Source organism: Antedon mediterranea, chromosome 3 (genome assembly GCF_964355755.1).
Source record: "Antedon mediterranea chromosome 3, ecAntMedi1.1, whole genome shotgun sequence".
NCBI lineage: Eukaryota > Metazoa > Echinodermata > Crinoidea > Comatulida > Antedonidae > Antedon > Antedon mediterranea.
The window spans coordinates 7,006,316-7,078,404 of record NC_092672.1 but is presented as its reverse complement, the minus strand read 5'-3'; the positions used below and the strand labels follow the sequence as shown (position 1 = coordinate 7,078,404).

General features: G+C 33.3%; 4 protein-coding genes and 1 long non-coding RNA gene across 5 annotated transcripts; 1 reads left to right on the top strand and 4 right to left on the bottom strand.

Moving 5' to 3' along the window:
* Positions 1–19,543: 19,543 nt before the first annotated feature.
* Positions 19,544–20,212, top strand: LOC140043966 (uncharacterized). The gene has a single exon (XM_072088451.1). It carries the CDS (start codon positions 19,544–19,546, stop codon positions 20,210–20,212), a length of 669 nt encoding a protein of 222 aa, XP_071944552.1.
* Positions 20,213–21,580: 1,368 nt separating this feature from the next.
* LOC140043965 (uncharacterized) lies at positions 21,581–27,100 on the bottom strand. Its single transcript, XM_072088450.1, has 9 exons — positions 26,983–27,100; positions 26,027–26,260; positions 24,976–24,994; positions 24,802–24,873; positions 24,500–24,571; positions 24,236–24,307; positions 22,969–24,029; positions 22,483–22,652; positions 21,581–21,918 (listed from the first exon to the last, which is right to left on the bottom strand). The coding sequence occupies exons 1-9, from the start codon at positions 27,098–27,100 to the stop codon at positions 21,724–21,726; spliced, it is 2,013 nt and encodes a 670-aa protein (XP_071944551.1). The 3' UTR covers positions 21,581–21,723.
* Positions 25,154–25,771, bottom strand: LOC140044714 (uncharacterized). Its single transcript, XR_011844486.1, has 3 exons — positions 25,715–25,771; positions 25,410–25,502; positions 25,154–25,239 (listed from the first exon to the last, which is right to left on the bottom strand). It is a non-coding gene; the product is annotated as an uncharacterized lncRNA (long non-coding RNA).
* Positions 27,101–28,750: 1,650 nt separating the features above from the next.
* LOC140044699 (uncharacterized) lies at positions 28,751–59,011 on the bottom strand. The gene is made up of 28 exons (XM_072089328.1): positions 58,979–59,011; positions 48,629–48,714; positions 46,406–47,080; positions 45,000–45,299; positions 44,462–44,752; positions 43,779–44,072; positions 42,067–42,351; positions 40,910–41,203; positions 40,375–40,686; positions 39,807–40,109; positions 39,400–39,453; positions 38,565–38,903; positions 38,223–38,351; positions 37,729–37,968; positions 37,146–37,280; positions 36,852–36,968; positions 36,403–36,516; positions 35,963–36,115; positions 35,129–35,362; positions 34,563–34,671; positions 34,221–34,313; positions 33,976–34,047; positions 33,237–33,308; positions 32,930–33,001; positions 32,679–32,750; positions 30,446–31,506; positions 29,917–30,086; positions 28,751–29,350 (listed from the first exon to the last, which is right to left on the bottom strand). Exons 2-28 carry the CDS (start codon positions 48,699–48,701, stop codon positions 29,156–29,158), a joined length of 6,258 nt encoding a protein of 2,085 aa, XP_071945429.1. The 5' UTR covers positions 48,702–48,714; positions 58,979–59,011; the 3' UTR covers positions 28,751–29,155.
* Positions 59,012–60,958: 1,947 nt separating this feature from the next.
* LOC140044703 (G-protein coupled receptor GRL101-like) lies at positions 60,959–71,130 on the bottom strand. The gene is made up of 16 exons (XM_072089333.1): positions 70,938–71,130; positions 70,557–70,682; positions 70,160–70,276; positions 69,652–69,762; positions 69,187–69,339; positions 68,538–68,654; positions 68,227–68,343; positions 66,494–66,602; positions 66,282–66,374; positions 65,696–65,767; positions 65,249–65,320; positions 65,080–65,151; positions 64,756–64,827; positions 63,162–64,225; positions 62,603–62,766; positions 60,959–61,811 (listed from the first exon to the last, which is right to left on the bottom strand). The coding sequence occupies exons 9-16, from the start codon at positions 66,311–66,313 to the stop codon at positions 61,755–61,757; spliced, it is 1,605 nt and encodes a 534-aa protein (XP_071945434.1). The 5' UTR covers positions 66,314–66,374; positions 66,494–66,602; positions 68,227–68,343; positions 68,538–68,654; positions 69,187–69,339; positions 69,652–69,762; positions 70,160–70,276; positions 70,557–70,682; positions 70,938–71,130; the 3' UTR covers positions 60,959–61,754.
* Between the last annotated feature and the right edge of the window lie 959 nt (positions 71,131–72,089).

Genomic DNA, 72,089 nt, shown 5'->3' with positions numbered 1-72,089 from the left:
TCAAATATTCATTGTTGGAGACTTCAATGGTAAAACAGGAGATTTATTGGATTATGTCAACAACGATGTATGCCCAATAGATTGGGATAACGAATTATATATTGAAGATGATGAAGATAATGTAACAATTAGAATTAATGAAGATGACGTCACGAATACTTATGGCATAGATCTTCTCAATGTTTGTAAAGAAACAAATGTAAGAATTGCTAATGGCAGAATTAACCCAATGTATAGTAAAAGCTACACTTTCATAGGACAACAAGGCAAAAGCGTAGTCGATTATATATTGACAAAAGCTGATAACTTCAGGTACATAGCAGATTTGAAAGTAGAAAATAGAATAGAATCTGATCATATGCCAATTACGTTTCAATTAGGCCTACTAACTAAAGATAATATAAAAATAAAAAAATTAAATATTGAAAATTGTCCCAAACAAACTAAATTCAATTCAGTGGGAAAGCCACTTCGCGTTTTGACCGTTAAATCGTGTAAAATCGACTTACTTCCGCATTGACGATTTTGAAGCGCCACCTATCGTTGAAAACTGAAACCACGATTTTTCGTCGCCTAGCAAATAAGTGCTGTTTTATTTTAAGCTCTCATAAATATTTAAGACCCGCCCAACATTACCTATTATGGTTAAAGCATTTCCTAATAAGTATTATTGAATAACCAATCGGTTTCCTTCAAAGAAACCGAAGCTAATACAATACATTCGGCGACTGAAGTCGGGACTCGTGAAATTTATAAATGTGGTACGATTTGACTACTGTTTTGTTGTCCATTTTCTGAATAGTCGGAGGTGCATCCCAACAAATTAAAACAATTATAATCAATTGTTTTATCAAGAATAATATTAGTTTAATCGAGTATGATATATTTCTATCCTGTTCAAAATTTGTTGGTGTATTCTCAGGCCTCGAAAGGTAGGTACATTTTCTAGCTGTGAGCGTGGTTTCGGCAACGCGAGACACGTGTGTCAGTATATAGGCGATAGCGAGACGTGTGTTGTACTGTGTTGATGCTGATCCGATAGTCGTTAAGTTGTACTGATTACGAGTATCATTGGTCCTGGCCGGCCTAGCCTGGTGATCTGATCCCCGCAAAAAAAAAAACTTTTTTTCAATCAGTATTAATATTATTATTTTATTTTTCATTTATTATTTGATTTATTAGGCTCAATAGATGCCTAGCAGGCTACTAGTACTAGTAGTAGGCCTAGATTATATAAATAATAATAGTAAATACTGTAATTTAATTAATAAAATACAGCTTCCATTTGCCTTACTTTTATGTCATCATATAATATTATATTATAATTATATATACAACCAGACATTAACGTTTTTTTAAAATAATGTTTATTATTTTTTCTGACACTTTCAGGACTCAAATCGTTGATGATGCAGAGTTCTTTGTCTTTGTGACTTCAAACTGAGAGTGAAGTGGATAAAAAGATGACACCGGTACCTATCGACATTGTCATACCCAAACTATAATTTAATTATTTAAAACAACATGTTGAATTACAAATATATATGTATGTTGCAGAGGATTTAGATGAATTACAATACATACAAATATTTATGTTGAATGCAAACCTACTACACTATACTCTGTAAATTATGTTATTGTCATGTGGTAGACCTTAAAAATTGAATATTTATTGTATTTTAGGCCTATTTTATATTTTATTAATACTGTATTAGTTTAAAATTACTATTATTATAATTTCTATTATACAGTACTAGTTTGTACATGTTTTTACCCCAAAAAAATGAATAAATAATTTGTTATTCAATCTAATTGCTTGTTTGTTCATCAATAACAAAACAATTGTAAGCAAGTATATAACAGTTCTTGTTAGCCGCTTATTTCAGGTCATATTATTAATATTAGCTAGGCCCGACGCGCCCGATCACAACGTCACTAAGTGACTTTCCGCCCCTGGAACAATCGGTCGCTAATAGGGCTAGGCCTCGGACTCGTATAAAAGCTATTATAATAGTTATGATAAATATTCCTCAACTAAAATGTATACTGTGATAAATAAACAAGTAATAATATACGTTGTATTGGAATGTATTTATTTATATGAATTCTTATACGCGGACAATTATAAACATCGCGTATATCGTTCGATATAAATAAATTCATAAACACGATGACGATGTGTTTACAAAATGGCGGTTTCGCTAGTTTTCGATGGAACAAATAGTGGTACCTTTAGTTTGAATAGTCGGAGCTGCATCCCAACCACCGAATTTTGTATCTTAATATCGTATTCTGTAGATTATTAATTTTTCTAACAGGGATTTTAAATTCAGGACTGTTCAATTTTTCTAAATATTTTATTTTAATGATTTTCTAGGGTACAATTTCGAAAAAAAGACATTGGTTGATTTTGCCGTTAAATTACAGATTATCGTTTTGTTCAAATACATTTAATTTTACATGACAATATATTAAAACCATTTATGAATTTATTTCACATACAATATTTTTCCGATAATCAGCTAAATTTACAAATATTGTGTTTTTCCAACACCCTAAAATTTAGCAATTTTGAACTAAATTAGAAAAGTAGGGCGCCCTCTCCGAGTCGAAATTTGACACGATTTGTCGACTGGCTGTCCCACTGAATTGGTCAGAAACATATACTGAAACATTTAAATTAAGATTACAGCATAATAAAATCGATGAACTTAAAAATGAAATAACTAACTTGATTAATGATAACCTAATTGATGAAGCTGTTTCAACTGTAGGTAGATTGTATGAATATGCATGTAAAGGAATTATCCATAGGAAATCCAACAATAAAACAACTAAAGCTAAAGACACATGGTATGACAATCAATGTCTTGCACTTAAAAACAAAGTTCGAAGAAGTTTAAATAGATTCCGACACAATCGTACACAAACATTGCTTAATGCATACCTGGAAATAAAAAAAGAATATAAAACATTAATAAAAAATAAGAAATACAGCTATATTAAAAGATCACGTACAGAATTGATTAGATCATTAGGAGAAAAAAACTCCAAATCATTCTGGATTAAACTAAAACAAACAAAACCAAATTTTCCAAGTAACATATGTATTAATACATGGCGCACTCACTTCGAATCCTTATTTCATAATAATGAAAATAGAGATAATCAAAATGTAGAAAGTATCATTAATGATGAACCTGCTGTAAATGAAAACGAACCTAACCTAAATAATGACATTACAGTAGATGAGGTAATTCATGCCATTAAATCCCAAAAAACAGGTAAATCACCTGGAATCGATGGATTATTACCAGAACTTTTTATACACTCATCTCAAAATGTAATCAATCTAATAACAAAATCATATAATATAATTTATAATACAGGACAGTTTCCACAGCAATGGGCAACCAGCCTTATTGTCCCAATATTTAAAAAAGGTGACAAAGAACAACCAGAGAATTATAGAGGAATATCACTTATTCCTGTTTTTGCTAAAATTTTCTTACATATTATTAATAAAAGATTACAATTTTGGGCAGAAGATAATAACATTCTACATCAGGAACAAGCCGGTTTTAGAAAGGGGTTCAGAACATCGGATAATGTATTTATTCTTAACACAATCATTAATAAATACCTAGGAAAAAAACGTGGGAAAGTATATGTTGCTTTCATTGATTTTAAACGAGCCTTTGACTCCGTAGGACATCAATATCTTCACATAAAACTAAAAAATTGAGGAGTAAAAGGAAAAATGTTAAACGTTATTAATTCAATGTACAATAAGTTATCAGCACATGTTAAGGTCGACGGCAATATTAGTAATTCTTTCAAATGTCTAATAGGTATACAACAGGGTTCGCCACTCTCGTCCTTTTTATTTAATGTTTTTATTAATGATTTGAGTGAAACATTAAATGAGGAAGGCGACGAGCATAGAATCCAAATAGGAAATCTAAAAATTAATCATTTACTCTATGCAGATGACCTTATGTTATTTGGTGATACCGTTTATGGTCTACAATATTATTTAAACAAGTTATCTACCTATTGTACAAGATGGGATGTAACTGTCAATGTTAACAAGAGTAATATTATGGTGTTTAAGAATGGTGGTAATCTTAACAAATTTGAAAAATGGAATTACAATGGAAATACAGTTGACATTGTCAAATCCTTTAAATATTTAGGAGTTGTTTTCAACTCAAATGGTAATTGGAATAAAGCCAAAGAATACAATTGTCAACAAGCTAATAAGGCTTTGTTCACATTAAAAGGATTGACCCATAGGCGTTTTGGTAACCTCTAAGTTAATATATGGAACCATATATTTGATGTTAAGATTATGCCAATCTTACTTTATGGTAGCGAAATATGGGGTTTAAATGATATATCAGTATTAGAGAAAGTTCATCTAAGATTCTGTAAATACATTCTAGGAATAGGTAATTCTGCACCAAGTGTTGCAGTGAGAGGAGAATGTGGAAGATTCACTATCCAAATTCAAATTATCATTAATATAATTCGTTATTGGCTAAGAGTAATCCAAATGGATAATGACAAATTTATTAAACAATGTTATGATTTTCAATATAGAAAAGCTCAAAGAAATGAGCAATGTTGGGCCAATGACGTAAAACAAATACTATGCATAAATGGATTTGGTAACATATGGTACTCACAACAGGTTAATAATATATATACTTTTATTTCAAATTTTAAACAAAGGCTTACAGACATTGAACGACAGAAATTCTACGAAGATACTAGGCTACACTCTAAGCTCCAATATTACAAGCACATTAAATATAAGTTTGGAATTGAAGAATATCTAACAAAAGTAACAAATTACAAACATAGACAAATTATGACTAAGATACGACTAGGAATTTTAGAATTAGTAATTGAAAAAGGAAGATGGAATTGTATAAATAGAAATGAAAGATTATGCAAATTATGTGCTTTACAATCAATTGAAGATGAATATCATTTCACTTTAGTTTGTCCATTTTATTCAGATATTAGAACTAAATATATGTTTTCCTTTTATACAAACAACCCAACTAAATTAAAATATATTTATCTTATGTCTGGCACAAATACTGATCTTATTGTTAAACTTGGAAAATATTTAATTTTTTCATTTAAACGTAGAACAGAATTTTTAAACGCACTCAACTGATATTTATTTAATATTGTATTACATTGTATATTATTTGGGCCAAAGGCCATATATAATAAATGTTTCTTGGATCTCCAAGAAAGAATGAATGTAGTAAGCAGGGTATATTACAAATAATCCATCAAGGTTTCACAATTATGCTACTTGATGATGATGATGATGTATAGGATCTCTTTTGAAAAAGGTATAGAAATAATACACGAACCATTGCTAGCACTTGACGTTATAGTTGTAAACAGCATAATCAACTTTATAGCGTGACGGTAAGCTGCCATTACACTTCTGTGGAGAAACAAGTAACTTTATCGTAATATGTAGCTATTCAGAATAAGTTTATTTTAGAATAATATGAATTTTGCGCTTGGATATTATAAGACAATGGCCGTCCATCAAACATATAACATGTATTAAAATTACGTAATACACCATACTAGTGACTAGATGACTTGCGATAGTCAGTTAAGCTTATCAAATGACATTACTCCCTCTGAATTCAATCAATCAATCAATCAATAATTTTTATTTCTCAAATAAAAACACAAAAAAACAGTTAACATTTTCTAAAAATAATAGATAATAAATGAGAAAAATTCAATTCTCAGCACACACAGAAAATAAAACCTGAATTCCGGTCTTGACACACCGCAAACAAAAATGCTATTGTAAACATTATTTCATAAGTTGTGATATAATGCAGTGAAGTGTTAATTTCCTTAATTTTGAACGTATGCATGTACACAGTAATCAATTTCTGATTAATAATTATTACAAGCATTATTGGTTGTTAATCGGTTAGGAACCGAATTAAGAAGAGATTTTGATAAATTACAACAAACCAAAATAAATTACCATAGGCCTATAATAAAGACACAGAATCAGTTTTATCAACCCAATAACCTCATATCGCCATTTTATAAGTTGGTGTTATCTGGTTTTTTTTCTTGTCGTTTATTTATGGCAATAATAGTGAATGAATGAATAACCATTCAGACTTGTGTATTAGATCACCAAACAGAGTGGACGTTGTTTATCTCAGCTCCCTAGGCCATTGTTTGCCTATTGTATCAGCATTGTATGCACAAAGAATGGCTTCCTGTGTACCTCAAACAAGCCAAGTGGACCCAAATATGGGCCTAGGTTCCATATCTAATGGGATCTCATCGCAGGATAATTCTACCAGTACTTCAAAAACTAAGGTAACTTCTACGATTATTGAATGTGTGGAGGGCTGTTTTAATGATCATCGTGAAGTGAATCAAATGATCGATTGCACACTATGTAAGGAGATGTTTCACAGGGAATGCGTTGGAATTAAATCAAAGAAGCCATCTGCTTGGATATGTAAAACATGTAAATCTCTGCCATCTTTAGTCAAGAACCTTACTAAGATAGTTGAAGTGCAAGAAGATCAAATTAGAAATATTCTGGTCAAAGTAAATTCCCTACAAGATGTCATCAAAGTAATGGAGGCTAAACATGTTGATGACCAACAAGTACAATACCCCACAATGGAAGCCAAGGGCAATAATGCAGAGCCTATGTCTCAACCAGTTATCCAACACTTATTAATTGGAGACTCGATGATTCGTGACGTTCGTGAACAAGGTTTAGACAACACTATAAATATTATGTGTATACGTGGTGGCAAAGTTAAGGGTATTCGTAATCAGTTGGAATCTGTCGCTGTAGAGAACCTCTCATCTATTATTATACATGTTGGAACAAATGACTGCACTGAAGACGACAATGTTGTATTAGGATTAACTGAATATGACGATCTCATTACTAAACTAAATGTAGCCGCACCCTCTGTAACTAAAGTGCTCTCAACAGTATGCCCTCGTACTGATGACAACGCGCATCAAGAAAGAGTTGACAAGTTTAATACTGGGCTTAAACATATTGCGAATCAACATGCTTGCACACTAATCGATAACGATGAAACCTTCAAACTAAAGAATAATGATGCTGACAGGTCTACTCTAGACAAAAGAGGTCTTCACCTTACCAAAGTAGGTACAAGTAGATTGCTAAGTAACATTAATAAAGCACACACCATACTCAAACCACGCCAAGACTTGTATAATTCTAGTGACAACCCTACTGAGCATCGTTCAGGTAAAGAGACTCGCTTTCCTTCAAAAACTAAGAGACAACGGCGGATTAAACATCATCGGCGATCTCGCCCAAACCAGCAATACAGTGAAGATTATGGCTCTCAATATCCATACAAGCAGCATTATAATGAGGAAGTTAATAGCTACTATAATCAGCAATTCAGACAACAGCAATACAATGTTGAGGATTCCAGGGACAGTTGGAATACATATCATACTGGTAATTTCGCCAGGCCCATTGAACATGGCTGTGATTTTTGTGGACTTTCGAACCATATAACTGATGAATGTAGACACTCTGAACCAGTACAATGTCATACCTGTCATGAATTTGGTCATAAATCCTTCATACCTGGACGACGACCTTATTTATGCCGCCAGATGAGCATTCAGCGTCAAGTACGGACATAGGATTATGCCGGCAATATCAAAGACAACAACAGGTGGCATACTAATGCTAAACAAAAACGGATTAGGCGTGGTAACCGTAAAAATATTAACACTAATACTAACTCTAACATTGGCATAAGTATTGCATTCAATAATGTTAACAGAATCAAAAACAAATTATATGAAATTAAGAATTTTTTAATTAATTGTAAAATTGACATATTTGGTATTGCCGAAACTTTTCTTAAATCAAATGAGTCTATAAGGATAAATGGTTTTAAATGGTATGGTAAAAATAGAGTAGGAAAAGGGGGAGGAGGTATTGGCCTACTTGTCTCAGATAAAGTAACTGTTTTAGATGATAATCTTTATGATTCGTTTTGTGATGACATTGAGAGATGTTGGATTTTTGTTAAAATTTGTGATAAATTGCTTAATATTGCTGTGGTATATTTTCCAGTAGAGGGGTCTAATCCTGACCTTGCTGATGAACTATATAACCAACTACTCTCTGAAATAATTCAAATTGAAAATGAAGTTGAAAATTGTGACCCACTTATCTTAATTGTAGGCGATTTTAATGGCAGAATAGGTAATAATGTAAGTAATGGTGATCCCATAATTAATTCTAATGGGGAGCGTTTGATAAATTTTAGTATTGACACAGGGCTAAATATTCTAAACTGCTCACAAAAATGTTTTGGAAAGATAACTTGGTTTAGACACCCACACTCAAGCTGCATTGATTATGTGCTTTCCTCGTGTAGTGTCGATAAATTTATACATAAAATGGTCATCGATGAGGAAAGAAACTACCACATGGGTAGTGACCATAATGTGCTACTAGCCTATCTTAAATTTGAATATAATACTAATGTAAAAAATTCGAATGATAATAAACGACAAGTTTGGAATATTAAAAGCGATCAAGACTGGTCTGCTTACAAAAATTCAATTATTGATAAATTTGACAACATTTGGTTTAATAATAACCTTGAGGATATTAGTGATATAAATTATGGTTGGGAAAAATGGAAAGATACTCTTATTTCAGTTACTAATAATACAATTGGCTTTAAGGATGTTAAAAGCAAAAGTAAACAATGGTGGGATAAGACAATAGACACTGCCATTCAAGAACGTAAACGTGCTTGTAAGGAGCATCGTGCATGGTCTAAACATAATAGGGCAGATCTTGATAAGGGGGATGCTTTATGGAAGGATTATAAAATGAAAAAAACTCAAGCGAAAAATGTAATAAAAAATAAAATGATGCAATTGAAAGTTGACAAAAGTGTTGCCATAGCGAAAGCAGGTGGTCAGAGTTCTAAAGACTTTTGGAACGAATTAAGGGGGCCTAAGAAGGTAATTGTTCCTTCTAACCTAAAAATTCCCGACTCTACACAAGTTACCTCAGACAAACAGGTTATGGCTAACTTGATTAAAATTTATTGGAGTAACTTGGGTAATCAAACTGGTGTCAATACTTATAATGATATAGTTATCAATAGTCATGTTTCTGATATTAGGGAAAATTATATAAATTATGTTAATGATGATCCACAAAAAGTACTGGATGATATAAGAATTTCATTTGAAGATGTTAAAAGTTCAATACTTCGTTCTAAAAACAATAAAGCACCTGGTGTTGATGGCATCACTAACGAATTGTTAAAGAACGGAGGTGACTGCCTTATTAGGTCACTTACATATCTTTTTAACTATTTTGTTAAATCAGAGAAAATTCCCACCGAGTGGAATAAAGGGATCATTATACCTATCCATAAAAAAGGTAGCAAGAACGATTTAAATAACTATAGAGGTATCACATTATCATCATGTGTTGCTAAAATTTTCAATCGTATTATTTGTGATCGTATCTCAGAATTTCTTGAGAGTAATAGTATTCTTACGGAAATCCAGGGAGGCTTTAGGAAAAATCATAGATGTGAGGACCACATATTTACACTTAAAAGCATATTGGCTACGCGAAATGCGGAAAATAAGTTAACATACTTAGCCTTCCTGGATTTCCGTAAGGCTTTTGACACGGTTTGGCGTAATGGCCTTTTGTCAATAGCATGGAATACTGGTATCCGTGGTAAAGTCTGGAAAATTATTGATAAACTTTATACAAACGTCAAATGTAATGTTAAGTTTGGTGATATTGTAACTGATTATTTTGATGTCGATGAAGGGGTTAAGCAAGGCTGCGTATTATCACCGACCTTATTCTGTATTTTTATAAATGAACTCTCCAAAATGTTATATAATGAAAATGTCGGATGTCATACTTTAGGCACAAAAATTAGCTGTCTTTTTTGGGCTGACGACGTTGTCTTGATTGCTAAAGATGAAAATGATCTGGAGAAAATGTTATCTATCGCTGGAATTTTCTCCAAAAAATGGAAACTTAACTTTAATTATGACAAATCAAATGTTGTGGTTGTTGGTAAACGTACTAATAAAACTAAACAATGGCCTCTTGTAAACCACTTCATCAAAGAAGTAGATTGTTACAAATACTTGGGAGTGAATATTTCAAGAAACTTCTCCGAAAGTATACATGTTAATGATGTAGTTAGAAAAGGAAATAGATTAATTGGATATATCAAGTCCATTTTTAATGAGCAAGAAGATTTTAATAGGATTTATTTTGGTAATATCTTGTGGAAAACTATAGCACTACCTTCAATTAACTATGCATGTGCAATATCAGCTTATAGTGCCAGTGATTACAAAAAAATCGAAAACATTCAGCTACAAATGGCTAAAACACTACTAAAAGCACCGAGGAACACGCCATCATTGGCTCTGTTGGGTGACTTAGGATGGGATAGCATTGAAAATACCCATAATGAAATAAAAATTAAATATTTTGACAGGCTTATCAACTTAGAAGCCCATCGTTGGCCAAAGCTGCTGTTGCATGCATTATTTACCTTGCATGACAATAATGTTAATATAAAATGGCGATGGTTAAACTCAATTAAAAGTATTCTGAATAATACTGGATTTAATCATGTATTTTCAAATAACATACCTATAGATTCAGCATGGTTTAAATCTTTTAAGTGTGTTAATCGTCAAATGTATGAATTGGATTGGTTTAATAAAAGCTGTACCAAACCATCATTATCACTTTATGTTAAATTAAAAAAAATGCCTGAGTTAGAAAATTATCTTACTGTTAAAACTGATTTTCATGGTGCTCAATTGAAATTTAAGGCAAGGTCAAATACTCTTCAACTTGAAAGTAGATTAAGTAAATGGGATATGAATAATACTGGTAATTGTATGTTATGTAAGGATGAACCTGAAGATTTATATCATTTTATGTTAAATTGTAAAGTACTACAAGAAGTGCGAATTTCAGAATTTGAATGCTTGGAACAAAACCTTAATGATTCTGGTCTTTCAGATCTATGGAATTCACTCCAGTTAAATAATTCAGAGGTTATCTTAATGATTATACTTGGTGGTGATTGTTCTGTTCTCATTCCAACAATGTCGATTAATATGGTAAACAAAGCCCATGACATTCTTGATAAATTCTGCAAATCATATCTTAAGAAAGCATGGGCCTTTAGACAACGTATAAAGTCTAACACTATCGAATGATTTTTTTTAATTTTTTTATTGTATGTAAGTTGGTTTAGTTATCTTAATTCTGTTTACAGTCATCAAATAATTCACCACAGCTGAAATAATTTAATCTATGCTTTCCTGTTTATTGATGTCCCTAATTTGGGTTCCTATTGTTCCTTATTATTTTTGCTGGTAGACACTGTGTATCAAGAATGTGTATATCTTAACATAGATTCTAAGTACTGTATATTCCTTTGTTCATATACTAATTGATATGCTAATTTAGTGTCCAAGCTTATGTATGTGGGTTGCATTTAATTGGTTTTAGTATTACAGTTTATTTTTAATTTGGTTTTATCGAACTTCCGTTTTATCTGAGTATTATCTGTTTTAATCTAGTTTATCTTTATTTTTATACTCATATTTTTTATATTGTATGTTTAATTGTTTTAAGGATGCACCATTATTATGTGTGCCGCTGTTCAAAAAGCGTTTTCCAAATAAATAATTATTATTATTATTGCTTCATGCTATAACTTAAAGTGGAGCTACACTCAGACTTTCTCAGCTTATATTATGTTTAAGTATGTTTAATTGAAAGTGATTGCATAAAAAAAACCAGGAAAAATACGGAAATATTTTCCAAAAACTCATTTCTAAAAAATCGGTCAGAAAATAGTGTTTTTTAACAAATTACAGTTTTTCAGTAACTTAGGGGTTATTAGTTTACAATACGTCGTGAAACGCGTTACACTTAGCGACTGACGCGTTTTAGTCGCTGGTCAACGCATTGTGGAAATGTCTTCCCTTTGGTAAATTATGTGTCGAAAAATGGGGAATAAATTTTATACACACAATTAATACGATTTGTTTAGGCCTAAGTAATATTTCCGATAAGAATGTCAGTATAATTTACATGTAACCTCATGATTTTCACTGTACAACAACAGCATAATAATCTTATCAGATTGCTTTTAACTTTAAGCTAGGGCTAGGCCTAGCTAAGCCGTCTGCTCAGCCTAGCTAGCCTTGAATTTTTGTCAAGAGGCCTATGTATTCATAGGCATGGTCGTTTCGCCCAATTTATCGTTCCTGGGTTTTCTCGCATATTAAGAATTGTGAAACACAAAATCCTATACAGAACAAGAGTAGTAAAGAATAGTAAAGCGATGTGCAAGCTTAGACCTGACTGAAAAGCAACTATTCAGGCACCCTATCATGGCCCATGGGTAGGCCAAGGTCGGGTGAAAGCAAAACAAACTTCACTGCTGTCAGCCTAGCCTAGCTAGAGGCCAAGCCACTAAGCAGCATCGGTACATACCTACACTCTAGTAGGCCTAGGCCTAGCTTTATTGAATATATAGCCACATCTTTCTCAAATCTCGTTAAATTTGACATTTTAGTAATAGTCTCATAATCACATTATTACACTGTGAAACATAATAGGGTCACATTCAGAATGTTTTAATATACTTTTCGCCCGTCAAAAATAACATCGCGACAAAATAACAGATTGCCAGCTTCAGTAGTGTGATTGTGAAAAATGTCACGTGATCGTACTCCCTAGCAAAATAAAAAACCCAATTGGACCCGAACGGGGGAAAGTGTCTATTTGCGCAAAATTGCGCAATGTATACGTGATAAAAATACCAGAAATAGAAAGATCTGGAAAAATTACATAAATTTACATTTTACATTTTTTTTTTGGTGAAGAAATGAATTTTTTAGGATTATTCAAATATACCCCCCTTTTGCATGTAAAAGAATAGGAAATTACAAGGTATCCCCCCAAAATGCAAAAAGGCGTGATTTTCAAGAAAATCGTACTCATTGAAAAAAATTTCAAAAAAATATGAAGTATAAGGGATGATATTTTTAAATAATAGTTGAAATGTATGAAAAATAGTAATTTTCTGGGTGGAGATAATGACTCGGGTAAAAAGGTTTTAGAAGGAAGTCTTGGCTTGGACGTTTTCGGTCGGTTACCATTATTGAAATGCTTGATGTTGCAATGTTTCACAGTGTCTTAGATTAATAACAATTTAACGTATAGTTTATTCAAATAAATACCATCCACTTAGTATAATTAATACATTATTTAGTTTAAACATCTTTTGAAACTAACTTCAGCGACACAGTGGGGCGATTTGTCCTAAGAAGGGAGACGTTTCAGAGGGTCCTAACGGGACACAGGTAGCGCATAGTTATAGGCCTACAGTCCTGCCAGCTTACTCAACAGTGGGTTTCACTCGATTTCAAACAAAAAGTCTTATCATCAGTTCTCCCGATTTAATTTGTTTTTGTATTTTTTATATTATTCTCCACAATATAGTCCGATGCTTTATGAATATATTTAATTTGATCTTTATTAATTTGCAGTATAATTTTTATTTTGCTAACTAATGTACTTTCAAACGCGGTCCGAAAATAAACAAACAACTATAATGGCTATCGCCACCAACGGCCAACTTAGTTGAACACGTGAAGTTGCAAGGTGATGACTCACCGTGAACCCGGAACTAACTTTACCGCCGATGAAACCCTACATTTCGTTTTTAAATCGTCCATGATATCTTCCTAATAAAGAAATATTGAACACTATTGTAATAGGTTTCGCGGTAAATATTTCATTAAGTAATTATCGAGTGACTCATAATGGAGTATAAATTGTATGTGCATACTTTTGGATTTAATAGACTTATCTTGTAGGCCTACAATATGAGTTATGCCTATGGGACAATAGAAGGGAAGATATTATGTGAGATTGTGTATAGGCCTACATTGTTAAACATCATACATGCTTATATAATGTACTGTACATGCTTTTTACCCATGGTTATTCAGCATATTATAATAACGACGTAAAATACAGTTAAATTTCCGCAGTTAATATGGTCTGCTTTTGGGATTCATTGCTGCAATTTATTAAGAAATGTGATTACGGCTTACTTACTTATTTTTTTGCATCATGTTTAGACCGAATGTTTATTAACAATTTGGTAATTTTTATTTAAGGGGGTTTCTTTCGAAATGAGGTGAACACAAACGTGACGTGTTTCACGATTGAAAAGCGCGACTGTTTTAGTTACTTTCAACATTCATAACATGTGCACGTGTGCCTGAAATGTTTTAAAGCCAATTTGAATTAAAAAAAAAATACCCTCCCTCAAACCATGACCCACCTATAATAATCTGATTGTTAAGTCCAAGCCCGTAGGGTTTTACATGGTTGGTTTGTCATGAGGAGTCATGCATTTTTACTGCTGAAATCTAGTTTGAAAAGAGGGAAAGGCAAATCCTCAAACCACACACACAGCACCTCTCTCCATAGGATTATTATCTGGAGTACCACGGCACTGACTTTGTACCAATGCTACATGCTGTAAGTTTCTCCTCAATCTACAGGTGTTCTACTGCTTTCCAAGACTTCAAAAAAACTAAGCAACATTTTTGGAAACATTTTTTTGTAGAAAGAAAATAAGGGGGAATATTGAAATGAAAGATAATTACCTGCAGTTACTTCCTCGAGTTAGTGGCGTACTAGGCCTACATATTCCATTCGAAAATAAAAGTATAAAAATACAATAAATATTCTTTGAAAGACCACTAAGATTTTGAAACGAAAGTAGTATTTCAATATCCAATGACGATGCACGTCTCCTGAACTATAATATACAAAAACAAAATACCAGTTTCCTTTGTAAACAATACTGTATGTTTATTTAAGGTTATTGCATGGGCTAGTGGTTGTGATGAATAATGAGGCTTAGCATTGACTATTTTCTTTTTGAAACAGGTATTATTATGAAATGTATCGAAGAATTGTTATACCATGGAGAATTTCTTTTATGCAAAGGTACTGAACACACGTAAGTCGGAAACTCACGCATGCTCATGTAGTTAAGGATTAGATGATTATATCAAATTCAAATTCAAATATTCTTTATTCATCCTCTATCATGAAAATATACAACAACAATATATGAGAACATAAAAAAGGTGAAAAGGAAACACATAAAAACTCAAAAGAGCTTGATTAGTTGTGTCCCCCTATGTCCCTAACTAGCCTAAAAAACTAAAACATAAATAATAAAAAAGCTAAATCCTGCAACAAGTATAATTTTTAAAATTATTTGTAAAATGATAATAAATGGTCTTTAAACAATGATTTAAATATATATATTGATTTGGTACTTTGTAGTTCGTAATTCAAGTCATTCCACAATTTGGGTCCCACACATGACACAGTAAAACTAGTAGAAGTACGATTACGTTTTCTGAGTCTCATTTTGTCTTTAGATCTTGTATTATAATTATGGTAAGAACCATTTTTAATAAAGAGCGATGAAAAACGCACGTCCTGATTAGTAGTAACATTATACATGAAAAGCCCAATTTGGTACTTATTGATATCCGTAATTTTAAGAAGTTTAAATTTATAGAAACATTCAGTCATTGAATCATTAAACTTTGACCATGTTATAGCTCGTAATGCCCTTTTCTGGAGTTTAAATAACTCATCTAAATAACTTGGAAATGTGCTACACCATATTATGTTGCAATAATTTAATACTGGTTCAATGAGTGATTTGTATATTGTCCAGAGAGCATAGGTTGGTAAAAAATGTCTTACTTTATATAGTATGCCTACATATCGAGATATTTTCCTAGCTGTAACATTGATGTGGTTCTTATATGTGAGAAATTCATCAATATGTACTCCAAGGAATTTAGTCGATTTAACTCTATCTATTCTTTTATTTGCTTCTCGATTTATTACAGTGTTTAGTAATAATACATTTTTTGAATAGTGTGTGGTAGAAATTGTGTTTAATCGAGGAAAGGCAATAAAAAATGTAAAAAATATTCCACGGTTGGCTTAGCACATCCTGGGTATTATATTAGTTAACTTAGGCTTTGAATTAAACAATGATTGAAATATGCCATTTACATTCACCCGGCAGATCCATTAGTTTAACACACAAATGAAAACAAGTACATCGCTGTTCCACTAGGCTCAGCAAATAATAATGAAAACCCCTCATCAACAGATATTTGACGTTCAATCAATATCCATATCAGGTTTCATGGCATTTCGCACACCATTATGTGATACGCGAGCGGTATTATGTTCAAAAACGATATATACATTATTTGTATTTTCATGGTTTTTTCAAGGGAGGTGTTTAATTTTTTAACGAATGGTAACAGGTATAGGCCTAATAAAATAAATTCTCCCTGAATATGAAAAACATAACACAATCAATATCAAGAAGTGATAAAATACAGTAACAATTATCAAAATGCTTGTTAAATTGTCATCATCATCATCATCATAATATTTCGTTACTGAGAGGATAAAAGCACCAATCCCCATCCTTTACAAAACACAGGTTCGAAATTTTACTCATTTTGTGACAAGTTTCTCTTCGGAAGTAATTCCCAGAGTGCTAATTTTAGTTGACTACATACGAATCACCTTTTATTCGTTCCTGTAAACATGTATTTATAGTCCTGTGTTACATACAGTTTTTTTACGCTGAATTTACTATGTGTATTCGAGAACCATCTGTGGGCACAACCTAGATTGTACTCGAGCGATGCGAGCGTACCATCTAGTTTTGTAAATTTACATCAATACACACACATTATGCTTTGTCTACACTATAAGACTTTATATGACAAAAAAATGTGATGTGCCCATATACGGACATGGACTTTTTATTAAACTTTTTTTGATAGTGTAGACAGAGCTTTAGACGTTACAAACCTATTATAGGCCTAATATGCAAATTGAATTGAATTGAATTGAATAACCATATAAGTCATAGGTTGTATTGTTTATTTTTTGTATCCTGTTTATTTTGAATGAAACAACTATCCTGAAAATAGAATATATGAATATTAATTTATTAAATAATAATAAGCTATATATAAATTTACGTAAGGTCAAAATTCGGTAAATCGCGCGTTATTTCTAGAATGTTTACTCGATGGTATATAAAGTTGGTTAGAATCTCGATACTGTTTTTAACCACATGATGTAACCCTGTTTACTAATTAAATTAAGTTCGATAATTAGTTATTGACAATTGAAACGAATTTAGTTTTAACGATTCGCCCCAAACCGATTGTGGTATACACTGTCTAATGGATGTCAATCTTGAAAATACCCGCACACAATAATAGGAGGATGCTTCGCATTTCCCTATCTCCTCATACGATAATTGTTTTTAATGGCTGAAAATCGATTGAATACAGCATCATAATGTTAAAAACAGGCCGATTTTCTTTAAATAATACTATTTTGATTGATTTAATACACGACTGTATTGATTTGCGATGAATGGAACATTCCTAATTATTTAACCATGGAGGTATCTTTCCATGGTTTAACACAAGTAGGTAAATGTATGGGCCCCTACAGAATAAACATAAAACCTTAAGATATAGTATTGCAATACTATACAATACTGTAAATACATATTAACCACTTTTTTATTTTTATTTATTTTATTTTATTCAATTTTCAGGCACAACAATACATGACAACAAATCGGTGCAGCACCCTGAGGATTGCCATGAGTGCAAAGCACTATCGAGATGGCTCTCCATATACTGCACTAGAACATATAAGACAAACATGTACACAAGATGCTCTACATAGACAAAGACTTATTATTAAATCTTTTGGTCTCCATTTGAATCGCAAATTTCTTACTGTGAGGTGAGTGTTTGGTAGGCCTACTATTAGATATAATATAAACATATACTACTAAACTGTTTTACTGTGGGTGTGGGAGGCCCTACTGTTAGATTATAAACACATAGTATACAAATAAACTATATTAATGACAATTGCTTCTCAACGTTTGTATTAATTAATAATTACAAAAAATATAAACGTCGCAGTGGTGTATCGTCACATGTACTTTACTATTTCAATCGACTATGACAGTGACAGTTTTAACAAAGTATTAAATGTATTAGTGGTATATTATTTATAGGCCTATATAAAACATGAACAAAATATTTCGTTGTTGAGTGGATAAAGAATGTATTGTTGTATATAAATATAAATTGTTCCTCTTTGTACCTTCCATCAACATTAATGTTACATACAAAACACAAAGTGGTTTTTTTTTAAATGAGTCAAAAACTAAAAAATTAATTTGGAATATGAGATTTTTGACGATGAGGCTTTTATCGTGGAACAGGTTTAGTCGGTTAAAGCAAACTCGGTCTCGGGGTTAACAATCGAAAACGCTTACCTTGGTAGCAACGTTACCAACCAGAGAAATCTTGCTTAGTCTATTTCAATTGACAGTTAAGCCAATATAAATCAAATAACATTACGCGTGGCATATATTACTTTTCTTCTTGTTTTCTGCTGGTTCTAGGCCCGGATTTTATTTGAGTCACAACACAGCAACACAATGAACATGGAAATTCCAACTTTATTCTCTATTGTACCGGCATTGTACAGATATTTGAATTACTTATGTATTCACGGAAAAACATGTAAGCGTCGATGTATGTTATGCCACAAAACATTCCACGAAATAATTGAAAACATACGACGTAGTCAAATTTGTTCATCGCGACCACCTCAGCTTAACATACGATAATTCATGAAATGTACGGTACTTTACCGTGCAGTAGTTATAATATATTCCCAGAAGCTGGGTAAATACAACTAGGATAATTATATTATACACGCTTTCTAGTGTATGGTGCGGCTACAAAACAATCGGTGTCGGTTTATTACAAAATTCAGTGTCACTGTCTACTATTTATATAGAGCAACAATATTGTTTCTAAAGGATTGAATAATTAAACTAATAAACATATTTGTTTTGTACCATTGTAAGCGTGTTATATATAGACAATAATAAGTATGCATAAGAATCGGAAAGATCTTCACGTAAGCAGACAATGCCGCAGGCTGCACGTAATGAAACAACTGCATAAGAATCGAAGCGATCTTTACGTCTGCAGACAATAATGCTGCAGGCTGTACGTAATATAACAATTGAACTAACTCCTCCCTTAAAAATACAAGTTATGTATCTATAATACACTTTTACGCCTACGTAAATGATTGTCACATTAAAAAAAAACCAATTCGATTAGTGTTTAACAATAACAACAATAATTATACATTAACCATTCATTCAATCTACAAATAGTACCATAACTCGTTTAATCTATCTTCGTCGTCGACATTAAACAATATCCATCAAAATGCTATACAATGAACATGACGAGGAGTAAAAATCCACTTACACTTGAATACAAGATGAAAGGAGAGATTCTAACCACTGTCAAGAGCAGCAAATACCTTGGAGTCTTAATAACAAATGATCTATCATGGGAACCACACATAAACCAAGTTATAAACGATTCCAATAAGATTCTAGGCTTCCTAAGGAGAAACTTCTCTCGATGCGACTCTCGTATTAAGGCAACTACCTATCAATCACTAGTTCGTCCAAAACTTGAATATGCAGCTACAGTATGGGATCCCCATCAATCACAACTTATAAACAAGCTTGAAATGGTACAACGAAGAGCTGCAAGATTTGCAACATCCGATTACAGAAGAACATCAAGTGTCACATCCATGCTACACACACTACACTGGCCAACTCTTCAACAACGTAGGAAAAAGAAAAGATTAATGTTACTAAAACGAGCTATTAACGAGGAAATAGCCATTGACATCCCATCATATGTTAAGAAACCATCACGTCAACAACGAAATACGAACTTGCATAAATATACGCCGATCTTCTGTCGTACACAATGCTACAAATACAGTTTTCTGCCCAGAACATTAAATGACTGGAACAGCCTCCCGACCGAAACCGCGCTGTCTCAAAAAGCCGCATTTGAGCAAGCCCTTGATAAATTCATAAAAAGTTTATAGATAAATAAATAAAACTGAGCACACGTGGCGTACCGTAAGCTGCTAACACACTGGATTATAGTGCTGAAATCAGCGATGTCCAGTCATCATTCTGAAGATTCTGAAGACAATATGCGAAAAATAAAGCACCATCGACTAATTACATTTACAATATTTATAACTTGGTTGTTGTCGTTTACGGAAGCCCGTTCGGGCCACAAGTTAACTATATCTAGAAGCGACACAATAAGATAATTAAGTGGCGGCCGCCAGATAACAGCTTTAAAAATATAGTTAACTTGTGGCCCAAACGGGCTTCCGTAGTCGTTACTATGTTAGGCTGTAAACGATTTCCAACGTCAATCTAATTTTAAAAAAAACCAGAAATAATTCACAAAATACACAGATTAGCCTAATTATTACATTAACAAAGTTAGGCGAAAATACCTGAAAAACATATGATTCACAATCCTTCTTCTTCAGGCCAAAAAGGTTTATCGCAAATAGCCTGATTTCGCGAGGAACGTCATTGCACAATTCACGGTGAGAAGGGTTTGGGAGCAAACGTCACTACGTATACATACAAGCAACAAATCACGTACGTAGATGTCGGGACGTTTGTTCTCAAATCCTTCCCACCATGCTTCGCGCAAACTATTTGCGATAAATCTTAATTATGACCATGACCAAAATCAGCAAAAATTATGTTTTTTTTCGTAGGATGTTCGATTGAAATCACACTCAACTACCTGAAATGTAAGTATTATACTTCTTAGCTAGACCCATGAAAGATGCTCTAAGATTTCAACGTTAACACCGCCGTTTTTGGGATCGTATGATATTGTCAATCATTTCTACGACCGTCCTTTCGTTTGACATCATTAAAAAAAGGCTGTACCCCAATATGCGTTACTTTTCTAGAGTATGGCATTCGTCATATTGTCTTTTGTATTATAAATAGGCCTACACTGATTACAAAAAATAGAGAATAGACAGACGCTATGTAACATAACGGTCCATCAAAGTAAAATAGATGTTTAAAGTGGAAATCTGACTCCATCTACAGGCCCTACTATTTAAAGGACAACGTGACGAGAACTATATATATGATTTCAGAAAAATCGCGAGATTAAGGATATCGCTACACGAGCTCGCCGTACAACCGTAAATTGCTACGACGTCACAGGTGCATCGCAACATTTACGTCATGAGTTTTTACTGTAGTTCATATACAAACGATAGCTACCGTCACTTCAATTGCTTATTTGACCTGTTTTAGGCTTAAATTTGCCAAAATGTTTAGCCTGGTATTTTGAAAAAACACTTCATTATCCAGATAAGCAAAAGAAACAATAAAAAAAATCAACATTTATATTTTTTACCATTTATTTCCAAAGTATGTTTACTAGACATTTTCGCTATTTGGCAAAGTTGTCTATTGACCCGAAGAATAGCTAGAAACATTACATTTAAAAATAATTAATGAAAGAAACCATAATATTGTTAGGAAGATATTATTTTGGAACTGCCATTTAATGCTGAAAAAATGTGTCGTCTTGATAGGCGAGACTTCTAGTGACGTATGATTCGTTATCGTAAGCAGGATTAGATACCCCTATACAGTATACGCTTCGTTCTTGTGTTTCGTCTTGAGATTGATTTTGTGTAGTGTCTTCAGATTCTTCTTGTGTGCTTTCTTCGAATTCCACACAATCCTCAACCTCAACCTGCAAGAAACCAAACAGAACAATAAATACATCTTTATTGTCATTTATACGACATATCATTTGTTCCTTTAGATACAACAGAGGAACGACTTGCATTATCTAATATAACTGAACTTAATTTACTACATGAAAACATTTTTATAAAGTATTTGTAAATTAAAAATGACATATCCAACCAAAAAATTGTACAAACATATTTGTTCAGAAGAAAACATTTTTAAAATTAATTAATGAAAGAGACAATGATATTGTTCGGACGATATTATTTTGGAACTGTCATTTAATGCTGAAAAAGTGTGTCGTCTTGATAGACGAGACATCTATAAGTGACGTATGATTCGTTATTGTAAAAAGATAAGCAACTTGCTCAAAACACATTAGTTTTGCCCTGACGAATGATTTTACCGTTTAGCGAAAGCTCAGATTTATATTGTTGCATATTTTATTTGAATCTCCATTGAGATCGAGCTACTGACAGGCCTACCCGCCGAATTGTCATTTTATTCAGAAATGTTTCTTTTTTTTTATGTGTACTTACGTAAGAATATAAATAAACGTCCTTACTTGTACAATTCCAGCCTGTTGCTGCTTAGCAAATCTCAACGCCATTGAAAGGTGTTTACGTACGTCTGCATCCAGTTCTTTCCCATGTCTATCTGTTCCAGTTGATAACATAGCTTCGATTTTCTCAACTGTAGATTGCTCTTTTCGATTTCGTGGGATGGTTACACCTTCTGAGTAAACAATGACAAAAACATGAGTTAAAAGCATGACTATAATAATTGCTTGTTGTTGTTTCTGTAACTAGGCTGAGAGACAATGTGACGTCGTGACGGATGACATTACTTTTCTGGGACATACATAACAATTCCTTGGACAACAATTTTAACAATCAATTATAAAATAAGTATCGTAGGGCTCCTCGGAAAAACAGGGTTTATTATTATTACTGAGAGGGCTACCCTACTTTATAATCTCTGTAGTCACAGACACAGTCACAGATTTATCATCCTAATTACATAAAGAAATAGATAATTTTTCTTTACATACCAATTTTCACATTTGTTCTCTCCGTAGATGGCATACTTTCCGATACATGTTTAGAAGGTTTTAGTTGCCTTTGAAGTTTCTTTAGAGATGCTATTGTATATAAGTATGGGTTAATTGCTGAATTTATTGGCAAAATGAAGACTGCAGCCCAAGCATATACCGTGGCCGGTATGTTAACAGATGTTGTCAGTGATAAAATACCCATTACTATGATTGGTACCCAGCAGCAGAAGTCTGTAGCGACAATAACAGCCATTCGTATAGCAATTGCAATGTGCTTATTCTTGTCAGAATTCATGTGTCCTGCTTGATTTACTTTACTACTCGATATCTTTATTAAAATGAACACACCTGAATAACAAACAAAAATTAGCAAGAAGCATAACGAATTAAAACCAATAAAAATCGCAGTGGTATATTCCCAACCTCTCACTTTTTCCGACGTCAATGGCAATGCAAGACACACGCTGGTGACACCGTAATACTCATCGTTAAAGTACGGGATTGGTAATGCTGGCAGAATACTCGCGACGAGGGTCAGAAACCATCCGACAGCTACTGCAAATTTTACTGTTTCTTGTGTAAGATGGAAACGGCGAAATGGAAATGCAATGTGCAAAAACCTGTCGCAGCTAATGACGGTTAGAGTGTACACAGACGATTCACTGGATAGAAAGGCTAAGATTCCTGCAAGCGTACATATTCGACTGGCCTTCCATTCGCTATCATGTGTGACGTAATCTTCCCGATAGTAGGAATCGGCACTGGCAATGATCAACATATATAACCCCATAAGCATATCGGCAACTGCAAGATTAGTAATTAAAAACGATTGTGTGTAAGATGGACTTTTCTTTGCAGGCCAATTTATCCATCGCCATAAGATTACAAAACTGTTTCCAAGAAGTGCACTCAGTCCAAACAACCATAAGAAAGCTCTAAGGTACACATTCTGCATAAGATTGTCACATGATGAAAACACGTCTGCATCTGGCGTACAGTCAACGTCGTTAAAACCAACATCTTCCAACAAACAGCAAAATGAATAATCATCAGATATTCTGAAATGAAAAAACTACTTCATGAAGCTCGGTTCCTACTTGGACACAACACCGCTATAAGAGCAAGAGCTACTGTATATACTTTGTAGAAGAGTATTTCTCTTTCATCTCTCTATATCTAGGGTACTCTGACACAATATTGACATACATTTATTGTACTGTAACTTCCATTTTCCAAAGTACAAGATTATATATGCATTACTCACAATGTTTTAAGAGACATCAAGTCCTTGAATATCAATTTATCAACGTTACCAATGTTATTTCCAGACATATTTCTAAAATAGAGCACAAATAAATAATGTTACCATTCTGTTATATGTATATACACGATAAATAACTATCTGAAACTTTTACTTAGGAATTTAATTGTTGTGTATATTTTTTTGCTATTTTGTATTTAAATTGTAAGGTGTTTTCTCCATTAACCAATACATTTCACGTACATCTTTAAAATACTTTATACTTACAAATACTGGAGTTTTGATAATCCGAAAAATGTTCCTTTGCCGATGGATTTCAATCCATTGCCATGAATATTACTGTTAATGAAACAAATAAACAATTAGTTCCGAAATGTTGATGTATGTTTTTTATGTTTTTTTTATGCAAAAGTATTATATATATAGTCTACTATAATTGTAGTGGTATAAAGAAATTTAACTAAACATGTTTAATGAGCTTCAGATTAGGTTTAGAAAAACATAAACTCAAAGGTTTACCAAAAACTACAACTAGTCTACTCTATATAAGTTTAACATTGTTTACTTACAGATATTTCAATTGTTTTAAATCCTGGAAAACATCGCCTTCTAATGATGATATATCGTTGCCTTGCATGTATCTAGAATAGGTAAATATAAGTTTATAATTTCGTTACTATTTACGATAAACCTGCTATTCTGCTTTCTGGTGCATTTGATGAATACATATTATAACGTTATACATGATCTCTAGATAGGAACCTAATGACGTCAGAGATATCATGTATTAAAAGTTAAGTTTATATTTTTGTTAATAGTATTTACTTTGTTGAATTGCTGTGGTGTTATGTCGGCCTGTATTACGTCTATTGACAAAAGTCCAAATGCAAAAACCATTTTTAAAAACTGTTTACTAAATTGTGATGATGACTTACAGAGTGGTCAGATGGTCTAACTGATAAAACATTTCACCTGTTAGTTTCTTGATATTGTTTCCAGAGATATCTCTGTAAAAAGGAAATGCTCATTATTAAGTAATGTTTAAAAAAAGCACAATAGTTATACTACATCTACAAGTGTAAACAAAATACTTGAATATACTCTACTACTGCCGTATAGTTATTCATCTCTATACATAAATATTATTTAAACATTATTTTTATTTAATATAACTTACAAAACAAAATTTAATTTGAAAATACTGGGATTTAAGAATAGCAGATCTTCACCTGTGTCTTCTGAAGGAACTATAGATACATTGCTTAGATTTCTGAAAATAAAAAAAAAGAACTTATTTAATATCAAGGTAATTTAACAACATGATGTTGAGCTAGCCTTGCCAATATAGGACCAAGTTTTAACAGTCCTTTGATCTTATGATTGGCTGCGACAAATTGTGTATGGAATTGTTTGCAAGGAAACAATGTTTAGTTACCTTTTTATAAACAATACATATATAAAAATATAAATTATTTTACTTACAAGTATCGTACATCTGGCGAAATTAAGGCAGCTTTTTCCGCTGTCCATTCTACTCCATGACAGTTGTATGAAAGGTCCTGGCAGAAACACCCGTGAGGACACTGTACATCTATGACACAATTTATCAATGAAAAGTAGTTTGAACAATTTTAAAGATCAATTCGTTACGGTTTCATTTTTTCCTAAATCAACGTATCCAAACAATCTAGAACACATGGATGACACTTTGTGTTATTTATTTTATGAATGATTCTCTATTTATTTAGTATTCATATATTTGTAAATGTGTATCGATTAGGCATCATACCATACCGCAAAAAAGTTCATCATCCCCACGAAGACAGTCTTTGATTCCGTCACACACACGACCTTGAGAAATACAATTTGACGCATCTTGACATTTGAAGTATCCTGGACAGTTATAATCCTCACAATACTGTTCATCTTCTCCATTTTCGCAATCATCTCGCCCATCACATCGGCTTTTGATTGTTATGCAGTACGAGCTCGGACATTTGTATGTGTTTGCTGGACACTCGAATGAAGCTACACGATAAAGTTTGATTTAAAGCGTTAGAAACTTTTGCAAAAAAGGAGAGTTATCTCATAAGTTCTTGTGTTAGTGGAACAATATATGGAACAATTTGCCCGAGAACCGAGTCTTCTGTAAGGGTCTTCAAATCAAAATATAATAAATAAATGCCGAGTTACTATAATGTTGCATGTAGGTCCCCAATGAAAACTGTTTGTAATAAATAATAAAACAATCGTACTTTAAATAATTCACACTTTAAAAATAAAACAAATAATTTACAAAGTAAAAGCAATCCAAATCAGAAAGAAGGGGGGGGGGGGGGGTATAACGCAATCAACCACGACGAAGGAGCTGTATTTCTCGATCACGTATACACATCATTGCTTCCGCCAAGATGGCGAAAGCTAAAGAATGTGAGTAATTACTTTACTTGATTTTTCAAACAAAATGATTTATTTATTATCTACAATCCTACAAAATGCACTTATTCACGAAAAGTACTTTCATATGCCAGTCTTCGGGTCCAGGTGTTTTGACTTAATATTTTAAAAAGGCATATATGGCGTGTCATAACTTGTGACAAGTAGAAAATGCACGATAAACAAAGCAATTGAAACCTTTATGTTATACATTTTTGTCAAGTACCATCGTTCCTGAATAAACAGGATCGTTGTATGATTATACTATTGAATAAATACGAACGTTGCACAACACATGAAACAACTCAACTCACCACAATGTTGTAAGTGACTACGATCTCGACAACCTGTTATAACGTCGTCTGAATACACATCGTAGTCGAATAGACACAGGTGACGCTGATCAATGCAAATGCCATTTGCGCATACCATCTCTGTTTTATTACATAACGATTTTGTATCAGTATATTCTATAATAGGAATGACAACACAAGAATTAGTGATAACTTGCCTCCAAATGATAAAGCTAGTCTAGTTTCGTCACTGTCATCATTTATATGTTCACTTAAGAAAAACTTGCTTCAAATAGCCTACCTGTCTAAACTCAATGAAATGTGAAATGTTAGTGATTATTTGATTGCTACTACTTACGGCAATTATTTGGCTCATCCATGGGCTCATCAATTCCTGTTGGACAATCTCTTATTCGATCACATTTGAATTTTGGGTGCAAACATTTACCATCACTACATCGTAAAAAACCTGAGCTGCATTCACCTGGTAAAGATAACTGTATTAAGTGACACTTGCACCGGAAAAAATAAATGGATATATACAGCACTTTTGTTACTCGAGCGAAATTATTTTAATACAATTGCAGTTGCAGTGCGGCACGTTCTAGGCTTCACCTTCTAATTTTCCATACATTAAAGATCTTCCCATTTTGTATCTACAACCTATCAGTCTTTTGTTGTTCTATACATTACATGAGGCATAATACACTGTAAGATCCAAAAAATCTCTCCAACTGTAAACTCCCCTTACAATAAAATGTTGTGCTAATGTTATGCCATGTTATCCAAGAAAAACCGCCTACCACATTTTAGTTCGTCTGTTCCATCTAAACAGTCTTTAATTCTGTTACATTGCAATGAAGATTGTAAACAGCGTCCATTATCACAGGAAAACTCTCTCTTATACTATCTAGTATAAAAGATATTTGATCATGCATTATATCAACAAATCCAGTACACGAATTTGGTGGTCTATAAACATTACCTATAACGAACGGTTTAGTGTTAACCGGCTTAATTTTTATCCATACCGATTCAATTGTATTTTCACCAAAGTCAATGACATCAAAATCAACATTTTCGTTTACATAGATAGCCACCCCACCTCCGTGTCTATTTCTGTCTGTTCTAACTAATAGGTATCCTGGGATTGCAAGTTCACTATTATGTATATTTTGATCTAGCCAGGTTTCACTAATTCCTAAAACATGGAAACGGCATTCCGAAAGTAAACTCCGAACATGGTCCACCTTATTATAGAGACTTCTGACATTTAAATGACCAATTTTAAAACCCTTTGTACAATCAATCTCGCATAATTTGCATAGTATGCCAAAAGCAGGATAAACAATAGAGTCGTTACGTAATTCAGCGTCGTCTACGTCGTTGTCTAAAAGGCTTCCCGTACGATGTTCGTTTAACAATTGAATTGGTTTAAATGGTTTATTACATGCGTTACAAATAAAATCTAAAATCATCTTATCTACATAAAATACAATACAGATTTAGGACATTTAAAATTCTTACACATTACCTTTTACATTTAGGTAATTGTTTAAGATCGGAAGTTCTGGATAAAACAACTTTCTCGTTACTGCCAGTGATTATGGTATGTATGCGACCATCTTGTGTCCAAACTGTCCAAACTGCATGCGCTACGCACGTAATTTTATTGCCATATGAGGATTTATGCCCTGAAATTTATGAGTACCAAATTTTATTTAATTGTGATTCATGGTTGTGAAGATATGATTACAAACGTGATTTCGTTAAATCGTGCGTAGACCACGTAATTTTTTATTGCGCACCGTGAAAACATAACCACATCGATTCCTGGCCATAAGGAATATACTGTGAAAAATTGACCTAGCTAGATTAAACTGATATCAAGATAAGGTCAGAAAGCGATAAAACGCATAGTGATACCAGACCGACAGACCGACAGACCGACCGACCGACATAGTGAACTATAGAGTCGCTTCCACGCGACTAAAAAACACTTCATTATCCAGATAAGCAAAAGAAACAATAAAAAAAATCAACATTTATATTTTTTACGATTTATTTACAAAGTGTGTTTATTAGACATTTTCGCTATTTGGCAAAGTTGTCTATTGACCCGAAGAATAGCTAGAAACATTACATTTAAAATGACCATAATATTTTTCGGAAGATATTATTTTGGAACTGCCATTTAATGCTGAAAAAATGTGTCGTCTTGATAGGCGAGACTTCTAGTGACGTATGATTCGTTGTCGTAAGCAGGATTAGATACTCCTATACAGTATACGCTTCGTTCTTGTGTTTCGTCTTGAGATCGATTTTTTGTAGTGTCTTCAGGTTCTTCTGGTGTGTTTTCTTCGGATTCCACACAATCCTCAACCTCAACCTGCAAGAAACCAAACAGAACAATCCATACATCTTTATTGTCATTTACACGACATATCATTTGTTCCTTTAGATACAACACAGGAACGACTTGCATTATCTAATATAACTGAACCTAATTTACTACATGAAAACATTTTTGTAAAGTACTATTGTAAATTAAAAATGACATATCCAACCAAAAAATTGTACAAACATATTTGTTCAGAAGAAAACATTTTTAACATTAATTAATGAAAGAGACAATGATATTGTTCGGACGATATTATTTTGGAACTGTCATTTAATGCTGAAAAAGTGTGTCGTCTTGATAGACGAGACATCTATAAGTGACGTATGATTCGTTATTGTAAAAAGATAAGCAACTTGCTCAAAACTCATTAGTTTTGCCCTGACGAATGATTATACCGTTTAGAGAAAGCTCAGATTTATATTGTTGCATATTTTATTTGAATCTCCATTGAGATCGAGCTATTGACAGGCCTACCCGCCGAATTGTCATTTTATTCAGAAATGTTTCTATTTTGTGATGTGTACTTACATAAGAATATAAATAAACGTTCTTACTTGTACAATTCCAGCCTGTTGCTGCTTAGCAAATCTCAACGCCATTGAAAGGTGTTTACGTACGTCTGCATCCAGTTCTTTCCCATGTCTATCTGTTCCAGTTGATAACATAGCTTCGATTTTCTCAACGGTAGATTGCTCTTTTTGATTTCGTGGGATGGTTACACCTTCTGAGTAAACAATGACAAAAACATGAGTTAAAAGCATGACTATAATAATTGCTTGTGGTTCTTTCTGTAACTAGGTGGAGAGAGACAATGTGACGTGATGGATGACGGTAAGTTTCCGTGACAAACATAACAAAATTTAACAATCAATTATAAAATAATTAACGTAGGGACCCTTGGAAAACAGTTTCCATTATTATTACTTAGAGGGCTAGAAAACGTACTAAAAATAAATGTTCGTTTAAATTTAGATCAAACTATTTATATAGAATAAAAACACTTTTTTTTTCTCTCTGTAGTAACAGTAACCGCGATTTATCATCCTAATTACATAAAGAAATAGATAATTTTTCTTTACATACCAATTTTCATATTTGTTCTTTCCGTAGATGGCATACTTTCTGATACATGTTTAGAAGGTTTTAGTTGCCTTTGAAGTTTCTTTAAAGATGCTATTGTATATAAGTATGGGTTAATTGCTGAATTTATTGGCAAAATGAAGACTGCAGCCCAAGCATATACCGTGGCCGGTATGTTAACAGATGTTGTCAATGATAAAATACCCATTACTATGATGGGTACCCAGCAGCAGAAGTCTGTAGCGACAATAACAGCCATTCGTATAGCAATTGCAATGTGCTTATTCTTGTCAGAATTCATGTGTCCTGCTTGATTTACTTTACTATTCGATATCTTTATTAAAATGAACACACCTGAATAACAAACAAAAATTAGCAAGAAGCATAACGAATTAAAACCTATAAAAATCGCAGTGGTATATTCCCATCCTCTGACTTTTTCCGACGTCAATGGCAATGCAAGACACACGCTGGTGACACCGTAATACTCATCGTTAAAGTACGGGATTGGTAATGCTGGCAGAATACTCGCGACGAGGGTCAGAAACCATCCGACAGCTACTGCAAATTTTACTGTTTCTTGTGTAAGATGAAAACGGCGAAATGGAAATGCAATGTGCAAAAACCTGTCGCAGCTAATGACGGTTAGAGTGTACACAGACGATTCACTGGATAGAAAGGCTAAGATTCCTGCAAGCGTACATATTCGACTGGCCTTCCATTCGCTATCATGTGTGACGTAATCTTCCCGATAGTAGGAATCGGCACTGGCAATGATCAACATATACAACCCCATAAGCATATCGGCAACTGCAAGATTAGTAATTAGAAACGATTGTGTGTAAGATGGACTTTTCTTTGCAGGCCAATTTATCCATCGCCATAAGATTACAAAACTGTTTCCTAGAAGTGCACTCAGTCCAAATAACCATAAGAAAGCTCTAAGGTACACATTCTGCATAAGGTTATCACATGATGAAAACACGTCTGCATCTGGCGTACAGTCAACTTCGTTAAAACCAACATCTTCCAACAAACAGCAAAATGAATAATCATCAGATATTCTGAAATGAAAGATTTACTTCATGAAGCTCGGTTCCTACATGGACACAACACCGCTATAAGAGCAAGAGCTACTGTATATACTTTGTAGACGAGTATTTCTCTTTCATCTCTCTATATCTAGGTAGTCTGGGTTCCAGACTGAGTTTTGTCTTAATATTAGTTAAAAGATAAATATTTTGGCACATATGGCGTTTCATACGTATACTACTTGATTTTGGATACTCCGTCTGGGGAAACACGCACAAGTCACGTGGTTTGACACCAAGAATTCTTGGTGCATACGATTATCCGGTTGACTAGTTTCAGCTGCATGCGATTGGCTACTCTCTCGAACACCGTTTAAATATTCATATTTAAGAATTTCAAAAGCTCAACAACTAAGATGATGCGGATGCGCTATGTTACGTTTAGACAATGTGTACTTGGGTACATTTATGAAAGTTCTGAAGGCTAGAAATTATTTTATATGCCTAGTAGTCTGGTAAACATTTGATGGGATCTTTGAAACATGAAAACTCGTCTTGATATATGATAGGCTAGCTTCTCCGCAAATCAAACATTGAATGGATCATTTATTACGCGGAGATAATTTTGATTTAATTCCCACCCAGACCCTGTCCTGTTCTGTGTGGTGGTGTAGCCCTGTTGTGTGCCGGTGGTATGTAGGCCTACTTCATTTGGCGTTTTAATTGGCAGGTCATACGTGCGAGTTGAGTAGGACCTACGAAAGAGGCCTAGGCCAAGGACTAAACAATTAATAAACAAAACAACTTGGCATTACTATTTTATATTTCAACAGTCTCGATCGTACATTAAGCACTGGTAGGCCTACGTACTCGATCTCTTTCATTTTGAAACAAAATGATCATTGGTTGATTCGAAATCCATATTTACATACCGCCCGCCCCATATAGCCAAATACGGTATGATAACCTACGTCATTCTTATCGTATGTTTGCGGTCTGCAAATCGATTTCTATACGTGTTTCACAAGTCTGTATTTTCAGACAAAAATCGCGGTCGAAATAAAAAAAAATAAATAAAAAAAAAAGATAATACAGACTTGGGGCAAGTCTATATTATATCTAGGCTACTCTGACACAATATTGACATACATTTATTGTACTGTAACTTCCATTTTCCAAAGTACAAGATTATATACATTACTCACAATGTTTTAAGAGACATCAAGTCCTTGAATATCAATTTATCAACGTTACCAATGTTATTTCCAGACATATTTCTAAAATAGAGCACACATAAATAATGTTACCACAGAACCATTCTGTTATACATATACACTTTTACTTAGGAATTAAATTGTATCTTTTTCTGTTATTTTGTATTTAAATTGTAAGGTGTTCTCTCCATTAACCCATACAATGTCACCCATCACGTACATCTAAAATACTTTATACTTACAAATACTCGAGTTTTGATAATCCGAAAAATGTTCCTCTGCCGATGGATTCCAATCCATTACCATGGATATTACTGTTAATGAAACAAATAAACAATTAGTTCCAAAATGTACGGCAATTTTCTGCTGTTGCCATAGTATTTTTTATGTAAAAGTATTATATAGTCTACTATTATTGTAGCGGTATAAAGAAATTTAACTAAACATGTTTAATGAGCTTCAGATTAATTTTAGAAAAAATAAACACAAACGTTTACCTACACAACTAAAACTAGCCTACTCTATATAGGTTTAACATGGTTTACTTACAGATATTTCAATTGTTTTAAATCCTGAAAGACATCACCTTCGAATGATGCTATATTGTTGCCTTGCATGTATCTAGAATAGGTAAATATACGTTTTTATATAACACCTATATAAATTCCTGTCATTTGATTGGACGAATGTGGGTCACATGGCGTGCAATAGTACGCACTATTCAACGATCGTTAAATAGTACTTTTTGAAACATTTTTGTGTACGAAAAAAAAACGTCTAGATGTTATATAAAACAAATAATGAATGTTTTGTATTCGTGTAATGGTACAAATAATGGCACTTGGTGAATGATGAAAGGTTATATCAACTCGGCTTTGCCTCGTTGATATAACCTTTCATCATTCACCTCGTGCCATTATTTGTACCATTGCACTCATAAACATTCATTATTTGTATAATAATTTCGTTTTATTTACGATAAACCTGCTATTCTGGTTTCCGGTGCATTTGATGAATACATTTTTATAAGGTTATACATTGTCTCTAGATAGGAACCTATTGACGTCAGAGATATCTTGTATTAAAAGTACTTAATACAGTTAGATAGGTATCTGGTAGACAGTCTTCCACAGAGAGTCTAGTAACAGCCACAGAATCGGGTGCATTTATTTTGTTGAATTGTGCCGCGTTGTGACCGGGCCCCTATTACGTCTATTGACGATGCAACGACCATTGGAATTTTAAAAACTCTGTGTAAATGTGGTACTAAATTGTGATGTTGACTTACAGAGTTGTCAGATGGTCTAACTGATAAAACATTTCACCTGTTAGTTTCTTTATATTGTTTCCAGAGATATCTCTATAAAAGAAAATGCATGAAAAAGCACAATAGTTATACTACATCTACAAGTGTAAACAAAATACTTGAATATACTGTATAAGTACTAATGCAGCTACTCATAGTTTTTTTATCTCTAGACATACATATTATTTAAACAAGCTTAGTGTGTATTTTTATTTAATTTAACTTACAAAACAAAATTAAATTTGAAAATACTGGGATTTAAGAATAGCAGATCTGCACCCGTGTCTTCTGAAGGAACTATAGATACATTGCTTAGATTTCTGAAAACAAAAAAGAACTTATTTAATATCAAGGCAATCTAACAACATGATGTTGAGCTCGTCTTGCCAATAGGACCAAGTTCTAACAGTCCTTTGATCTTCTGATTGGCTGCGACAAATTTTGTATGGACTGTATATGTATGTGTGTCGTGTGCGCGTGCATATATATACATGGACTTATGTGTGCAAGGAAACAATGTTTCTTTTTATAAACAATACATATATAAAAATATAAATTATTATACTTACAAGTATCGTACATCTGGCGAAATTAATGCAGCTTTTTCTGCTGTCCATTCTACTCCATGACAGTTGTATGAAAGGTCCTGGCAGACACACCCGTTAGGGCACTGTATATCTATGGCAGACGTTATCAATGAAAAAGTAGTTTAAACAATTTATTATTTTAGGCAAGAAAGGGAAATGTAAATCAATTAGATTACACAAGTGTAATTCACATCACACACGTAGAACTTACGCACATTTACGTTCTACTTCTTGGTAGATGTAAGTATTATTAGAAAAAATATATAAAATCATAGCAAGACAAAATTAAATAGTACTAATTAAATCTGTAGTAACAACTTCTTAGGAGACTATTATATTTCTCCGAGGGTTAAATTAGGATCAGGATCATACACCTATCAACAATGTATAAATCTTAAATAGATCAATTAGTTACGGTTTCTTTTTTTCCTAAATCAACGTATCCAAATAATCTAGAACACATGGATGACACTTTGTGTTACTTATTTTATGACTGATTCTCTATTTATTTAGTATTAATATTTTTTGAATTTTGAATCACATCTTACCGCAAAAAAGTTCATCATCCCCACGAAGACAGTCTTTGATGCCATCACACACAAGATCTTGAGAAATACAATTTGACGCATCTTGACATTTGAAGTATCCTGGACAGTTATAATCCTCACAATACTGTTCATCTTCTCCATTTTCGCAATCATCTCGCCCATCACATCGGCTTTTGATTGTTATGCAGTACGAGCTCGGACATTTGTATGTGTTTGCTGGACACTCGAATGAAGCTACACGACACAAAGTATGATTTAAAGCGTTAGAAACGTTTGCAAAAAAGGGAGTTCTTGTGTTAGTGGAACAATATATGGAACAATTTGCCCGTTGATTTGAGAACCGAGTCTTCTGTAAGGGTCTTCAAATCAAAATTGTTTGATGTATCTATCTATCTTAATAAATAAGTCTCTGCTGAGTTTGTAACAATGTATAAAGTTGTATGCAGGACCCAAATGTAAACCAGTTTAAACTGTTTGTGCTACTCTGGGTAAAGACATGTAATCATAATAAATAATAAAATAATCGTACTTTAAATAATCCACACTTTTATAATAAACAAATAATTGACGTGAAAGTACATTCATATGCTAGTCTTCGGGTCTACAGGCATTTTGACTTTAAAAAGGCATATATGGCGTTTCATAACTTGTGACAAGTCTAGAAAAATGCACGAAAAACAAAGCAAATGAGACCTTTATATTACGCATTATGAATAAGTTAAACTATACCGTTTTGCCAAGTACCATCGTTCCTGAATAAACAGGATCGTTGTATGATTATAATATTGAATACATACAAGAACGTTGCACAACACATGAAACAACTCAACTCACCACAATGTTGTAAGTGACTACGATCTCGACAACCTGTTATAACGTCTAAATACACATCGTAGTCTAATAGACACAGGTGACGCTGATCGATGCAAATGCCATTTTCGCATACCATCTCTGTTTGATTACATAACGATTTTGTATCAGTATATTCTATAATAGGAATGACAACACAAGAGTTAACCAATTATTAGTATTTAGTTTGTCTGCCAACAAAGCTGTTTATATAATATAACATATAATACAACGTTACGTCACCAAAAGGTTTCTTTTTAATCTCCCTTTTCAAAATTATTTATTATTTTCTGCCGTAAAGTTTAATAGATATCTCATTCAATATAGTAATTTACAATTTTATCGGTTTTATCCCGATGATTTATTTTAATATTCTGCTGATGATTATTACAATTAATGATTGTTGAAAGAATGATACGACTTACGGCAATCATTAGGCTCATCAATTCTTTTCGGACAATCGCTTATTCGATCACATTTGAATTTTGGGTGCAAACATTTACCATCACTACATCGTAAAAAACCTGAGCTGCATTCACCTGATAAAGATAACTTTATAAAGTGACACTGGCACCAGAAAAAATAAATGGATATAGAGAGCACTTTTGTTGCTCGAGCGAAATTATTTTAATACAATTGCAGTTGCAGTGTGGCACGTTCCAGGCTTCACCTTCAACGACTAGTTTAACGTCTAATTTTCCATACATTAAAGATCTTCCCATTTTGTATCTACAAACTATCAGTCTTTTGTTGTTGTATACATTACATGAGGCATAATACATTGTAAAATCCAACAAATCTCTCCAACTGTAAACTCCCCTTACAATAAAATGTTGTGCTAATGTTATGACATTATTCAAGAAAAACCGCCTACCACATTTTAGTTCGTCTGTTCCATCTAAACAGTCTTTAATTCTGTTACATTGCAATGAAGATTGTAAACAGCGTCCATTATCACAGGAAAACTCGACATCGGTGCAATTCCTGAATACTACCATTAAAAAAAAACATGTATTATGCGCATTTTAAAGAACTTAGTGGTCCAGTGAGTGCGCCTAACAAGTCACTATGCGGTGCGCTATTAACAAAGTATACAATTATTTATTTTTGTTTTTTGCACAAATCTTTATCCAAAATAACAATAACAGTCATGTGAACATAAACTTACTACAATCTTGTTCATCTGAGCTATCTGGGCAGTCTAGTTTATGGTCACAACGGAATGAATAGGAAATACAATGACCTGATAAACACTGGAAGCTTGTTATTGGACAATTGTTTAAATCTGCATCTGAAACTTGATCTAAAAAAAAAAAAATGATATTGTGTTATAACCAAATAAATAGTTGTAGGCCTACAAACAACTTGTTACCAAAAATTAATAGGTTTTGTTGAAACGAAACGTCTTGACTCGTCGGTGTTGAATTGTTGAATCCTGACGAGACGAGTCGTCTTGAGGAGTTAGTGCGTCGAGCGTAGGTTTTAGGTCGTCATCGCGAGAACATATTTTATTTTATTCTTCGAGACAACTCGTCGGGGGCCTCGTCGTACGACGCTCTCTGAGATGGCCTTAATTGTTTTAAACGAATACCGTATACAATATAATAATACTATTATTATTTGGAGTTTACACTTTTATTTTTACACACACAGTGGCACTTGCCCAAATAGTGCAAGGTGCATCTATAAGGCAACGAAATATACAAAAAAAAACATGATATGGTAAACAACTCTGATATCCATTTCTTTACCACAAACTGGAATTTCACAATCTTCTACTTCATAAAAATCCTCTGTATAACACCATGGCTGTTGTCTTCCGTTTGGATTCCGACAAAAGTTGTGATCACCAATACCTTTTCCAATGTAATCTACTGGATATATCGCATCAGTTCCTTTAAAATTACTTGTCCATTTTATACAACGTATTCCATTTGTTGTCTTGTTCTTTGTCCCTCGATAGTCGTGGCCGTCCAACGAATCGAAACACTCTAAAATAAGAAAACCCGCAATAATATTGATACATATGAAATATGCGAAGCCTAGGCTATAGCCATTCTTCTAAAGAAGAACTACTCACTCCTGGCCTATAGTACTTTACCGGTGGTAACTATCTTCATTCGGCCTATACATTTTTGTCTGCGCAGAAGAAAGAATTCCCTTCAGATGCATACGTCGCGAAATCCCACCGTGAAATACACGAGAATATCTCGAGAGTAATACTGATATAGGCCTACTATATTACCTTGAATACATTGTTCATCTTCATCGCTGTTGTCAGGGCAATCGAAGTTTCCGTCACATTGTAACGATTTTAGAATACAAGCGCCAGATAAACATCTGAATTGATTGCTTGAACATGTTTGAGATTGATCTAAAATTTAAATTTAATAAATACTTTAAAATGTTAGGTATGTGATGGTGTATATTTAAAAAATACTGTATGTTGTACTGAACCTCTTTCTATAGAATTTTGTTGAACACGTGATAACCACATACCTCGACTTAATATTAATAATAATATTATCATCAGTAGATGATTAATATACAAATGAACAATGCCATAGTGACATTATAATTACTGTACCTTCAATATCCATTTTACATACATAAGCATCGACGTAGTTACATTGTATTGTCGGTACATTAATCATAGCCCATGTTAGGCCCACTCCAGTACTACCAGTAAGATTTAAAAAGGTGCACATTTCTGATTCACCATCTTGCCAAAGATATACCTGAAGAGTGATTTCTTCATAATAGTAATAGAGTATTCGAAGATATTCTCTAAACATTCCTACTTCTGTGTCTACTGAAAGAACTGACGATCCTTCTGGACAAGACAATTCGGAAAGCGTAGTACTATACTCTGTATGTATAACTGTTAGACAAGAATTATCGTTTTGAAACCAATAGTCTTTACAACCTGCAAACAAAAATTGAACACTTTGTTGAATATTCAATATTTATGATGGGTGATTTGCTGATTCGCTTAATTTAAATTACCAAGAATTCTATTCTGTAACTGGTTCTGAATCTATTGGATTCAACAAGCAGTCAGTTGATAAAGATCTCTGATAGATACTCCGTTTTTACACTATAGCTCTTTCAACAAAATTGGTATCGTCTAACATTTCTAAGCTTGTTTCAAAGAAGCTATTTTTATTTTGTAAAATTAAATGTTTTACTTTTCTTTTGTTTATGTTTATTACTGTGAATATTATCGCTTCATTTTATCTTATTCTATAAACTTATGCTTTTGCTTGTATTCTTATCCATTTTCATTTCTTTTGGAAAATAAATATAAAATGAGTATGTTATAGAATATGAAAAATATGTTGGAACAGATGTGAATAATAATTCTTATTGTTGTTCATTAATATAACATTTACTTTATTATTACTGACCTTATGCTAACTTACCTTTCGTCTGAATACTGTTAAATGGTTTTAACCATGCTGGAGTAACAAATGAATCTAAATTAGACAAATAATACAACAATGAACTAAGGTTGATTCTTATAAACGGAGCGTCAATTAATGGTTAGGCCTATATACTCGCTATTGCTTTACGTATTGATGAAAGTAATTTGATATTTAATCATCTATTATACCATACATAACTCGACCCCAAGGCAACTCGGCCCAAGTAAACTCGGTCACAGCTTAACTCGCCAAAACTAATTGGTCCAAAAAAAAATATGAAACAACAAAATGTTGTAAATTAATATTCACCACATATTCGTCTGACTAGAAAAAAGATACCCAACCTGACGGAAAATCTACTGTGAAAAAAAAACCCAAACTTATATATTTTGTTCAATATTTACCAGAAACACAGGACACCGCTGCGTCTTCAGAATGTTCACAATCATGAATACTTTTAGTGTTACACAGTAAGATATCAGTTTCGTTTCCCGCACACTGAACTTCATCAAAATGTATTGGACCTTTGCCAGGACCAAATCTAGCCTTGTCGTATGCGTTAGAAGCTCGGACAAAGCCTAATTGTTGGCAAACAACATTGGCATCATTTATGTCCCAGTTATCGTCACAAATCGTTCCCCATTGGCCATTGATAAATAGTTCAACCCTACCAGCAGATGGGCTTCCATCAGAAAGACGAATTATATCTGTTAAAGGGAAGAAAACATTCACTTTAATTAATCTTAAAAATTACAATCACGGCACACAATAAAATCAATTACTCGACGATTCCGTGAAAGGGCATACATTAAGACGGGATGTTTCGATAAGCTCTCAAGGTCTTGTAGTGTTTTTTTTATAGTATAAAAAGTATAAAATGTGTGAATTTTGCATGTAAACCCAGTCATACTCCTTTACGGTCTTATGCCTTTGGATTATTTTGGTACACATATACAAAGATCTGAAACGTACCTGTAGAACAAATCACTCCTGCATCTTCGTAATGTGAACAGAATCCATCGAAATGTGTACCAAATGGGCAATCAAATAAGTCGTCTTCATCACCGTCACAAAAAAAATCATAGCGCAAAATAGGACCAACCCCTTCACCAAACGCTGCCTCGCGATACCCTCTGGTGGCTCCAGTATAACCCGACATAATGCATGCCACGTTCGCGTCATTGGTATCCCAATAATCATCGCAAACCGTCCACCACTGATTGTTGTTGTATATTTCCACCCGACCAGCATGCTTTACTGGCGATCCTCTAAGACGTATACCAACTGTATATTAAGATAAAATAAATATGTCGTTACTTATCAGCACTAGTTACTACAGGTAATCCTATTCTTGCTAAATACCCATACTCCTTATCATCAACATGGTACGAGTGTGACAGTAAATAAGTAAATAATATGGATAGGTCTAGACAAATTTAATTAATTTATACAAAAATAATACAATAATAGTACAATAGTCGTGTAGCAAAATATCACAAATTATCACCCTCAGAACACGTGACTTGTACAGCATGACGTTTACATTGCATGTTGGTATCAAATTGACAATTCAGCAAACTCGATTCACTTCCATCACACATAATGATCTGAGCATCGGGTACTACAGTGGTTGTGTTTACACCAACACCAGTCACTGTAGAAGTGGAGCCAAAGTTGAGTTCTTTACAAGCAAGCTCAGTAGTCTGAACATTCCAGTTTTCACTGCAAATATAATTCCATTTACCATCTTTGAAGATTTGAACAAATCCACGATGACCTCCTCCCTTGATTCGTACAACATCTAAATAAAATTGCAGTACATTATTATTATCTCATAAGCTTATATTTATAACAAATGAGTTACTCTCCGCTATTGAAATATATATTTTCAATAGCGGAGAGTAACTCAGACAAATACAATATAACGATAATCATCTTGTTATAATACACACTGGTCTCTGTGCCATGAACCTCGTGATTAAATAATGACGTAATCCCCAAATGGCATAAATACGGAGAACGAGGGATTTGTACTCGAGGTTCATGGCACAGAGACCAGTGTGTATTATAACAAGATGATTATCGTTATAATGACATTATACTGTATTTGTTATCAGAGGCTTAAAATTGACGGACAGCATGGTAATAATGCGGATGACCATGACAAATATTATGGATGAACGTTCTGATTTTAAAGCAGTTATTGAAAAATATTAATCCGAACATTAAAGAACAACTTGACCGAGAACCATATTTTAACAACGTATTAGGGATGTACATATGATTTCAGAACAATCACGAGATTTACGATATCGCCGCGCGTGCTCGCCGTACAGCCATTCGTCGTAAATTTCTGTTACGTCACAAGTGCATGGCTTATGAGTTTTCACTGTTGTTAACATACAAAAGATTTGTACCGTCACTTCTATTGCTAATTTTACCTGTATTAGGCTAAAATTTGCCAAAATGTTTAGTTTGGTATTTTGAAGAAATAATTCAATATCCAGATAGGCAAAAGAAACAATAACAAAATTCAACATTTATATTTTTTTAGGATTTATTTATTTGTGTTTACTAGACATGTTCGCGCATGAGTTAACCAAGCTTAAATTAGAGGAAGGATTTGGACTTCGGAATGGCACACAAAACAATCAAATACCATACCTGTTGAGCATTCCGTGTAAATAAGATAAAAAGTAAAACAATCAACCGAGGTTTGATTACATTGTAGACTGTTTTCAGGTGTGATGTCACAATCGGCGTATTCATCATCAAAATCGTAGAATAGGTATTGGTTTCGTACTAAGTCAACACCAGTTGATTGCTTCTGTAAGCAGATAAACTCAGTAACTCTTCTTTCACTGTCGCAAATATAATTCCATTTACTAGTTATATATGCCTGCGCATACCCCGAGTTCCTAGTATACCCATCAGCAAATCTTGATCCACCTGTAAATATTATTAATACAAATTATTATAGACAAATGGCCTACGATTATTAGCTGCAGTATTGCATTATTAAAACATTTTTTTCTGTCAAGGAAACAATATTTTGTTGATTAAAGGTCATATACATTCTCATGTATATTGGAAAACACTACTAAAAATGTTGTAGCTGGATGAAGAATGTCTTATGTTTACAACAGTGGACAAATATTAAAGGGAAACTTTCGAGACTCAATAGAGAGTCTGTAGGCTAGTAATACACAATTTCTGTCCCTCGTTTTACGTGTAGGCCAAAAAAGAGGTTTCCTCTAAAAAGGATGTTTTCTGAAAAGATCTAAATATGGGTGTCTAAAGTAGACATTCTAATGTAAAATGTCTTGGTTATAGGCTGAATATAATATTGGTAAAAGATACATATTTTGGCACACATGGCGTTTCATATTTATACTAATTATTTAAAAAGTTTGTTTACTAGACATGTTCGCGCATGAGTTAACCAAAATGATGTTTTCTGAAAAGATCTAAATATGGGTGTCCAAAGTAGACATTCTAATGTAAAATGTCTTGGTTATAGGCTGAATATAATATTGGTAAAAGATGAATGAACTTATTTCTGTTTATAAAGGTTATCTGAGACCGGTGCTTGAGTATGCAGCCCCTTTGTGGTATGCAGGTCTTACGCAGGGACAGGTGAATCAGGTGGAAAAGATTCAGAAGCGTGTCTGCAAGATTGTGTTGGGCAATGAGTATACAACATACTCGGATTCTCTTGCCATTTTAAATCTTCAACCACTCCACACAAGAAGATGGCACTCTTGCAAGGTTTTTGCCTCTAAAGCACACGCCTCTGGTCAATTCTCCACCTGGTTCCCTGCCCCTCAGTATAGATCCTGCATGACCCTTAGACATAATCGTAAAGTGGAAAACTATAGTTATAAAACAAAACGTTTCCAAACTAGTCCTGTCCCTTTTATGGTTGAACTTTTGAACAAACTGTAATTTTTTTTTTTTGCTTGTATTATTTGAGGTAACTGCAGTCTAATTTATTCGTTTTTATATATGTATGTTTTGTTGATAGTGATTATAGTTTAAATAGTTTTTATAATGTAATACATATGCAATTCAGCCATGTGCTGCCATGTATGTAATTTGTATGTGAATTTTGAATAAATATACCGATATATATATATATATATATACTACTCGAATTTGTTCAGACAAAAATTAAACCACCGGTGGATTAACAAAAAAAAAATACAGACTAGACTACAGAAGTCTATTGCATAATCAATGTTTGTATAACATAAATGTGTTGAGATTTGTACTGCATAGAGGATAATTTAAAAATGACCCTACATAACACGCCCCTAAATCGACTCCATGTTGTTTCCCTGCTTATTACTGTCTGTATCTTTGTACGTGTTGCTTACTTCTAATGCATGACAGCTTCACAAAACTTGTGCACATTTGTTCAGGCACAATATTGAAAGAGCATTCTTCAAATCTAATTTCCATTCCTGTGCAACTAATTTCTCGTATGGTTGTTGTTCCGTTGTCACTGTCAATGTCAGTGACATTTAAAACACCGTCAAAGTTGAGTTGACTGCAGATTACTTCGCCAACTTTAATGTTAAAATCAACCGAACATACTTTATGCCACGCAGAGCTTGTGAAGATTTCAAGTAGTCCGTCTGATTCAAACTGTCCCGTTAATCTTACGCCATCTGAGGAAATATCATAACCACTATTAAAAGATAAATTAATATTTAAAATAGGCCTATCTATCTATCTATCAGTTTATCTCTATAATAATTGTCACCCAGAATCTTCTCTCCGTCATTTTGATACAGATGTAGGCCCAGTACTAAAATTAAGGAGCTGGTATTATAATAATATATTGTGAAATAAGACTTTATATAAACTAAATCTTTATAAGAAAATACTATTAGTTGTAAATGTGTCATAATGGTCATACATTTACTATCATTGACATAACCAGTGCAGGTTAAATTTGTTGAAAATGTTAACATATTTAAAAGAAATTCTAAACTCATCAGATACCTTTAAATATATATACTGTAATAACAAAAAATGTTGCATTGCATTTTCTTACCAGTTGAACATCTAATCCCAGACTGTTGATCAATATCATAAGAAGCATACATCAAACATCCAGATAAATCTTTCTCATTTCCCCCACATTCGACATAATAAGAAGGCAAGTCAAAAGCAGTACCATAGATTCCACAGCAATCCGAGAACACAGCAGAAGGAAAGTCAAGCGAACGACAAATGACGTCGGCTTCGGTGATATGTAGATCCCTTATTGTTGAAAACTTACCAAAATAATTGAACTCTACACGCCCTTCATTCCGATTCTCACCACCATCAAGTCGAATTGTCACTTTAAAAAAAGGGGTAAACAAGTTGAAGCGTTTGTTATTAAGCTTCAAAGTGGTTCACACATGATTTCTGAAATTACAATTTAATATTAGAAGCTTTCGATTGTGCACATGAGGAAATTATTTGGACGTGTTTCCGCGATCCCCACCTCGACACAGATTTGACGGATTCTGGGTTCAGGCGACGACCGCCGACACATCGGTTGACCTGGCCTAGGTTAGTCGTAACAAATCTCCCTGTTTACTTACAAGGTGAACATACTATCCCGACATCATTTGCATGAGTGCATTGTGGATCTTCCGTTGAATCCGTTGGAGTACACGTAGGATCTCCAATACAACCACTAATATTCGACCAAATTTTCCCAGTTCCTTCTCCGAATCTATGCACTAAATGTTCTTCAACACCTTCATAACCAAGACTCTCACAGACTAATGAAGCATCAGCTTCGGTCCAACCAATAGAACAAACAGTACCAAAAATATAACCTCCCAGTTGAATGCGACCTTCTCTTCTTACATTGCCACCAACAAGAGTTATAAATCCATCTTGCAAACAATTGACAATGACAAATGTTACAATGGTAGGAAAAATGATTATATTAAACCAAATGAATTATTACAATTATTATTGATGCAGCCTGATTACTACAGTGTGCCAAAAGATGATCATAACTGGTTTAATAATCATAACAATTCAATAATTGATATTATATAACACCTAAATAAATTCCTGTCATTTGATTGGACGATTGTGGGTCACATGGCATGCAATAGTACGCACTATTAAACGATCGTTTAATAGTACTTTTTTAAACATTTTGTGTACGGAAAACAAAAAACGTTTCGCGGATGAAAAAAAATTTAGAATACAAAAACTACATTGAAATACAACAGCGCCACCGGTCGTCCTGCCTCTGTTATTTGTAAACACCACCGCGAGATATGCAACAGCAGCAGATTTTTGTGTACGATTTGGAGATAGGCCTATATGTACTAATTTCATTCAAAAAGGCATTTAAATTAGCTTTAGATCGTTTTTAGAATTTAATGGGGACATCCCTACAAGACGTTGGAAAAACCATAATTAGCCAAGATAAGTTCCAATTGTCTGTCGAAGTTTGCCTTTCAGCCAATCTAGTACTAGGCCTAGGCCTACTAGAGTAGTAGTAGTACTAGGTCTAGCCTAGCTAGGCCTGTTAGTATTAGGCTAGGCCTATCCTAGTCGTTTTAGCCTTGCTAGGCATAGGATTGTTTGGTCGTTTGTTGACATAATTAACACTAAAGTAGGTGTGTTTATAAAATCCATATAAATATAACATTTAATATTATAAAATTAAAAAACAAATGTTACTGTTTTAATCAATCTGAATGAAATGTAGGCCTCTTGTCTAGGGCTAGCTCATATTTGATTCAAATGACAGGAATCTATTTAGATGTTATATAAAACAAATAATGAATGTTTAATATTCGTGTAATGGTACAAATAATGGCATTTGGTGAATGATGAAAGGTTATATCAACTCGGCGTTGCCTCGTTCATATAACCTTTCATCATTCACCTCATGCCATTATTTGTATCATTACACTCATAAACATTCATTATTTGTATACTATAGCTGAACTGCAAAATCAATAATATTCGTTACACTCACAGTAAAAATATTCGGACGATGTTGAATCAGAATATAAGGTTGAATCTGGATATATGACTAATGTTGAATCTGGATATGAGGTGGAATCTAGATATGAGATAGAATGTGGATATGAGGTTGAATCTGAATATGAAGTTGTATCTGAATATAAGGCTAAGGTTGAATCTGAATATGAGGTTGTATCTGGATGATATAGGGCTAATGTTGAATATGGATATGATGTGGAATCTGGGTATGAGGTTGAATCTGGATATGAGGTTGTATCTGGATATGAGGTAGAATGTGGATATGAGGTTGAATCTGGATATGAGGTTGTATCTGGATATAAAGCTAAGGTTGAATCTGGATTCGAGGTTGAATCTGGATATAAGGCTATGGTTGAATCGGGATACGAGGTTGAATCTAGATATGAGCTTGAATCTGGATTTGAGGTTGTATCTAGATATAACTTTGTATCTGGATATGAGGTTGAATCCGGATTCGAGGTTGTTTCTAGATATAACTTTGTATCTGGATACAAGGTTGTATCTGAATATGAGGTTGTATCTGGATATGAGGTTGATTCTGGATATGAGGTTGAATCTGGATATAAGGTTCTATCTGGATACGAGGTTGTATGTGGATATGAGGTTGTATCTGGATATGTGGTGACTGGATCTGGATACAAAGTTGAATCTAAAAGAAACGAAAAAGGATAGCAATATAGATCAGTTAATTAGAAAGATTAAAAAATATATTATAATAAATTTACGTAAAGGCAAAATTCGGTAAATCGTGCGTTACTTCTAGAATTTTTACTCGATGGTATATAAATTCGTACGTTCGGCACTATTTTTTAACCACCTGATGTGTAACCCTGTTTACTAATTATTGAGTTAGATAATTATTTATTGACGATTAAAACGAATTGGGGTTTTACGATTTTCCCCAAATAAGGGTGTTTTCCGATCGTGGTATACACTGTCAAATGGATTTAGATGCTGAAAAATACCGGTACACAATAATACGAGGATGTTTGGCATTATCTATCTACGATAATTGTTTTAATAGTTGAAAATTGGTTAAACAGCTCGAGGATAGAATCATAATGTTGAAGAAAAGCCGATTTTCTTTAAAAAAACTATTTTGATAGATTTAATATTTTACACAAACGTATTGCTTAGCGATAAATGGAACATGCCAATCTCTCAATCTCCCAGTATAACTATTTGGTATAACACAAGTAGGTACATTTATGGGCCCTTGGGGTATAAACTTTAGGTATATTTTTGATCGCCATTTGAATCGCAAATTTCTTACTGTGAGTGTGGGTACTTTATTACTGATAGTTGCTTCTCAACGTTTGTATTAATTAATAATTACACAAATATAAACGTCGTAGTGGTGTATCGTTACATGAACTTTACTATTTCAATCGACTATGACAGTGACAGTTTTAACAAATTATGTCTTACTGTGTTTAGTGGTATATTATTTGTAAAACTTATTTCGTTACTGAGAGGATAAATTCATTTATTTAAACATTGTTTCTCTTTGCACCCATCCTTTTCACCATCCTTCACAAAACACACTCAAAAAGTTGAACTAATTTTGTGACAAGTTTCTCTTTTGGAAGTATTCCCCAGGTGCTAATTTTAGTTGACTACATACGAATCACCGTGTCTATTTATTCGTTTCTCTAAACATGTATTTTATAGTCCTGTGGCACGTACATTTGAAATCGCCAGTTTTTTACGCTGAGTTTACTATGTGAGAACCATCTGAGCGTACCACCTAGTTGTTAAAAATAATTGGAGATGGACAGGCCACGTTGCAAGACTGCGTGATAATAGATGGACAAGTAGGAGTTTGCTTTGGCAATCAAGGAAAAGAGAAAACCCAAACTGAGACGGATCGAGATGATAAATATGAAACTGGTTCAGAATAGCAAACGAGAGAAGTAAATGAAGAGATTTGGAGGAGGGATACGTTCCGCAATTGAATGCAACATCTTGAAGAAGAAGAAGAAGAAGAAAAAAAAGAAGAAGAAGAAGAATAATGCTGAATCTGAATGAAAGAAGTATGTTACACATACAATCTGTCCAGCTGTTAATGAATTAAATCATCACCTAATAATAAAGGCCAACTGTAGCATACAGTGTAGGCTTCATAAAAACCCACAGCATGGTTTTAATGATGTTAATGATGATGATGTAAAAAGAGCTATACAAATAATAAACGAACCATTGCTATCAGCACTTGAGGCTAAAGACGAAAACAGCATAAACAGTTTTATAACATGAAGACAAGCGGCCATTACAGTAAACTATCTGAGGAGAAATAAGTAACTTTATTATAATATACTGCAAATCTATTTCAGAATAATGGATTGTGCGCTTGTAATACAATGCCGGTGCCACCCATCAAACATTAGAACATGTATATTAAAAGTACGTAATACACTTGCGATAGTCAGTTAAGTTTTTTAAGTGACATCTGAAAAATCATGTGATCCAACTTAACGTATTCCCTCTGAAGTCGAAACCAAACACGCACACACAAAACTAAAACTTGAATTTCGAGCTTGAGAAGAGACATCAACACACGTTTTTCACTTTGTATACCACAATTAAAAAGGATATTGTAAAACGTATTTCATAAGCAACGTTGTGCCATATTACAATATAAATTACAATAAATTACAATTTATTAATCAAGGCACAGGATGTTTAAATTGAAAATTTATTTTAATTTTTTTTTTTAATTATAAAAAAGGAATATTCGTTACTCAGTTTAAAACTGATATGCTTGTGAGGTCAGAACTAATTAATAATCCAATACCAGGGATCTATATATAAATTTACGTAAGGGCAAAATTCGGTAAATCGCGCCTTACTTCTAGAATTTTCACTCGATGGTATGTAAAGTTGGTTCGTACTTTCGGTACTGATTTTAACCGCCTGATGTAACCCTGTTTACTAATTAAATTGAGTTAGATAATTAGTTATTGACGATTAAAACGAATTTAGGTTCAAAGATTTGCCCCAAATAGGGGTGTTTTCCGATCGTGGTATACACTGTCTAATGGATGTCCATCTTGAAAAATACCCGCCAAAAAAATGCGAGGAGGCTTCGCATTTTTCTATCTCCTCCTACGATAATTGTTTTTAATAGCTGAAAACCGGTTGAACAGCTAGAGTACACCATCATAATGTTGAAGACAGGCCGATTTTCTTTAAAAAATACTATTTTGATAGATTTAATATACGATTATACAAATGTATTGATTTGCGATGAATGGAACATCCCAATCTCTCAGTCTGCCAGAGTTTTAACACAAGTACTGTAGGTAAATTTATGAGCCCTTGGTTTAACACATACGGTAGGTAAATATATGGGCCCTTTGAGAATAAACTTGCAATACTTTGACAATACTGTAAATACCTATTAACTATTTTTCATTTGAATCGAACATTTCTTACTGTGAATGTTCGTACTGTTAGATGTAATATAAAAATATATACAAATAAACTTTATTACTGAGACTGTGGATAGGCTCTACTGTTAGATATACAAATAAACTTTATACTGACAGTTCCTTCTCAACGTTTGTATTAATTAATAATTACCAAAAATATAAACGTCGTAGTGGTGTATCATGACATGTACTTTAATATTTCAATCGATTATGACAGTGACAGTTTTAACAAAGTATTAAATCGCAAATGTTTTAGGCCTACTGTATTTAGAGGTATATTATTTATAGGCCTATAAAACATGAACAAAATATTTCGTTACTCAGTGGATAAAGAATATATTTAAAAATTGTTCCTCTTTGTACCTATCCGCTTTCCCATCCCTCAACCCTAATGTTACATAGCGAGGAGGCTTCGCATTTTCCTATCTCCTCCTACGATAATTGTTTTTAATAGCTGAAAACCGGTTGAACAGCTAGAGTACACCATCATAATGTTGAAGACAGGCCGATTTTCTTTTAAAAATACTATTTTGATAGATTGCTAGAGTACACCATCATAATGTTGAAGACAGGCCGATTTTCTTTAAAAAATACTATTTTGATAGATTTAATATACGATTATACAAATGTATTGATTTGCGATGAATGGAACATCCAGTTTGGTTTAACACAAGTACTGTAGGTAAATTTATGAGCCCTTGGTTTAACACATACGGTAGGTAAATATATGGGCCCTTTGAGAATAAACTTGCAATAGGTTCGGAAAATGTTAAAAAACCAATTTCTATTATTTTAATCGGTAAACAGTTTCCATTTATTATACATTGATAATGAAACATGAAATATTCCTTTTTATGTCCCTCGAGGTTCATTACAATTTATATTTAGTAGTCCCACGGACTTCATCTTAGCCACTCCCCCGAGTGCTAAGGCCAAATTTATGATACCCTACTTTCTATGTAAGTTTAGTTACAGTTAGTTCTTGACGATAATACAACGAATTTAGGTTACACCCTTCGGCCGCGAAAACGTTTCTGTACAAATATGATACCGATTGGCTTTATTTCATTCAACAGCGACCATAATCTCGCCAATTACAGGATAGATAAACTATTTTATTATTGATGTGCTTATAAATTAAGACTCATGTAAACAGCTTGATTACATCATTTTACAGACAAACGAAACTTTTTTAAACCTACTGTTTCAATAACTGAGTATAATACTGTATACGTTTTCATAAGTAAGTGCATATACATTTTCGTGTTTTCATTGACGAGATTGTAATAGTAACTTCAGTAACTATTACAGTACTTATTTATTATACGACACAAGACAATTGTATCTGACAGGTACGTACATTATTCTAAAAAATAAGTCTAGATAGATCCCTTAGGCGTCATAAATCACAGGCCAACAAATCAGTACTCATGACAGAAATTCGACCCAGTTTGGTTCACACAAATGTTTACAGGAAGTTCAACACCACAACCGATGATTTGCCCTAAATATTTAGGTAGACTACAGTTTAATTTTTCACTGAATAGGAGCTTGAATTTCCGATTTCCATTTCGCAGAATGTCTAGGTCTATTTATTTAGTTTGGTTCTTATAATATATAAATACAATCAACTTTATTACTGCGGTTCCATCACCACAACCACGTGCCGCCGCCCAATTCCCGTACATACATTTCCATTTCTCCCTAATTTCTTTAATCCACATAAATTAATTGTCCTTTATGGAATCCAGTATTGGTTTTGTTGTCTCTATTTCTGAATACCCCAATTAGGGGGACACTTCCGTTTTTGTTTAGTGTCCCAAAAAAGTCCCCGTCCGTGGATTCTACTGTATTCGAGAACCATCTGTGAGCACCCCTAGATGGTACGCGAGCGAAGCGAGCGTGCCATCTAGTTATAATAATTTAACTCTTCACTGCTAATACTTTTATATACTGTTCGATTACTGTGAATGTATTCTACATTTCATACTTTTGAATTTATAGTAGACTTATCTTGTAAAACCTTTATGGTTGAGAGAGCAAGCCAAGTAAAGAACGAGAGAAGAAAGGTCTGTGTATTTAAACATTATACGTGCGTACATAGTACAGATGGTTTTTACCCTCGGTTTTTACCCTCGGTTTTTACCCTCGGTTTTTACCCTCGGTTTTACAAATATACAATACAATAATAAGTTAAACTAGACATGTAACTCGTCACTTTGACGAGTTTGGTTATCCGCCGCGCAAGTGGTGCAACATTAACATTAAGGGGATAGGTTGAGGACAAAAGGAAGTGTTCACGTTGGCATTATGACCTGAACTGAAGAATATGATCTGTTGTTATTGCTGAATTTTATTATTTAAATTCATATATAGTATACACAGTATAATCTGTATCCATATCACATACAGTGTAGAATAGGTGAAATTACGGGACCCGCTATTTATTGCAATTTTTAACATGTTGATGGTTTTAAAATGAAACGCGAAGTTAGCAATTCCGAAAGCAAATTATCTCAGCAACAACGTATTAGCGTGTAGAAGAAATTTGAATACGTTAAATATTGATGCGCGCTCTTTTAAATGTAATGAATTATGACGAAAAAGATGAAAATACGACCTTTTTTATTTAACTGGCCATATGATGACGTCACAACATCCGATTGGCAACATTTTTACATAATTTCATATCTACAATCCAATAGCTTCCAGAAAAAGTTTTAATCGTGATTATCACATTTTATTCTTACGAGCTATAACAGATTAAAATTTACTGTAAAGATGAAATTGATGCCACACGTGATTTAAATTTTTAGGCATGATGACGTCAAAAAAATTAAAATATTTTTAACTCATGCGAAAGATAGTTGATTGACCTAGACAATATCAAAATCGGGGTGAAAATGGAAAACGGATAAGTGGAAATGCGCTCTATTCAATGTGATGAGCTATGACGAAAGATACAAAAATACTAAATTTTATATTCGCGTGGCCATACGATGACGTCACAATGTCCGGTTAGCCATATTAATACCTGATCCGATATCTACAACTCATCTACTTCCAGAATATGTCATCCACAAAAATTTGACCGTCTAGTTTAGAAATTACGACTGTTTAAAAAAAGGCATATTTTAAACGAATTTTTTAACCTTTTCATAAAAAACGCGCGCAAATTGTCCAATTCGACGTGCTCGTATGACGTATCTTTAAGTCGAAATTGTTTAAAATTTGGTAAAATTACTAGAAAAGGCTGGAAAAACATAAATCACGCGAAAAAAATACGTTTTCAATGCTACGTGCGCACCGCACACGTAGAAATGTGCGCACGCGTGGGAATTTTTGACATGCTTAAAACGACATGAAACGCGTAGAAAGTTGATTATAAATAAATTTTGCGCATTTTGAAATTTTAAATGTGCGTGCGCGCGTAACTTTGTGTAAAACACGCAATTTTTTTTCAACAGAAATTTAGCGCATGATATAAATTAAACTTTTGCAAAGTTTCACTTTAAAATGTTATTTGGTTTTCGACATATGTTAAATACGATAAAATCGTTAAATCGCGCGTACGTCACGTTGCGCAATTGTAAACATCATGAAAAGCTTCGCTTGACGACGTTACATAAATGTCAAAATGTTAACATAGTTAACAAAATGTTATGTTTGCGAGTTTTAGAGAAAAGCGTTACACAAAAATCATACAGAAAGAAAGAAGAAGAATAACTAGACATGTAACTCGTCACTTTGACGAGTTTGGTTATCCGCCGCGCAAGTGGTGAAACATTAACATTAAGGAGATAGGTTGAGGACAAAAGGAAGTGTTCACGTTGGCATTATGACCTGAACTGAAGAATATGATATGTTGTTATTGCTGAATTTTATTATTTAAATCCATATATAGTATAGACAGTATAATCTGTATCCATATCACATACAGTGTAGAATAGGTGAAATTACGGGACCCGCTATTTATTGCAATTTTTAACATGTTGACGGTTTTAAAATGAAACGCGAAGGTAGTAATTCCGAAAGCAAATTATCTCAGCAACAACGTATTAACGTGTAGAAGAAATTTGAATACGTGAAATATTGATGCGCGCTCTTTTAAATGTAATGAATTATGACGCAAAAGATGAAAATACGACCTTTTTTATTTAACTGGCCATATGATGACGTCACAACATCCGATTGGCAACATTTTTACATAATTTCGTATCTACAATCCAATAGCTTCCAGAAAAAGTTTTAATCGTGATTATCACATTTTATTCTTACGAGCTATAACAGATTAAAATTTACTGTAAAGATGAAATTACTGCCACACGTGATATTAATTTTTAGGCATGATGACGTCAAAAAAATTAAAATATTTTTAACTCATGCGAAAGATAGTTGATTGACCTAGACAATGTCAAAATCGGGGTGAAAATGGAAAACGGATAAGTGGAGATGCGCTCTATTCAATGTGATGAGCTATGACGAAAGATACAAAAATCCTAAATTTTCTATTCGCGTGGCCATACGATGACGTCAAAATGTCCGGTTAGCCATATTAATACCTGATCCGATATCTACAACTCATCTACTTCCAGAATATCCCATCCACAAAAAGTTGACCTTCTAGTTTAGAAATTACGACTGTTTAAAAAAAGGCATATTTTAAACGAATTTTTTAACATTTTCATAAAAAACGCGCGCAAATTGTCCAATTCGACGTGCTCGTATGACGTATCTTTAAGTCGAAATTGTTTAAAATTTGGTAAAATTACTAGAAAAAGCTGGAAAAACATAAATCACGCGAAAAAAAATCGTTTTCCATGCTACGTGCGCACCGCACACGTAAAAATGTGCGCACGCGTGGGAATTTTTGACATGCTTAAAACGACATGAAACGCGTAGAAAGTTGATTATAAATTAATTTTGCGCATTTTGAAATTTTAAATGCGCGTGCGCGCGTAACTTTGTGTAAAACACGCAATTTTTTTTCAACAGAAAGTTAGCGCATGATATAAATTAAACTTTTGCAAAGTTTCACTTTAAAATGTTATTTGGTTTTCGATATATGTTAAATACGAGAAAATCGTTAAATCGCGCGTACGTCACGTTGCGCAATTGTAAACATCATGAAAAGCTTCGCTTGACGACGTTACATAAATTTCAAAATGTTAACATAGGTAACAAAATGTTATGTTTGCAAGTTTTAGAGAAAAGCGTTACACAAAAATCATACAGAAAGAAAGAAGAACTAGACATGTAACTCGTCACTTTGACGAGTTTGGTTATCCGCCGCGCAAGTGGTGCAACATTAACATTAAGGGGATAGGTTGAGGACAAAAGGAAGTGTTCACGTTGGCATTATGACCTGAACTGAAGAATATGATCTGTTGTTATTGCTGAATTTTATTATTTAAATTCATATATAGTATACACAGTATAATCTGTATCCATATCACATACAGTGTAGAATAGGTGAAATTACGGGACCCACTATTTATTGCAATTTTTAACATGTTGATGGTTTTAAAATGAAACGCAAAGTTAGCAATTCCGAAAGCAAATTATCTCAGCAACAACGTATTAGCGTGTAGAAGAAATTTGAATACGTTAAATATTGATGCGCGCTCTTTTAAATGTAATGAATTATGACGAAAAAGAAGAAAATACGACCTTTTTTATTTAACTGGCCATATGATGACGTCACAACATCCGATTGGCAACATTTTTACATAATTTCATATCTACAATCCAATAGCTTCCAGAAAAAGTTTTAATCGTGATTATCACATTTTATTCTTACGAGCTATAACAGATTAAAATTTACTGTAAAGATGAAATTGATGCCACACGTGATTTAAATTTTTAGGCATGATGACGTCAAAATAATTAAAATATTTTTAACTCATGCGAAAGATAGTTGATTGACCTAGACAATATCAAAATCGGGGTGAAAATGGAAAACGGATAAGTGGAGATGCGCTCTATTCAATGTGATGAGCTATGACGAAAGATATAAAAATACTAAATTTTATATTCGCGTGGCCATACGATGACGTCACAATGTCCGGTTAGCCATATTAATACCTGATCCGATATCTACAACTCATCTACTTCCAGAATATGTCATCCACAAAAATTTGACCGTCTAGTTTAGAAATTACGACTGTTTAAAAAAAGGCATATTTTAAACGAATTTTTTAACCTTTTCATAAAAAACGCGCGCAAATTGTCCAATTCGACGTGCTCGTATGACGTATCTTTAAGTCGAAATTGTTTAAAATTTGGTAAAATTACTAGAAAAGGCTGGAAAAACATAAATCACGCGAAAAAAATACGTTTTCAATGCTACGTGCGCACCGCACACGTAGAAATGTGCGCACGCGTGGGAATTTTTGACATGCTTAAAACGACATGAAACGCGTAGAAAGTTGATTATAAATTAATTTTGCGCATTTTGAAATTTTAAATGTGCGTGCGCGCGTAACTTTGTGTAAAACACGCAATTTTTTTTCAACAGAAATTTAGCGCATGATATAAATTAAACTTTTGAAAAGTTTCACTTTAAAATGTTATTTGGTTTTCGACATATGTTAAATACGATAAAATCGTTAAATCGCGCGTACGTCACGTTGCGCAATTGTAAACATCATGAAAAGCTTCGCTTGACGACGTTACATAAATGTCAAAATGTTGACATAGTTAACAAAATGTTATGTTTGCGAGTTTTAGAGAAAAGCGTTACACAAAAATCATACAGAAAGAAAGAAGAAGAATAAAAAGTTGATGATGATGATGATTTCGTACAATCACAAGAGGTTATCCTGCAACTTCGTTGCGGATAACCAACTAGACATGTAACTCGTCACTTTGACGAGTTTGGTTATCCGCCGCGCAAGTGGTGCAACATTAACATTAAGGGGATAGGTTGAGGACAAAAGGAAGTGTTCACGTTGGCATTATGACCTGAACTGAAGAATATGATATGTTGTTATTGCTGAATTTTATTATTTAAATTCATATATAGTATACACAGTATAATCTGTATCCATATCACATACAGTGTAGAATAGGTGAAATTACGGACCCGCTATTTATTGCAATTTTTAACATGTTGACGGTTTTAAAATGAAACGCGAAGGTAGCAATTCCGAAAGGAAATTATCTCAGCAACAACGTATTAGCGTGTAGAAGAAATTTGAATACGTGAAATATTGAGGCGCGCTCTTTTAAATGTAATGAATTATGACGCAAAAGATGAAAATACGACCTTTTTTATTTAACTGGCCATATGATGACGTCACAACATCCGATTGGCAACATTTTTACATAATTTCGTATCTACAATCCAATAGCTTCCAGAAAAAGTTTTAATCGTGATTATCACATTTTATTTTTACGAGCTATAACAGATTAAAATTTACTGTAAAGATGAAATCGATGCCACACGTGATATAAATTTTTAGGCATGATGACGTCAAAAAAATTAAAATATTTTTAACTCATGCGAAAGATAGTTGATTGACCTAGACAATATCAAAATCGGGGTGAAAATAGAAAACGGATAAGTGGAGATGCGCTCTATTCAATGTGATGAGCTATGACGAAAGATACAAAAATCCTAAATTTTATATTCGCGTGGCCATACGATGACGTCACAATGTCCGGTTAGCCATATTAATACCTGATCCGATATCTACAACTCATTTACTTCTAGAATATGTCATCCACAAAAATTTGACCGTCTACTTTAGAAATTACGACTGTTTAAAAAAAGGCATATTTTAAACGATTTTTTTAACCTTTTCATAAGAAACGCGCGCAAATTGTCCAATTCGACGTGCTCGTATGACGTATCTTTAAGTCGAAATTGTTTAAAATTTGGTAACATTACTAGAAAAGGCTGGAACAAAATAAATCACGCGAAAAAAATACGTTTTCAATGCTACGTGCGCACCGCACACGTAAAAATGTGCGCACGCGTGGGAATTTTTGACATGCTTAAAACGACATGAAACGCGTAGAAAGTTGATTAAAAATTAATTTTGCGCATTTTGAAATTTTAAATGCGCGTGCGCGCGTAACTTTGTATAAAACACGCAATTTTTTTTCAACAGAAAGTTAGCGCATGATATAAATTAAACTTTTGCAAAGTTTCACTTTTAAATGTTATTTGGTTTTCGACATTTGTTAAATACGAGAAAATCGTTAAATCGCGCGTACGTCACGTTGCGCAATTGTAAACATCATGAAAAGCTTCGCTTGACGACGTTACATAAATGTCAAAATGTTAACATAGTTAACAAAATGTTATGTTTGCAAGTTTTAGAGAAAAGCGTTACACAAAAATCATACAGAAAGAAAGAAGATTAAGAAAAAGATGATGATGATTTCGTACAATCACAAGAGGTTATCCTGCAACTTCGTTGCGGATAACCAAAAATAAAAAGTTGATGTTGATGATTTCGTACAATCACAAGAGGTTATCCTGCAACTTCGTTGCGGATAACCAAAAAGTTGATGATGATGATGATGATGATGATTTCGTACAATCACAAGAGGTTATCCTGCAACTTCGTTGCGGATAACCAATTTCCGATTAATTTAACGCATGCTTTTGTTCTTATGCTCATTGCTGTGATTTCTTAATAAGCTTACTTTTCATGCTTACCTACCGAAGACACCGATTTGTGGTACAGTACAATTATCCTACCAAAGTAGGCCTACAGTATTTGATAAATATTGTTAATCCACTCGCACCTTTGTCGAGTACTAAATTAACAATTGGTTAAAAAAATTGAAAAAAAATTTACTCCACATTTAACGATCGTCATGAGCTTAGTGTAGTCCAGCATAGCATTTACCATACCTCATGTCTAATTCAAAAGGCACTTTAGGGGAGGGTGGGGCGGGAGATTAGGTTTCGTTCGAACCCTCGACGCCTTCCAACCATTTTCTACGGACTACGCACATGTATCAATACTAGTGCTGTGCTCATAAAGTGTAAATACTGCTGCCTTGCAAGACTTTATTTACCTCGTCTAAAATTGTGAAAACATAGGCCTAGGTTTTTTCAAAAGATTGGTTCTTACATGATACATAATAACATGAAAAATTACCTGCAGTTACTTCATCGAGTAGTGACATAGTTCTATGTATATTCCATTCGACAATTAAAAGTATAAATACAAGAGCCCAGAAAGTCCAGATTTTAAAAAGAAACGTTTCGAGGTTTTAAAAAAAAAGGTTTTTTTATTCAGTATTTTAGAATTCCTAATGACGACACGTCACCACTGTCTCTTTATCTATATAACACAACACTAAAATACCAGTTTTCTTTGTAAACAATACTGTATTTTTATATAAGGTTATTGCATGGGCTGGTGGTTGTGATGAATAATGAGGCTTGGCATTGACTATTCTTTTTTAGAAACAGGTATTATTATGAAATGTATCGGATAATTTAAAGTGTAATTAAGGGTGCTACGCACGCAAGTCGTGTGCGTAATCATTTGAGGATTAGTTGTTTTATATTACATTGTGTCATTATATTAAATAGTGTATAGTAGTGATTGTTCAATTGAGAAAAGTCAATACTAAATTCAAAAATATTCTATGGTTGGCTTCCCATCCGGTGTATGCCTATTTATAGTAGTTCTGTGATTCACTGAAATATTAGGCTTTGAATTGAACAATGACTGAAATATTATATCCACGCGATCGACAGATCCATTAGTTGCACTCGCAAATGGAAAATCTAAACACACACCAGTGTACATACATCCTCGACAAATATTACGAATCTTTGGAAACCCTCATCAATGAATATTTGACGTTCAATTAATATCAATATCCATGGCATTTTGGAAACATGATACAGAATCGGCCCGGGTGATTATTCTATGTCTAACGACACTATACATAATGCAGTACATCTAATGCGTCTTCTTCCATCCAGTATGTGATACTGTATCCTCCTCTGACACATACAATAGTCTTTATATCAATGCTTTCTGCTAGCCAGTTGTTTGGATGGAGTGCCCAGCTTTCCTTGGTTCGAACCGTTCATAATTGGAGTTAGGTACGGTGCTCATGGTTTTGTGGGCTTGTTGCCGTGAACAGACGATACTGCATGATGTTTATTGGGCGTTAGATATGAACCACGTCGTCAATTATCGGCTGTTTTCTATTACAACAGCACGAAATGCAGGAAAGAGTGTCACTCTTCCCTGATAAAAATATAGAAAAGAAACGAATCGATATCCAGTCAGGCATACGAAATTTCCCAGCAGTGATCTAGTCACGATATCTGCCATCGGTTTAAAGAATATATACATATTTTTATACAAATAACAGCTCCTCGTGTTATTTTGGTAATTGACATCAATATACACACATTAGACTCTACAAAACTATTATAATATGCAAATTGAATAACCACATAACTAATGGTAGGTTGTATTGACCAAACAAGTTGTATCCTGTATTTCTAGTTTATTTTTTAAACAATTAAACAACTATCCTGAAAATAGAATATATTAATATTAAATTATTAAATAATAATAATAATAATAATACATCTAAATAAATAATATACTAGACGTGAAAATGTTGAATATTGTGTTATATTTTTTGTTGAGAGATTTCTCTGGAATTATAACCATAAAGAAAAACTAGAAGTATATTAGTATTTATAATTTATATAATTAAATTGGTTCAATTATGTATTCTCCTTCAAATATAGTGTTTGTTAATTTGGAATATTGAGATCTCTGATGACGAGGGTTGTTGAACAGGTTTAGTCGGTTAAAGCAAACTCAGTCTCGGGATTAACAATAAAAAACGCTTACCTTGGTTACCAACCAGAGAAATCTTGCTTAGTTGTAGTATTTCAATTACCGGACAGGTAAGCCAATACAAATCAAATAACATTACGCGTGGCATATATTTCGTTTTGTCTTGTTTTCTACTGGTTCTAGAACCGGATTTCATTTGAGTTTTTATAGTGACGTTGTTGGAAACATAACACACCAACACAATGAACATGGAAATTCCAACTTTATTCTCTATTGTACAGAGATTTAAATTACTTATGTATTCACGGAAATGCTTGTAAAAGTCGATGTATATTATGCCGCAAACCATTCCACAAAATTAAGTTGCAAATATACGACGTAGTCAAATTTCTTCATCGCGACCACCTCAGCTTAACATACGATAATTCATGAGATGTACGGTACTTTACCGTGCAGTAGTTATAATAAGTATTGACAGAAGCTGGATAAATACAACTAGGATAATTATATTATACACGCTTTCTAATGTATGGTGCGGCTACAAAACAATCGGTTTCTAATGTATGGTGCGGCTACAAAACAATCGGTGTCGGTTTATTACAACAACATACACTAAGCTATATAATTGTACGAGACTTTAAATTCAGTGTCACTGTCTACCAATTATATAGAGCAACAATATTGTTTCGAAAGGATTGAATAATTAAACTAATATACATATTTGTTTTGTAACCTAAGCGTTTTACATAATAGATATTAATAATAATATCCGGCGCTAATCCGACCTGTGGCTGTGTCGTCTTGGTTACATAAATAAACAGAAACACATTTCACTGATACATTTACATTTAAAAACAAAAGTGACGTAATTGCTCGCAGTGTAAATGTGAAGAAATGTCACGTGATCGGCGGAGAGATCTTTTCATGTCACATTAAAAAAACAATTCGATTAGTGTATAACAATAACAACACTACTTATACATTAACCATTCAATCTACAAAGAGTACCATGACTCGTTTAATCTATCTTCGTCGTCGACATTAAACAATATGCGAAAAATGAAGCAGAATCGACTAATTACATTTACATTTTAAAATTTCATAACTTGGTTGTTGTCGTCACTATGTTAGGATGTAAACGATTTCCAACGTCAATCTAATTTTTAAAAAAAATAATAATTCACAAAATACACAGATTACATCACATTTTAAATATTTTTAATTACTGTGACAGTATTAGGCCTACTCATAACCTCATAACAGAAACTGAATTCGAAATTCCCTTCACAAGACTAACTTGCAGTCAACAGTTTATACACATATGGACCAAAATTGTGGAAAGAATTCACTTGTAATGGTGGTAATAAACCGGTTATTTTAAAGAAACAAAATAAATGTATAAAAAAACAGGTCAAAAATACTTGTTATCACTATATGCTGATTAACAACACCTTTGTTTATTTAAGTTCTATATACTTGTTCTTATGTAAAAGGGTCCTACAAAAAAACGAAGCTACAGCTTTTTTATGCAGGATCCCTGTTTTCAGTTGTACTGTAATTATGATGTACTGTAATTGATGACTAAATAAATGTGGAATAAATGAAATGAAACGAAATGAAATTAATTATTATTACAAAGTTAGGAGAAAAAAAAACTTGAGTTTGCTTTCTACCGGAAAAACATGATTCACAATCTTCTTTTTCAGACCGATAAGGTTTATCGCAAATAGCTTGATTTCGCGAGGAACATCATTGCAAAAGTCACTACGTGTACATACAAACAACAAATCACGTACGTACGCGTCGTGACGTTTGCTCCCAAATTCTTCCCACCATGCTTCGCGAACGCTATTTGCGTTAAACCTTATTATTACAATGACCAAAATCAGCAAAATACGGGTTTTTTCGTAGGATGTTCGATTGAAGCCACACTCAACTTGTACGTACCTGTGAAATGTCAGTATTATACTTCTTAGCTAGATCCAGTACCTCTGAAAGATGCTGTAAGATTTCAACGTTAACACTCTTATCGGATAGTTTTTGTGATCGTATGATATATTCAATCATTTCTACGACCGTCCTTTCGTTTGACGTCTTCGTAAAATGTGTACCTTAAGTGAAACAAAAATGTTGTACTGTAATATGTGTTACTTTTCTAGAGTATGATGAGTAGATGTTTAAAGTGGAAATTTGGCTCTATCTATAGGCCCTACTATTTAAAGGACAACTTGACCGAGAACCATATTTTAACAACGTATTAGGGATGTACATTAGCAATTGAAGTGACGGTAACTATCTATTATGTGTTCACAACAGTGAAAACTAATGAGGTTGATTTTGCCATGCACTTGTGTGACGTCACAGCAATTACGGCTGTACGGTGAGCGCGCGCGGCAAAATCCTAAATCTTGCGATTGTTCTAAAATCATATGTACATCCCTAACGTTGTTAAAATATGTTTCTCGTTGTTGTCCTTTAATGTATTGATTACTTATAGTAAACGTACCGTACTCTCGTTCGCCTGTTTTCATACCTGAACATTCGTTTGTTTTTTCTGTTACGTATTTAGACACATTCCTCTGTTTCTGACGTTTCTTCAGAGTTACAAACGTATATAGATAAGGGTTAATTGCTGAATTGATTGGCAAGACGAACACCGCTGCCCATGCATATGCCTCTGGTGGTATGTAAACTGTTCTCGTCAATGATAAAATGCCCATTACTATAATTGGTACCCAGCAGCAGAAATCTGTAGCAACAATAAAAGCCATTCGCATAGCAATTGCAATGTGTTGATTCTTGTCAGAGTTATTTGTTCCTGTTTGTTTAATGTTTCTGCTAGATGCTTTTATAAACATGAAAATCGCGGTGTAGCATACAAAGATGATCAAGAAACACAAGGTATTGAATCCAATTATAATGGCAGCGGTATATTCCCATCCTCTCACTTTTTCCGACGTCAATGGCAATGCAAGACACACACTGGTTACACCGTAAAACTCATTGTTAAAGTAGGGGATCGGTAATACTGGCAGAATACTCATAACCAGCGTCAGAACCCATCCAAATGCAATAACGCCTTTTATTGTTTTCTGTGTAAAATGAACGTTTGCGAACGGAAATGCAATGTGCAGAAATCTATCAAAACTAATGACGCTTAAAATGTACACGGATGATTCGCTTGATAGAAATGCTAAGACTCCTGCAAACGTACAGGCTACGCTTGCTTTCCAATCGTTAGCATGGATCACATAATTGTTTCGAAAGAGGACATCGGCAGTTGCAATTATCAGCAAATATATTCCCATGAGCATATCTGCTACGGCCAAATTTGTGATGAGAATATACTGCTTGGAACAAAGACTTCTCGTTGTAGGCCAATGCTTCCATCGCCAGAAAATTACAAACATGTTTCCAAGCAGTGCACTTAAACCAAAAATCCATAAGAAAACCCGAATGATTTGATTTTGCATTAAATTTTCGCAAGAAGAAAATATATCGGCAGTTGGTGTGCACTCGATATGCCGGGCCGAATCCAACAAACAACAAAAGAAGTAGTCATCCGATTTTCTGAAAAGACCAAACTAATAATAATCACCGAGTCAAGCTTTTTCTTGAGAAAATTTAAGTTAAATTAATAACCAGTAATTATTCTTTTGGATTTTGTAATATTTTCTTTTAATGTGTATCTGGTATTGTGCATTCAAGTAGTTAGGATGAAATATAATAAAAACCCATCAACATCAACCAACTCTGTGTATAGTCCCTTTACATTACCCACCAAGAAACACCAACTTGTCTCTGGAGCACTAGAACCCTTCACTTCAACTAGTAACATCGGAGCGATCCAATTCACATCAGTCCCGCAAAACCGGTGTTTTGAAATAAAAAGAGCGGAGTACATCACTCATCAGGTATTTGACCCAGGAGTTGAACTCCGGAGTTGTTTCTTAATTCACAATAAACAACATGCTAGTGTTATGTACCAGTGTTTGTAAACTCCGGAGTTTTGCTAAGCGATGTGAAAGGGACACACAATATCCTTCTCAAACCTATTACAGTAACATTGAAAACGGACCCATAAAAAAGAATAAACTTACAATGTTTTCAGAGACTGTAAGTCCACGAAGATATCTTTATTCTCCAGGTCAATATTATTGTCAGATATATCTCTGTTATAAATAATACATAATATAGCATTTCTATTTATGTATGTGTACCTATTTAAAGTTTTACTTTACGTACAGATGTATCGGGCTTTATACGGTAACTGGCAGAGGATACCTATGGTGGTGAAACGCACAACTTATACCGCATACATTAACATGCATTTCTAAGATACTTCTATTGACAAATTATATACATTTCTTTTATAGAAAACCATTGGAATGTTGTTCTTTCAATTATAAATGAATGTTACTTACAAATATTCAAGTTTATTTAAACCTGAAAATGTGTGTCTGTTTAACTGCTTTATTCCGTTAGCGTGCATATCTCTACAATAATCAAGTATACGGAAACCTTGTTTAAAGGAATACTACGATCACATTAAATATACATTTTGTATTTTGTATTTTTAAAATTAGTACTTACAGGTAAAGTAAATTGTTTGCATTTTCAAAGACATTATCTTCTAGTTTCGTTAATTTGTTTTCTTGAATATATCTAAAGTAAAAATCATGACAATATATTACCAATGCAATGTTAGAGCTAATATCTACGGTCAACATAAAACAAGCACCTTACATCATCACTTAACTCAAAATTTGTATCCACTATTTTATCATACTTTAAATTAGATTATTTTTATTCCATTGTAGCCACGCATTTGTCGTCACTCATAGTGAGTCGTCGTCCGTCACCGTCGTTTTTGTCGTCGTCGTTTTTGTCGTCGTCGTCGTCGTCGTCGTCGTCGTCGTCGTCGTCATCATCATCATCATCATCATCATCATCATCATCATCATCATCATCATCATCATCATCATCATCATCATTGTAACTAGTCTCAATATTATTTATTCAACAGGTTTTTTTACGTACAGGCGTTTCAGATTCGCTAGCTCACTAAACATGTTGTTGGTGATGACTCTGATATTATTCCCAGATATATCGCTACAATAATAATAAATAGGTTTTGTGAGAGAACTATTAACGGCTAACAAGTTAAGTTAGTTATTTTTGTCTGTTATTCCTCGACAGAATTCCGACATACCCGTTAATGAACACTGAAGCAAATTCTACTCATCAACAATACATAACACAACATTGTGTTGGTTGGAAACATTTTTTCTAAACCATTATGAAGCAAAATTAACCAAATAGACAGTAAAGCTGTGGTCTAACTGGTAATTGTTGTGACGTCTATAGTCTTTTGTGGTGCGCAATGACTTATTTGCATATTTTCCACCTGTGTGTTGGTTTAAATAGACGCGGTATTTATAAAGGGAGGGAGTTCCGAGCAGAAGGTTGTGCACAACGAATGAATAAAGTGAACGGTACCGAGTAATCGTGTTGCTTGTTTATTGTCTAAGCATAACACTATAACAAAAACATGGGATGTGACCAAAATTAATACGGTAGTAATCTATAATCAGAGCTTTACGGTAACTGTATCTAAAATACTTACAGGGCTACAAGATAATGGTATTGTAACTTCATGAAAAGTAGTTCATCTCTAGAAACACCCTTAAATGGATGTACGGAAACCTTGCTCACGTTTCTAAAAAATAAGCAAATCTTCTTATTTATAAATCAATATAATTGAGTTACTTATACTTGTATAATTAATATGCGAGTACTTATGTGAACCAGTATGATACAATAAAACGTAATACATACAAATATCTTATATCTAGTGGAATTAGTTCAGCTTTATATTTTGTCCATTCTGTCCCAGTGCAGATATAAGAAAGACCTTGGCAGTTACATCCGTCAGGGCATGTTAAATCTAAGATAAACATAATCAATATATTTACAGTTATATAATACATTATTTCTCTAGCTGTAATTGCTAGAGGAGAGTTCGTCATTTGGTTTAAAAAGGGATTATTGTTAAATAAACTATGTCTCGAAAATAATAATAATAATTCAGTCTTAAATAGTGTAAATATACAAGAAATGTGTTATATATAATATCTCCGAGTATCAAAATACGGATTTATTTTAACCTGACGAACTGTGTAATAAATGTTGACGAACTGTGTAATAAATGTTGACGAACTGTGTAATAAATGTTGACGAACTGTGTAATAAATGTTGACGAACTGTGTAATAAATGTTGACGAACTGTGTAATAAATGTTGACGAACTGTGTAATAAATGTTGACGAACTGTGTAATAAATGTTGACGAACTGTGTAATAAATGTTGACGAACTGTGTAATAAATGTTGACGAACTGTGTAATAAATGTTGACGAACTGTGTAATAAATGTTGACGAACTGTGTAATAAATGTTGACGAACTGTGTAATAAATGTTGACGAACTGTGTAATAAATGTTGACGAACTGTGTAATATATGTTGACGAACTGTGTAAAAAGTGTTGACGAACTGTGTAAAAAGTGTTGACGAACTGTGTAAAAAGTGTTGAACTGTGTAAAAAGTGTTGAACTGTGTAAAAAGTGTTGAACTGTGTAAAAAGTGTTGAACTGTGTAAAAAGTGTTGAACTGTGTAATAAGTGTTGAACTGTGTAATAAGTGTTGAACTGTGTAAAAAGTGTTGAACTTTGTAAAAATTGTTGACGAACTTTGTAAAAAGTGTTGACGAACTTTGTAAAAAGTGTTGACGAACTTTGTAAAAAGTGTTGACGAACTTTGTAAAAAGTGTTGACGAACTTTGTAAAAAGTGTTGACGAACTTTGTAAAAAGTGTTGACGAACTTTGTAAAAAGTGTTGACGAACTTTGTAAAAAGTGTTGACGAACTTTGTAAAAAGTGTTGACGAACTTTGTAAAAAGTGTTGACAAACTTTGTAATAAGTGTTGACGATCTTTGTAATAAGTGTTGACGATCTTTGTAATAAGTGTTGACGAACTTTGTTATAAGTGTTGACAAACTTTGTTATAAGTGTTGACGAACTTTGTAATAAGTGTTGACGAACTTTGTAATAAGTGTTGACGAACTTTGTAATAAGTGTTGACGAACTTTGTAATAAGTGTTTTTGACGCACTTTGTAATAACCTGACGCACTTTGTAATAAGTGTTGATGAACTTTGTCAAAGTGTTGATGAACTTTGTAATACGTGTTGACGCACTTTGTAATAAGTGTTGACGCACTTTGTAACAAATAAGCTAAGAAGTACTTTGTTATAACTGGCTGTCACACTTTGTTATAACTGCCTGTGACACTAATCAACTGAGTTGTCAGTATTATTGTAGAATGTTTCTTACAATGATATCTTCAAGGTCGTATATAATTTTAAAATAATGGTTATACTAAATTTCAAACCTCAGTGGCTGGCTGTATATAATATAAACTTTAACATTGTTTTACATTACATGCTATATTTCTGTATTCTGAAGTAGCAACTGATTGATGAATACGATAAAGATATAAATACATATAAAGCTTACTACAGAAAAGTTCATCATCCCCACGAAGACAGTCTTTGATGTCATCACACACACGATCTTGAGAAATACAATTTGACGCATCTTGACATTTGAAGTATCCTGGACAGTCATAATCGTCTGTGAAAAGAAATACATTTAAAAAGTGTAATTCCATTTTATTACAGTAATTCATTCCAGGGTTTTGATTAGATTACCACAATAAAATACAGTTGTGTTTTCTACAATATCGAATTTTCATATTTTAACCCAGCTAGAACAGATTAATTTATTATTCATTATAGATGTATGTGTACATTAAGACTTGAGCCTACCACAGAAATCTTCATCTTCACCATGCGCACAATCTTTATGTCCATCACATCGACTCTTGATTGTGATGCAGTACGAGTCCGGACATTTGTAAGTGTTTGGTGGACATTCATACGAATCTGTAAAAATACATTTTTAAATGGTCCATCCAAAATAATATAAAACCAATTTGACAAACATTTGATGTTTTGGGGAAAATAAAAAAAAATCATAGACAAAAGATGATCTAAATAATAAATAAATAGATAATTAACGTTTTGGAAAAACGATTTGCAATTGTTTAAGTATTTTATGTCAGCTCTTTTTTCGAGAGTTTTACCAACTTTCCTAATCCTTGATTGACACCGAAGTGTTAAGGTGATGTAGCGAATAATGTTGCCGAACTTCCGACAGCATAATAAAATTAGAATAAACTTGAGCTTTATGATAAAATGAGCAAACATGTTTCGTTGTTACGCTAAACAACATTATCAGTGTAATCTTAAAAGTTATAGAAATAAATGAGTACATAATGTTTATCCGTTTTTTTTCTGTTTCAATGTTATAATTATGGAAATGTTGAATGTATTATACTTTAAAAATTAAAACATGTATGTTAGAATGTCATTATATTTACTGATTTACTGTCTGTCAAATCATTATACTTCTTACCACAATTCTGTAGATGACTGTTATCACGACACCCTTTCTTAATATATAAATAATGATCGTAATCCAATAAACACAAGTAACGTAGATCTATGCAAAGTTTATTTTGGCACTTGAATTTTTCTGTACCACATACGGATGTTGACGAAACACTTTCTGTTATGCAAGAATAAGATTAACAATAAAACACAAATATTTCGCACTCATAAACATTCATTGTTTTTGTACACAATACAATCAGTCTAATCGTTCCTGACCGACCGGGTAAAGGGCACTACGGTATTCAACATACTTAGCAACCTCCAACAACAAATAATAAATAATGTTATACTTTTTGGCTTACATATAATTAATTTTCACTTATAAGTGTAAAAATAAATAATTTATAAAAAAAATAATGTTTCATTCAAATAAAATGATTTTTTATTAAAATTCACTAATTCAATTATAAAAATATGAACAATGTACCACAGTTTTTTTCATCAGTGCCATCGGGACAATCAGATTCTCCATCACATGTGTATTTTGGGTGCAAACACTTTCCATCGCTACATCTTAGAAAGTTCGAGCTACATTTACCTGTAAAGATATGTTTGATAGAGTTGGAGTTGATCAACACACATGTGGCTCGAGAAATATTGGACGCGTACAAAGTGCCGTTCCCAGGTATACTGTATTAGTACATTCCAACAACGTTGGAAACATAACATATTTGGAAAGTTCATAAGATATTTAGTTTTGTTATTGTATTATTGTAAATTGGTTGTGATTTTTGTACCTTTCATAGACTGAGTGCCACTGATGTCAATGTTATGTCAATAAATATTATTCTGTTTACTTAAAAGGTAAGTATTGTCGCAGGCTGAATGAATCTTAGCAAGAGGAGAGGGCTTTGGACCTGTACTGATGTTATAGTTAATAATAATAATCATTATTATACATAATATCTACAGTTTTAGTGTAATGACTACTTAACCACATTTTCTCTCGTCAGATCCATCTATACAATCCGTAACAGCATTGCATCTTAATGATGAATCCAAACAACGACCATTATCACATGCAAATTCGCTTTCGGTACAATTAATGAATGCTAGAAACAAAGAAATACTGGTTTAAATATAGCACAAGTGTGTTCTAAGATCCTAGACGGCAATTGGGTTTGGCTTTATCATACATACACTTGTGCTATTCGCGCGTTGCAAAAAAGGAATTTCTAACAACGCAAAAAGAAACATAACTAAGAATGATACTATTATATCAATTTTAAGTAATAAGAATGATAAAGATATCATCTTTTCAAGGGATGAGTATGGCACATTACTAAAAAACTATATTAAACTGATCAATGGTTGTATAAACACATTACTTACTACAACCTGCTTCATCCGAATTATCCGGACAATCAGATTTATGATCACAACAAAATGAATAGGGAATACAATGACCGGATAAACATCGGAAGCTTGTAATTGGACAATTATTATCTGGTTCTGAAACTAAAATGGGATTCAACTGTTGTTTTGATGTATTTTCTCAGGGACATTCCTTACAAGTATAAAAATAAGTATAAAATAAAAGTTTAAAAAAGCATTAACGTTAATACCAGTCATGAAGTCAAAATAGCCAAATACTAATGTATTTTAAAAAATTGGTTTATACAAAAAAATGTATATATATTCGGAAACTACCTAAAACCTAAAACTGAAACATCTGTAGCTGTATGGTTTACCCTTTTTGATACTTTAACTTACCACAATCTGAAACTCTACACTCTTTAATTTCATAAAAATCCTCTGTATAGCACCATGGCCGGCGTCTTTCGTTTGGATTTCGACAAAAGTTGTGATCACCAATACCTTTACCAATGTAATTTTCTGGATATATTGCACCAGTTCCTTTAGCATGGCTTGTCCATTTCAAACAACCCACTTGCTCTTCTGTGAAATTTCGTGTCCCTCGATAGTCAGATCCGTCAGTCGTCTGGTAACAATCTGAGTGCAAAACGAACCAAGAGACAAACATTAAATTTATTTAAATTGTAAAAATCGAACAAACTTATGAATGCTGAGGGATTCATGATACTATAGAACCCCTCCATTGAGACAACCTAATTTAGGAGACATTCCTTCTTGCGAAAGGAACAAGGAGAAATGCATGTTTCGCCAATGAGCTATGCTCGACGCGATTATGAGATCATGTTCCGAATATGAGCACTGTTTCTATAATTTACAGTATGATTTATATATAATTTACACAGTGCTACGCAACATCATTGATTTATATTTAATTTTAATGTCATTCAATGATTTACGAAATCTTTCGGTCGGATACTTACATTGAGGCTGAGACAAACATATTATATAAGTTGTCTCAGATATGTATATCTTTGCCACACTGCAGCCAGATATTTGCATACATAATTTGCATTTGCATAATATCGAAGAGTTTGCGATATTTGTTCTCTTGTATAGAATGTTGCATAGAAGGTTTAATAGAACTACGGTACTCTTTCAAAAATGAGGTTGATATTATTTTTATATATATTTATTATTTGGCTTATGCTAGTTTGATAAAGTATTAGACCAGTGTTACTTTTATGCTAACGATTCTTTATGACGTCATCGTGTACGTTATTCCTTTACATTGTTACATATTAATGAAATACAATATTATATTTTTTAAGTTAAAAAATGTATTTTCAAACCGTATACTCTATCGCGGCTATACGATTTACAGTAAATGACGATTTACAGTAAATGAAGATTTACAACTAAAAAAAAGAAAATGACATGATTTGGTTTACCTTGGATACAATGTGGTGCTTCATCACTTTTATCTGGACAATCAAAATTTCCATCACATTGTAATGAACTTAGAATACAAGTTCCAGATGTACAAGTAAA

Coding starts and splice junctions, on each gene's coding strand:
- LOC140043966 (XM_072088451.1), top strand. CDS start 19,544: ATGACGAGGAGTAAAAATCCACTTACACTTGAATACAAGATGAAAGGA.
- LOC140043965 (XM_072088450.1), bottom strand. CDS start 27,100: ATGGTATGCGCAAATGGCATTTGCATTGATCAGCGTCACCTGTGTCTA. Junction 24,572..24,801: donor TTAAAACAATTGAAATATCT/GTAAGTAAACAA, acceptor TTTCATTAACAG/TAATATTCATGGCAATGGAT. Junction 24,030..24,235: donor TTGATGTCTCTTAAAACATT/GTGAGTAATGCA, acceptor TTTTCATTTCAG/AATATCTGATGATTATTCAT.
- LOC140044699 (XM_072089328.1), bottom strand. CDS start 48,701: ATGGCCGCTTGTCTTCATGTTATAAAACTGTTTATGCTGTTTTCGTCT. Junction 37,281..37,728: donor TTGTGAAATTCCAGTTTGTG/GTAAAGAAATGG, acceptor TTTTTTTTTTAG/ATCAAGTTTCAGATGCAGAT. Junction 34,314..34,562: donor TCGCCAGATGTACGATACTT/GTAAGTATAATA, acceptor TTTTGTTTTCAG/AAATCTAAGCAATGTATCTA.
- LOC140044703 (XM_072089333.1), bottom strand. CDS start 66,313: ATGAAGTTACAATACCATTATCTTGTAGCCCT. Junction 65,152..65,248: donor GCAAACAATTTACTTTACCT/GTAAGTACTAAT, acceptor TGATTATTGTAG/AGATATGCACGCTAACGGAA. Junction 62,767..63,161: donor AACAGGCGAACGAGAGTACG/GTACGTTTACTA, acceptor GTTTCACTTAAG/GTACACATTTTACGAAGACG.